The 72,089-nt window shown below is 34.7% G+C and overlaps 4 protein-coding genes across 4 annotated transcripts; 3 read left to right on the top strand and 1 right to left on the bottom strand.

Annotated features, from left to right (window-relative positions):
* Positions 1–14,334: 14,334 nt before the first annotated feature.
* LOC132560204 (uncharacterized) lies at positions 14,335–23,951 on the top strand. The gene is made up of 4 exons (XM_060224856.1): positions 14,335–14,435; positions 15,623–15,733; positions 19,427–19,583; positions 23,904–23,951. Exons 1-4 carry the CDS (start codon positions 14,335–14,337, stop codon positions 23,949–23,951), a joined length of 417 nt encoding a protein of 138 aa, XP_060080839.1.
* A 16,002-nt stretch (positions 23,952–39,953) lies between these two features.
* Positions 39,954–46,451, bottom strand: LOC132560218 (ubiquitin-conjugating enzyme E2 T-like). Its single transcript, XM_060224878.1, has 6 exons — positions 46,337–46,451; positions 45,590–45,659; positions 45,064–45,169; positions 43,331–43,429; positions 40,396–40,491; positions 39,954–40,155 (listed from the first exon to the last, which is right to left on the bottom strand). Exons 1-6 carry the CDS (start codon positions 46,443–46,445, stop codon positions 40,018–40,020), a joined length of 618 nt encoding a protein of 205 aa, XP_060080861.1. The 5' UTR covers positions 46,446–46,451; the 3' UTR covers positions 39,954–40,017.
* A 1,948-nt stretch (positions 46,452–48,399) lies between these two features.
* On the top strand, positions 48,400–51,701 carry LOC132560213 (von Hippel-Lindau disease tumor suppressor-like). The gene is made up of 2 exons (XM_060224873.1): positions 48,400–48,939; positions 50,831–51,701. Exons 1-2 carry the CDS (start codon positions 48,609–48,611, stop codon positions 51,124–51,126), a joined length of 627 nt encoding a protein of 208 aa, XP_060080856.1. The 5' UTR covers positions 48,400–48,608; the 3' UTR covers positions 51,127–51,701.
* A 2,259-nt stretch (positions 51,702–53,960) lies between these two features.
* Positions 53,961–71,030, top strand: LOC132560221 (putative ammonium transporter 1). Its single transcript, XM_060224880.1, has 12 exons — positions 53,961–54,087; positions 63,503–63,592; positions 63,796–64,023; positions 64,268–64,377; positions 64,892–65,029; positions 65,727–65,960; positions 66,211–66,352; positions 67,662–67,756; positions 68,245–68,371; positions 68,835–68,966; positions 69,512–69,523; positions 70,924–71,030. Exons 1-12 carry the CDS (start codon positions 53,961–53,963, stop codon positions 71,028–71,030), a joined length of 1,542 nt encoding a protein of 513 aa, XP_060080863.1.
* Positions 71,031–72,089: the final 1,059 nt, after the last annotated feature.

Genomic DNA, 72,089 nt, shown 5'->3' with positions numbered 1-72,089 from the left:
TAACATTTTGTGGACATAAATTCGTAGCTTAAATGTACCCACGAATAAACGTAAATAAATTGCTCACGAATATTAATGTTTGTATAGTAAATAGTTTTTACAAAACATAGCCGGCACATTTAATATCATAATGACGTATGGTGTAATATTTAATCACAATAACGGCGATAATATTAGTCACCATTCGGATATGATGATATTCATTATATCATGTTATCGCCATAACGACATGATGACTACAATATGACATGTTATCGCCATAACGACATAATGACTACAGTATGACATGTTGACACTATAAGGATATAATGATGTACAGTATGACATGTTGACACTACAAGGATGTAATGACGTACAGTATGACATGTTGACACTATAAGGATATAATAACGTACAGTATGACATGTTGACACTATAAAGATGTAATAACGTACAGTATGACATGTTGACACTACAAGATGTAATGACATACAGTATGACATGTTGACACTATAAGGATATAATGATGTACAGTATGACATGTTGACACTAGAAGGATATAATAACGTACAGCATGACATGTTGACACTATAAGGATAAAATGACGTGCCGTATGACATGTTGACACTATAAAGATGTAATGACGTACAGTATGACATGTTGACACTATAAGGATAAAATGACGTACAGTATGACATGTTGACACTATAAAGATGTAATGACGTACAGTATGACATGTTGACACTATAAGGATAAAATGACGTACAGTATGACATGTTGACACTACAAGATGTAATGACATACAGTATGACATGTTGACACTATAAGGATATAATGATGTACAGTATGACATGTTGACACTAGAAGGATATAATAACGTACAGCATGACATGTTGACACTATAAGGATAAAATGACGTGCCGTATGGCATGTTGACACTATAAAGATGTAATGACGTACAGTATGACATGTTGACACTATAAGGATAAAATGACGTACAGTATGACATGTTGACACTATAAAGATGTAATGACGTACAGTATGACATGTTGACACTATAAGGATAAAATGACGTACAGTATGACATGTTGACACTATAAAGATAAAATTACATACAGTATGACATGTTGACACTATAAAGATATAATGACATACAGTATGACATGTTGACACTATAAGGATATAATGATGTACAGTATGACATGTTGACACTACAAGGATGTAATGACGTACAGTATGACATATTGACACTATAAGGATATAATGACGTACAGAACAACATGTTGACACTACAAAGATGTAATGACGTACAATATGACATGTTGACACGAAAAGGATATAATAACGTTCATGATACCATGTTATTGCCATAACGACGTTATGACGTTCAGTTTAAATGCTATCGCCATACCAACATAATGACGTATAAATTAACATGTTGACAATATAAGGACATACAACATTAACAAACACAATGGCGTATCATTACTCGATGTACGCGATTACATATATTGCACAAAATAATTCTGGCAATTCTTAGAAAATTCAGTAAACTTGCCAAATATACCACATAGTGATTTCAAGTTATTGCTGTGGAGTTTTTTTTATACAAAACTTCATATATTCTAACAAATATGTGATTTGTATGAAAAGTTATACAGTATAGGCACATCTTTTCGAAGCGATCAAATTTCGTGGTTTTCCAAAAATATTAATTTTCTTTGGCACTTAATTTCAATCATAAATCGTGCTCGCGAAATCATGTGATACTCTAATACATGTTAACCTTTACCTGTTAATAGTATGGGGACATATCATATTGTGAATTTAGAGAACCCACGAAGTCAACGAAAATAACTCTCCCGCGAAAATTAATGACTTTGCAGTGGTACTCCAACTAAATACAACATGTCACATTTAAGTCTATAAATAATAGACAGCGAAGTTACAAGTGATTCTTGACTCTTGACGATATTAACCATTTGTCGGTCTAGTCATGTGACTGAAGTCTGTAAAGGCTGACCTAGTTTCCGAACTAATAATACACAAGGGTCAGTTTGCACTTGTGACACAGCTTTCTCCGGATTATTCTTAGTTGACCTATAAAGTCTGAAAAGGGTGCTACATCTGAAAAAGGGCGACATCAAGTACCAATAACGATACTGAGTAGTCATCGGGGTCGCTTAAAAGCGCTGACTAAATCTGGATCAGTTCTGTCACATCACCACAAAAAGCATTCTGTGAACTCGTTTACAAAGTTCAGAATTACCTGTAATGATTTTTTTAATATCTTTGAAAGGATGTTTTTCATACCTAGAAATGGTTGTCTCAACGTTTATAAAAGTTGAACGTAATGATTAAGAGACTTTTCCAGAATGGTTCTCTCCATTGTGAATCAGCGGTGTTCGTACCTTTCAAAGTCAGGCTGTGCTAAAATGACTAGCTTTGGTATTATATCATCGTTCGTGACGGTAATTCAATTTCTTTTCATGACGGTTCATGGTCGATCAAGTCTATTTTCAGCATTTCTTCTTTTAAGCTTCCTATATTCAACAATTGAAATGCATATGTTGTACTTTAAATTAATATTAATCTGACATGGAAAAATAGCTATAAACATAATGTAAAATATGTTTAAATCAAATTTCGGCGTTTTCCATTTCTTTTAAGATAATATCAATATCTATTTGTACACGTGCAATGCATACCGCTGAGATGAGTCTATATATTGATGGGCTGGCACAGTTATATACAACTTGTTATCACAACTGCTGGCATAAGTCGTTGATCACAATATTCTGCTTCTAACTGCAATAGATTGGTGTATCATATCTGTGAGATAATCTCTAGTTGTACATATTGTTGTATATTTATTAGATAATTTTCATATCTCCGTCTGTATTGTGTCAATTCAATAATGTCAGCAAGGTATCCTCGCGAACAAAAAGCTGTAGAATAAAAAAAAATCGCTGTTCTAACGCAGAAATATAAGTTTCATTTTATCTCACTCTTTTTCTTTCTTTCAAGAAAAAATTATTAAAAAATACTACTTCCGTGTAAAATATACATATATGGATTGGTTGTCAAATGTTTTACATTCATTAGTGTGAAACTTGCATTGTCTTACCTATATAAGAACACGCACCATTAGATATATAGGAAGACCAATGTATTTTACTCACCGATGAATGTACAGCATTTTACATCTAATCCATAGATACAGCGACTGTTGACAAATCAATCATCTGACTGATATACTAAATTCCACGTGGTTTTGATTTTGTAGTGATCGATGCAAACGGAAAACAAATTAGAGGTCGTCAGCCATTTTCATTTTCTATATTTTACTACGCATTAGATTGATAAACACTATTCACAATATATTCATCAAGAAGTTAAACACCAGACCGTTGACCTACCAAACAACACCAAACCCTCTTTGCTATGAGCGGTCTTTGACGTCATGGTCATATTTTTCAATAATTCTCAATAACCTGCTGCCTTTTGAGGTGAAGCCATCTAGGAAATAGTACATAAGTTTCAAGTTACCTTCCTAACTAACTAATTATTTAAATGATATTTATAAAAATAAATAAAAAAAAATTACTATCAAGGATATGGGGTCTTATGTAGATTCCCTGTTTCACGATTTGAAAAGTGTTACAGGTGTATCGTGTCACAGCCGAGTTTTTTTTTTTATCAATTTTTATATGTATTTAAACGATGCAATAATCTATTTTAAAAAAACATTTATCAGATATAGTTTCCGAACTATCAATGTCAGATAGTGCATTAAGCAGTAAAACAGCGTATAAATATAGCACAAATCCGGGGCTAGATCCACAGAGTACACGGCACCAGTTGTCATATCTCTATCTAACAGTACACGTTAAAGTCCCAAAGACCAAACGAAAACCAGAATAGCTTTAGAAAGCGGAAACACGTAATCGAGGTCCTTCCCCTAATTTCTAAATCAAAGCAAAAAACGTATTCTCTTAATGTGTTAAAAACAACGTTAGCACGTACTTAAGGGTTGAAATAATGCATACATGAGAGATTAAGATTTAGCTTAAATGAACAATTACCCACATCGGACCTTCTTAATTCTCCTTATTGTTCACTAGAGACACAAGTATGCGTTGTGTCGTTCTTTCATCCTTCTTTACAATGAGAGAACTGAGGGTATTTAAAAGCACACCTTCCTAATTGTTGTTTTCGTTTATATCCTTGTTATTTACGTAAATATGTCATCAAGTGCAATCATTGTTTGTTGAAACAAATGTGCCTTAGAATATCTATAAAGAAAAGTATTTCCTTAGCCAAATATGTATACTTTGACAATAACTACAGTTGGAAAACCTAACTATTTTCAAAGGGATAACTTCTTCAGCAGTGCACTATTTTGTTTAACTATCGATTTGCCTAACTGTGTACCGGAACTGGAAGGTGACCTATCCCGCGCTTAATGATCGCCATGTAATAGGTTGGTTAATACCCACTACTTGAGAAAATCGTTCGTACAAATCAATGCATATGACGAGTGTGGCATCCAGTTCTCATTAAGCGTTAAATGATTTGTATAAACATCATCTCTTGACTTTAAATGCAGCTAATATGTGTCTTTAATTGATCGTGGATAACTGTTGAAATTGATTTCTCCTTGGCAGAAATGCAGGCGTTATGGAACGTCCGTCAACATTTCTGTTGGGGGACACTGTCACAGTAGACACATTTCCTATCACACAAACACAATTCGTGTCGTTATTTATTTTTAGAACTAATGGTGGTCTTACAAAACATTGCATTAATTCAAATGTGAGTGGGTGTTAGTTTCATAGATATAATTAGCTTCCTAGGGTCATGGTGAACATACCACTATTGTTATTAATCAATATTAGCCTGAATGTTCTCTGTTTGCTGACATTTTGTAAAACATAATTCCTTATTTTTTTGTGAGGTCTTTAAAAAATTAAGTACATATTCCAGCAATGGCATACATAGATAACCTGTTCCATTTAATTAGAATTCTTATGACAACAGCACAAAAAACTTCGAATCCGATGAAGAAGGCAGAATGGCGACATCAATGGCTCCTATCACTCTCGTTTTCAAAACAGGAGCATCGATTTCCGATTAATCTCTCTCAGGAACGGGTGACAGATAAAAGTCTTGTTAATGAAAGTATCACTTTTGTATGCTGCCAGATTTGTTTCTATGTGTAATAACAGGGTCAGTATCACCCGTGTGTGATAACAGAGTCAGTATCACCCGTGTGTGATAACAGGGTCAGTATCACCCGTGTGTGATAACAGGGTCAATATCACTCGTGTGTGATAACAGAGTCAGTATCACCCGTGTGTGATAACAGGGTCAGTATCACCTGTGTATGATAACATGGTCAGTATCACCCGTGTGTGATAACAGGGTCAGTATCACCTGTGTATGATAACAGGGTCAGTATCACCCGTGTGTGATAACAGGGTCAGTGTCACCTGTGTATGATAACAGAGTCAGTATCACCTGTGTATGATAACAGGGTCAGTATCACCTGTGTGTGATAACATGGTCAGTATCACCCGTGCGTGACAACAGAGACAGTATCACCCGTGTTAGATAACAGAGTCAGTATCACCCGTGTGCGATAACAGGATCAGTATCACCCGTGTGTGATAACAGGGTCAGTATCACCCGTGTGTGATAACAGAGTCAGTATCACCCGTGTGTGATAACAGGGTCAGTATCACCCGTGTGTGATAACAGAGTCAGTATCACCCGTGTGTGATAACATGGTCAGTATCACCCGTGTGTGATAACATGGTCAGTATCACCCGTGTGTGATAACAGAGTCAGTATCACCCGTGTGTGATAACAGGGTCAGTATCACCCGTGTGTGATAACAGAGTCAGTATCACCCGTGTGTGATAACAGTGTGATAACAGTATCACCCGTGTGTGATAACAGAGTCAGTATCACCCGTGTGTGATAACAGAGTCAGTGTGTGATAACAGAGTCACACCGTGTGTGATAACAGAGTCAGTATAACACACCCGTGTGTGATAACAAGGTCGTGTGTGATAACAGGGTGTGTGTGATAACAGAGTCAGTATCACCCGTGTGTGATAACAGAGTCAGTATCACCCGTGTGTGATAACAGAGTCAGTATCACCCGTGTGTGATAACAGAGTCAGTATCACCCGTGTGTGATAACAGAGTCAGTATCACCCGTGTGTGATAACAGAGTCAGTATCACCCGTGTGTGATAACATCACCCGTGTGTGATAACAGTATCACCCGTGTGTGATAACAGGGTCAGTATCACCCGTGTGTGATAACAGAGACAGTATCACCCGTGCGTGATAACAGAATCAGTATCACCCGTGTGTGATAACAGAGTCAGTATCACCCGTGTGTGATAACAGGGTCAGTATCAACCGTGTGTGATAACAGAGTCAGTATCACCCGTGTGTGATAACAGAATCAGTATCACCCGTGTGTGATAACAGAGTCAGTATCACCCGTGTGTGATAACAGGGTCAGTATCACCCGTGTGTGATAACAGAGTCAGTATCACCCGTGTGTGATAACAGAATCAGTATCACCCGTGTGTGATAACAGAGTCAGTATCACCCGTGTGTGATAACAGAGTCAGTATCACCCGTGTGTGATAACAGAGTCAGTATCACCCGTGTGTGATAACCGAGTCAGTATCACCCGTGTGTGATAACAAGGTCAGTATCACCCGTGTGTGATAACAGGGTCAGTATCACCCGTGTGTGATAACAGAGACAGTATCACCCGTGCGTGATAACAGAATCAGTATCACCCGTGTGTGATAACAGAGTCAGTATCACCCGTGTGTGATAACATGGTCAGTATCACCCGTGTGTGATAACAGAGTCAGTATCACCCGTGTGTGATAACAGAGTCAGTATCACCCGTGTGTGATAACAGAGTCAGTATCACCCGTGTGTGATAACAGAGTCAGTATCACCCGTGTGTGATAACCGAGTCAGTATCACCCGTGTGTGATAACAGGGTCAGTATCACCCGTGTGTGATAACAGAGACAGTATCACCCGTGCGTGATAACAGAATCAGTATCACCCGTGTGTGATAACAGAGTCAGTATCACCCGTGTGTGATAACAGGGTCAGTATCAACCGTGTGTGATAACAGAGTCAGTATCACCCGTGTGTGATAACAGAATCAGTATCACCCGTGTGTGATAACAGAGTCAGTATCACCCGTGTGTGATAACAGGGTCAGTATCAACCGTGTGTGATAACAGGGTCAATATCACTCGTGTGTGATAACAGAGTCAGTATCACCCGTGTGTGATAACAGAGTCAGTATCACCCGTGTGTGATAACAGGGTCAGTATCAACCGTGTGTGATAACAGGGTCAATATCACTCGTGTGTGATAACAGAGTCAGTATCACCCGTGCGTGATAACAGAATCAGTATCACCCGTGTGTGATAACAGAGTCAGTATCACCCGTGTGTGATAACAGGGACAGTATCACCCGTGTGTGATAACAGGGTCAGTATCAACCGTGTGTGATAACAGGGTCAATATCACTCGTGTGTGATAACAGAGTCAGTATCACCCGTGCGTGATAACAGGGTCAGTATCACCCGTGTGTGATAACAGGGTCAGTATCACCCGTGTGTGATAACAGAGTCAGTATCACCCGTGTGTGATAACAGGGTCAGTATCAACCGTGTGTGATAACAGGGTCAATATCACTCGTGTGTGATAACAGAGTCAGTATCACCCGTGCGTGATAACAGAATCAGTATCACCCGTGTGTGATAACAGAGTCAGTATCACCCGTGTGTGATAACAGGGTCAGTATCACCCGTGTGTGATAACAGAGTCAGTATCACCCGTGTGTGATAACAGAGTCAGTATCACCCGTGTGTGATAACAGGGTCAATATCACTCGTGTGTGATAACAGAGTCAGTATCACCCGTGTGTGATAACAGGGTCAGTATCAACCGTGTGTGATAACAGGGTCAATATCACTCGTGTGTGATAACAGAGTCAGTATCACCCGTGCGTGATAACAGGGTCAGTATCACCCGTGTGTGATAACAGGGTCAGTATCACCCGTGTGTGATAACAGGGTCAGTGTCACCTGTGTATGATAACAGAGTCAGTATCACCTGTGTGTGATAACAGGGTCAGTATCACCCGTGTGTGATAACAGGGACAGTATCACTCGTGCGTGATAATAGAGTCAGTTTCATCTGTGTGTGATAACAGGGTCAGTATCACTCTTGTGTGATAACATGGTCAATATCACCCTGTGTTTGATAAGTAAGTAGCACAGGAATATTAAGCGTGGGTTACACATGCATGACCTTTAGTCCAGTAACAGATTAATGGAAAATGCAGTATTTCAGCTCTGCATGAACACGTGGATCAGCTCACGATAAATCTAGTAACAATATCAGCAGAAATTTAGTTTAAAAGAAGATTTTTGTATTGAGGATGGTCAATATCTCGTTGACATATAAATGACCAACCTATTTCCTTTGATGTATCTACCATCCGATATCGGATCCATGTATCTCTTCCATCGTAGTGGTTAGTGAGCATGCCCAAACCAATATCATCCGATTACCATACTGTAGTAGTTTCGATGTCAGCGGGATCCTAGCACGTGATGAAAATAGCTAACCTTACCGATTCACCTTTGTTACCTCCTTATCTGTTCTTTATTTGGTTGTTAAGATGATAGAAGTCCCCGTGCCAAAGATTACCTGTGTTTCAAGTTCCAAATCGTTCAAGAGTTGTTCTCATAAGGTTTCTTTTATTTAATCAAATACACGAGCAATCAAATAAGACGAAACAGACCAATAGAGGTTCAAAAATAAATCGCAAATGTTTCAAAGAAGGATTGGCTTCGGCAAAGAACAATGAAATCCCTTGATTCAAAGATGGAAAAAAACGATGAAATATCTGATTGCTACACAAAATGCAGGCCATCTTTTCAATTTTTTACCTTAAACAACAACAACAATTTATTCTGTTAGACACTTTGATGTCACCTTTCGCATTTAAATACAGGCGAAAGACTTTTCTTCCAACACGGTATTGACGCTTGTCTAATTGAATAATTATCGCGCTGACAACTTGTGAATTACACACCGATTGTTCGATCCGCGTGTGGGACCTATAAACCTGAATGATAGTGACTATTGATATATCGTCATAATCGATTTTTACTAAAAGTACTGTATAATTGTGAATGCATGTAACAAATGAAACAAGCGCGAACGATCACACAAAGCGACAAAAATTAAAGCGTTGTAATAGAAACATGGCGGTGCTAAGTAAACAACTAGAACGAATTTAAAGGCTAATAACTATCATTATGCCTGCACTTTCCGTCCATAAATACTTTAAGGAATATCTGTCAGGTTGAAATGCATAACATGATACATTACAGGAAAGTCATTAACCTGCATTAACATGCTTTTTTCGTATATCCTCATCTTGCGACCCCGAGATACCTTCTGGTGTACACCGTGGTAATGAATTGCTACTGTTAATAAATCCGAAGAAGAAATATTTTCGGTATTTTCATTGAATTTCACAAATAAAACCTGTTTCGTAACGGGTTTTCAAGCGATAACACCACTTTCCTGCGAGTACTGATTAATTGAACGCATGTGACGTTTTTCCGTATTTATGTAAGTGAAAATTTGTTCTGCAACACTAATGGAGTCCTAAATTTAATTGAAAATATCTCTTCATGACGTAAAGGTTTTATACCGTGATATCCGAACTGATTTACCCCAACCTGAAAGTATGAGGCTTTCTTGGAAAGAAATTTTGAAATCCTAGCACCTCACGCTAAAGTTCAGCAAGGTACCTAGGAGCACTACGGGGAAAAAGAAATATATTATTAGATACATTAGAAATGAAATCAAACATGGAAATAAAACGATATTTTCTGAAACTAAAACACCATGTCACTATATTAAAAACCTCGAATTTGAAAGATACTGGTTGAAATCCGAAGTAAAAAAAATTCAGAAAACAGACAAATCAAACGCAATTACTGCTCCAAAATTTATTACTCTTGAAACCATTCAGAAAAAAAGATGAGGAACGATTGCTTATCGTAGTGAGAAAACTTAACAAGTTTTATAGAAATCGTTTTAAAACTGAGTGAAACGGCATCAAGACAGCATCATAATACGATAGATAGGAAAGGAGGGGGAGCTGCTATTTCATGTTATGATTTTGAAGCCTATCATTGTTCAAAGAAATTGTTTAAAAGCTGAAAGACAATATCTCCGGACTATATTAAAACGCTGAAAATAAGAAAGGGCCATAACTCCAATAATAGTCGAATAAAAATGTATATCAGGAAAACAGACATTTCAGGCATGTAATTAAACATGCCAAGTATGATAGACATCAATTGAAAACCGCGACACGAAACAGAAACATGATGTTGTTTAAGAAAACACAATTGTGGGAAGCGATTTACGGCCTAATCAAACTTCGGACGGACGTACGGACGTACAACGTCATAAGGTAATATATCCAGTCAAAGTTATTGTCGACGGACGTAACACAATATTTCTCTCTAGTGCCACTATGATGTTATAAAGACAGAATTGTTAGGTATGGAAGATTTGTCATGAAATATCTGATTTGTCGATTTTAAGTCAAGTTATTTGTCAGGTTGAAATTACAGCTGGTAATGAAATATATCCGTTTAGGGAGTTTTGAAACAATCGATGCTGAACATTACGAATTTCAAAATGCTACCAGGTCCTTTTCCCATACTTATTTTCTTATTTTACATCTAGAATATGTTATATAAGGTTAAAAAAAGTCAATGGCTTGTTTTGAGATGAAAAGATCTTTATAACCATGAAGGTTTCATGGCTTGGGGTAAGCAAGAAATTGCCTATGTTGGCATAAAGCATTGCAATATTTTTTTTCCGGCGCAAACAATTCAAACTCGTAAAACGTTTATGATATGATAAACAACAAGTGTAGACTCATTTACAACCGACTTGCCCTTAACCAAAAAAAAAAAAAAAAAAAACTAAGAGTATGTTTGGTTCTGTCGTATATTGCGAAATTTTAAGTGTTCCCTGTTGGTTGATACCAGAAAATAGAATAGAGAACGAAACATTTTTATGGAAGCTGTGAAATATTCCCAACCATATATATTTCAGATTTCGAGAAATCCGTATTTCTCCTATGGTTTGGACTATAAATAAATAAAACAAACATAACATCGGTTTAAGTTCCTATAACAATGAACTGCTTTGTGACCATTTTCATTGAGCTCTTGCGGAAGTTATTGGAATGTTAATTGTGCCTAAATCACATTTCTTTATTGATGAAAAGTCTGTTCCATAAGCATTACTGGCAAGTTATACGCCAAAACTGTCTGAAACGAATTAGATCTACTGTAGAAAATAAGCGAAATTGTCTTTGTAAAGAATGTTTCTTTCCCTTTAATTTCGTAAGTACTCCAAGATACGTACATTTGAACTGCAATCAGATTACAATAATTCAATACTTTACAATACTAAGTCCCCTTGGTATACCATCGTATGGTGTAATCTCGGCTAAATCAACACTAACGAACATAATTGCAATTTCAAGCAAGTAATGAAAAGTCGTTTACTTTCGGGGAGAAGTTGAATGCGGGAACCATAATGAATTACGCCGTAACTAGGTGGCATGGAAATGAAGGTTGGGTATATGAACGACATTAGAGAAACGTGTGCGCGCGCGCGTGTGTGTGGCGTGGGTTTTTTGTTCCTTTACTCTATAATAATCTAACATTATATATTTCCTGAGTAGATATACTCTGACAAAATAATTATAAACCAACACTTACGAATTATGAACAAACACAAAAATTCAATTATCTGTCTTGCGACTATGAGAAATTGGCCCCATGATATCATAAGCCGTATCGTTATTAATACTGTTGTGTTTGACAGAGGGGTTAAAGTTCTTTTATGGAGGTGAAATCTTACAGAAAAATCATTTAAATGAGTTCTTTGAAGTCCTTAAAATCTTTATACGACCTACGGGAGCTACAGAACTGTGTAATACACCTTGTTTCTAAGGTGAAGACGATTGTAGTCATTTTAGGTAATGAATACAGTCATGTGATCTCCATGGAGAAATATATCGATAAAAGAATGATAAGACACACGTGATTTTAGCCAATTAGACAAAAGTAGAGACACCTAGTTAAATTAGAAATTTAGTTCCGAGGGAGTGTTCGTCTCCAGTTCTTCTAGAGATAGATGGACTTAAGTCGAGACTATTTAAATACTTTGAAGTTAAAACTTACATAGAAATCAATATTTCGTTTCAAGTGAAAACCACACCGAGTTTGTTTTAACGCTTTCGGTAAAACCCGAAAATTTTGAAAGGTCAAAACTAACTTTGCAGTACCAGTATTTGTAGGTATAAACGGAAAAATTGTCTGATGACAGATTGTAGTGTAATTAATCAGATAAACCATTATTGGCAAATGGTATCTTAGAAAATTAGTCATATTTTATATATGTACTAGTTAAAATCATTGATCTTTAGTTGTAGATTTTAGGAAAGTATTCGTGATATACAGATGGTCCGCCTATACAATTGACGAAATAAGTAAAAACATCAGATCACTATGACAGAAGTGGCTGTAGAAATTAGAGTGATCGACTTGTTAAGGAGATTTTGTGGAATATCCACTTGAAGTGTGTGAAATTTTGTGGGCTTATTACTTAGAATAACATTTTATTGTTTATAGACAACATCAATGGACAATAACTATAATGCAGGTTTGATTGTAGCCATAGATTTCTGAAATCCTTAGACAGGCTGTCATTGAGTTACATATGTTTGTTGTAATTGAGATGTGTTCGTAATGCGCAAGGACATAATTTTTGCCAGCTAACATTAAGCTTTTGGTATGACATATGTTATACTAATGAGAATAGAGATTTTTCGCGATCTAGTGAAAGGACTTCTCGTATTGTCATGTTACTTATCATCATTATATTTCTGGGGTAAATTTTGTGACATCTTCATGTTTTGATCGGTATCATAAATGCTCATATTCAGTCAAGTGTAACGTATATCATGATTGGAAGGTCTTATTGCAATGATCTCAAGTGAATTAATGATACAACATGGCCCCCAAGACCATATTTCAAATTCCATTGATAATACAGCATTCATGCATTAATATCTGAAGAAAATATTCAGGGCTTATTTTTCTCATTAGTGTTAAATGTTACATAACATCATCACTGTAGGGTCAAAGTTCACATTGTTTTCCCATTTTTTGATATTGTGATAACGAATCTTTCTGTATTCGATGAAGAATGTCGTCCTGAAGAATTTGGTGCCATTATTTTCCCTGTAATATTCACGTTTAACATTATTCGCAGTGGTTCAGTGGATCCTGTATACAATGCGTCCACATCTGTTTTTCTCCTATGCATATAACGAGTTTTGTATTTGATTGTAATATCAGTTTTTTTTTTTTTTTTTTTTTTTGGTTTTTTTTAATTTTTAAAAAAAAACAAACAAAAAAAAAAAAAAAAAAAAAAAAACCCAAAAAAAAACAAAAAACTCGGGAAACATTTCTGTGCAACACAATAGACAAAGTTCAGTTTTCGGTATAGGTCAAAATTCAAAAGTGTTATTTTGGAAAACATCATGGCATATTTTTTTCTTAAGATTAGCAAGGTTTATATCTTTGATATTTGATATGCAGATGTTCAGGTCAAAAGCTATTTAACTTTTAGAATTCATGACATTGACCCACATCCACGGTCACAGGAGTCTAATGTGTTTAAAATCTTTGAATAGCCCAGTCTTATCAATAACCAAGAGGCAACCAAACTTATCTCAATGAATGTACCATGACCGACTTTCAAGGTCCCAGCGGAAAATATATATATATTTATTTTCTTGTCATTAGCCAAGTGACCCGGGTTGTGATATTTGGACTGTAGCATGAACTTTTAACGTCAAAGAGGTCAAAAATGCAATTTTTTTTCAGATATATTGTAAGCATTTTTTGCCATAGGTTTGATATAGGTAAAAAGATGTTAAATTGTAATCATACCATTAAAATTAATATGGCTTATCCATACTTTGTATCACTCTTGATTTTAGTCTATTTAAAATTTTCATTAATTTACAATCATTCATAGAAACTCGAAATAAAATGGAGAACTCTTTTGTTGTCGTTTCTACTCCCTAACATATTATTGGGACATCTATGTAATTAAGGTGCTAATTTTATCTTTGTTATTCTTATATCATTGATTAAATAATCATTGTCTTTCTCGTTTAGAGTATGCCAACAATAACGCCGGATATCCTGGTTTTGACGCTGATGATAATATTTGTTGCTGGTATGGTCAATGCTAGGCCTAAAATTGGAAGAAGATTTTGTGCGTGAGTATTGACAAGTTCATCAATTCGTAGTTGATGGTAACATTTCTATACCAGATATCGACTTAATACGACAGTTTAAATCATCATGATAGTATGTGACAATATATATAGACAATATTGTAATATTGGGGAGATCACTCCTTTGGATTCACTGCTTGCAAGAATATTTCACAGTTAAAAATGATTGGAAGTGTCTTACAATGGGTATCTAATAAAATAAATATTCTTCTGAAATGAATGAACGTCTGCGTGCTTGTATTAAGTTTCAAAGATTTAAACTTCTACAGTGTGAGATAAGTCCTTCGCCACTCTGATACCTTTCAAAAGTAAAACACAATATAAAACATCTGTGATAATAAACAACATTATCACTCTCTGCATTTCTGACTGCCATAGTTACTGAATGAATGTTTTTTTTTTTTTTAAAAAAAACTGTCTTTGAAAATGCTTCCTTTTACACAGAAATAATCTATTGCAAAACGTCTATTCAACGCGTTCTTTACACCTTGTGACGAAAAGATGAAATATACTAAGACGAGATTCCATACGTTAAATTACTTAGGACAATGAAAATCTTTAATGCCATTCCTGATGTAATATAAAGTAAGAAGTTATTTTTGTAACTATTGGTGAATAACGACAGTGTTATCAAAAGGATAATTATTTCATGTAAACTGTATTTATCTATAATTGTATGGAATTATGTTAAATTGATGTAATGCGTTTAGTACTGTCGTTTTGATGGAATTTGTTGTCATTCAATTGGTTTGAAAGCAGTTAAAAGACTGAACAAAATACACAAGTGAACAGTATATTTCAATGCTAAGAAGAATTTGATAAAAAAAATAGCCAAATAGTGAATTAAACTATTTCGTCATTCGTTCGTTGATACTGAGGACCACGTGTATGGAAACCTACTAGAAGGAGGTGTTTGAGGAAAGGCAAAATGTAGCTGTCAAAATGTAGACTCGGGGTTGCAAATTGTACTTGACCTCTTTACATTAGGGCCTTAGTATAGCTCGCTTGATTCTATTATCCAAATATATTGAACAATCAAAGCAGAGGACGCTTGCTCTTTCGGAATAACAGGTCTTATTTTCTTTTTACTTTTTTAGAATCGCCTTGTTAATCCTTCTTTTGTTCATATTTGCCCTAGTTTTATTGAATAATTTTTTTTTGTATTTCAGACATTATCCCTTTGCTCCCCGATGTTTGGGCGTTGCAGCGAAAAGGGATGGGGAAGGAACAAATAAAATGACCAACAGTGGTATACCAGACTATGGAGACCTTTCCTCAATGTAAGTACATTACATCACAGAATTCTCCTCTGAGGAATGTCTTACAAGATCCTCGCAATGTAAAATATCATGTTGCAAAATGCAGCCGTAAATCCAAGAAGCTTACTTTTAACTCACATATTATTGACCAATTCATCGCCTACAACACATTTGACACACCAGTGAAGACAAATTGTTTAACTATATAGAACTATTCTGCATTAAGTATCAGATTCATGAGTGATATATCATACTTGTTTATTTCGAGTTTATATTAATAGTAATAATAGTTTCTGCTCCTCGTCATCATCATCATCATCATCATCATCATCATCATCATCATCATCATCATCATCAGCTACAGTACTTATGACACAACGATGAAGACAAATTGCACAACTATATAACTATGGATACCTTATTCCGATGTCTGCATTTCATATAAGATTCAGGAGTTAAATATCTGATTTGTTTATATCGAATTTATATCAAGGGCGATATCAATAATGATTTATTAGTGAGTTCAACACTACTCACGTTTCGTGTCTTTTTCTGTAGCACACTATAGTGTACTTTAAATGTAGGTAGTTACGTTGTTAAAAATCATTCCCGGATTCCGGTATAATTAATCATGTGAATACAGAATTTTACTTATAAAACTGACACATTTTGATATTTCCCGATAACATAATAAAATTGGAGTTATTTATTACCCTTATCCCAACAATTCCAGTTATCAAACTAATTTCAAATAGTATATTAGCGGAAATTGTATTGGACCAGATTTCCAACAAACAGATGTCTTCCAGACATATCGTCTTCGACCGCTCTGTCCGGAAACAGGATGGGAAGTTCAATGTCTTGTTGCATACACCTACAATGATTAAAAATGATTTTCCATTGTTAAGACAAAAACTGTTGAGGAATATACGGAGTGGAGTATCCCCTAAGGCAGGCATAAAGACGTTGTTCTATTTATGTCTTCATCCAAGGATAATGACCACGTTTGAATGGTGCCCTGTTGGATAATTTCATTGTAAACATGCAGTATAACATGAGAACATTTCAAATCATTTCCACAGCGATACATTAATTCCTTAAAATCAATTTATAAGGTGACAATGATTCTATGCCGGTTTTTCGATTTTTGCTTCCGTATCGCCCCATAAGAGTGATGATGCTTTAATTTTTTATTTTTGCTCAGAGAGGAGTTTCGATGTCTAGATAACATAATTTGATAGAGCAATCAATTAAATGCCACTCTCAAAAGACACTCCGCACAGGCATCCAGTCATATTTTAATACGTTTCACCATTCTAGAATTTCGTTAATAGTTTATATTGTAGTATATTTTAAATGTGTATGTTGGCGTAGTATGTTCTATTAATTCAATTTATCGTGGTATATTTCTAATAGTTGCGGTGGTAAAATGTGTATCAGTACTAGTAAGTATTACATAGACTGTCGAAATCCATATTGAATAACTCTCATGATGCAACCTTCAATGTTACAATGCTCAAAATACACTTTGCAGCGAAACGGATACAGTAGTTTATAGAATTTCATACTCGAATTTTGAATCTATTACATGCAAAAAGATAAATTAGAAAATGTTGTTTATCTTTCAAATTTTACTGTGGTAGATTTGCTGCATCTGCAATAGCCGAAATGAAAGATAGAGACTCGATTGATCAGCACAGGATGACCATTGCAACCCTAATAGGTCATGGTACTATCACTCATAAGTTCTTGTTAATCTCCATTCATGCAGAATACTGTGTTCTTAAATACACTGACCTCAACTTGTATCACACTACCTTTGAACTTTGACTTTGAAATTCAAATCTTTCATCAGATAGTAAAAACACATTTTCATTTCAAATAATTGTTCATTGTGATATTTGAACCACTGTATTTTTGTTGATTCTTGATAGCTTTTCAACATGTTAGTATGAAACAGTAACGCATTACCATATGATCTCGACAAATATGATAAAGCATATGATTCAACTAATTGCCATTAATTTAAAACAAGTAGATAACAATATTCAGTACACATTCGAGGATAACAAAGTCTAAGTTGATTTCGAGTTAACTGATTTATTCTATCTTTAGTCAAACCAGACTGATTAATTGTCAATAGTTTATTTCCGGCTAGACTTAGAAGAGGTCTCGAAATTACGATTGTGAGTTTAACTTTACATTTGTTCACAGCTCGTGCGTCATATTCCAAGGATAATTTAAATATTTTGTAAAAATTGAAAACAAAATACAAAAATAAAAAGCATCTATAAACACACCCAGGACAAATAATGAATAAGGTAATGTAAATTTTTAAAATTTCAATTAACAATTTATTATCTAGCTTAATGAAAAGCGAAACAAGAACGTAAATGCTTATTTCATGGACGTCAGAAATATAAAAATCATTGCTATAACAAGATTAAGAAGAAACAATCGATGATTAACCGACAAATTACAGTATATTGTGGATGTTCATTGTCTATTTCCAGTTGCAATTTTTATTACAGTTTCGCAAGCGAAATATAAAAATTCAGCAATTTGATAAAGACTGCTTTCAATTGATGTGATTTTCTGTAAGGGCGCTAATGAAGCGTAGGTTGAATAAGTTGGTTTTCAATCAAATAATTTACGTGTACAGTTTTGGTTTTTCTCTAATTTGAAATATATATCAGAGATTCAGATATCAACATTATATGGTATAATACAACGTTAAACAGCCTATTTCAAATGGTGTTCAAGCGTAACGTCAAACTATCTGACGTCAACGTGCAACAACCGCAAACATTTCCCGACAATTTTATAACACCGCTTTATCTTATGTTTGGGTTTGCTTTTTTCAATTGTTTTCCTTTAATAATGCAAAAACAAAATGAATAAATAGATAAATGAAAAAGAAAATGTAATGGTTTACCGTTAAAGGTCATAAATATTTCTCACATATTACAGAATACAAGTGCTATTAAACGGGCACCTGTAAAAGATCTATATATTATCTAAAGCATAAAATAAAAAAATGAAAAATAACAATGAAATAGCATAAGATAATGTTTGTGCTATGATATAAATTTGAAAAAAACACGTACTCCTTCGTGTCGTTAAAGCAGTCAATCGTCTCTAAAATGTCAAAGTGTTGTGTCGGTGTACCCGCAGTGATTGCAACCCCATTTCTGGAAAATTTGTGAGATTCATTTGATATATTCATGGTGTTGTCAATTGTTTTTGCACTAAAATCGTTTTTGTTTCTTACTGATGACTACGTTATCACAACCGTAGACATTTTACAAGGAAGCTATCTCTGGTGTACCATCAGTACTAATACACAAGAAATATGAAGCATATAGATCTGTAAAGAATTTGCAGAAATAAAATCATCATATCCCACACAGATTAAATGCTATATTGCATGCTAACATGCAAAAACAATTATTTAAGTGTAAACCTCTGTAAGTACACATGCCTGCATTGATCACAATATCGTCAAACAATATTCCCAGATGATTGTGAAGTCTGGAATTGAAACCGTTTTCTATCTAATTCCTACAAGACATAGAATTAGCTTTACTGTTAATAAAAGATCCTAATTTTAACTTGCTGTCATTAATTTTATTATCTTTCTTTGTAATGTCTATTGACAGTCATTATGTATATCATCATTCTATACACATTAAATCTATAATGCTTCCATTACAGTGTTTTACGATCCAAAAGCGATATCGATGATAATCCAGTTGACGTTTGGGACAGTCATGAAGGAGGCGATGACGTCAACAAGGCAGTTATTGTACCAATAGGTGTCCTGAGTAAAATACTTGGTTCAAAACCAGCAGCAGAGCTGAATAGAGCACAGGTAAGCTTTTCGAACAATACATCTTGTTTTAATGTCACGAACTGGCTAAGAAAAAAATGTACAGAAATTGTTTCCGTTTCAGATGTTCAATGTAATAGTTAATTAAAGCGAGAAATACCACTTCTTCCATTTGATTATAACAGCCACAAGATAAATACACCTCTTAGTCGCTAAAAAAATAATAATATCCGTTTACCTACGTCAGACTGAAACAATGTAAGCGTTCTTGATATATACTTAACCATGCGTTTATTGAGACGAAGTTTTTTTCAGATTCAGTTAATTTCTGCCGAAACATGATGGTTCAGTTCCATGGATATGAATTATACTTTTGGAACAATGGAACAGATGTTCTTTGTCTGGTTTATTGTGCCGCATGTGTGACTACAGGAGTTACATTACTAGAAGTAATACATAAGAGATAGACAAATGCTCATATTCCGTATATTTTACTTAGTGGTCTTCCGCCTACACTTTCTGATGTTACGTTTTCGTTTTTAACAGATAGATCTGATTACTATAATGTATTATTCGTGACGGTAATGAATCAAAATTTATTACATTCTTCATACTTAGCGCTGATAATCTAATGGTTTTATAATCTAGTTTTATCGAATGCACCAACATCTTGAATATATACTTAAATGACGTTGGACCTGCCCAAGAGTATGATAACAACAACAAAATAATGCCAAATTAACAAATTCCTTGTTCAAACTCAATATCGTTAAAAAAATGGCCAAATGTAACCAAAAGAAACGTTTATTAGAGATTCTTGAAATGTATAAATAGAATGAGGAATAAACCCGTAGTCATAAAATCATTCTCACACCTAGGGCCGAAATATGTGCTCAATTCAACTTCTCTTAGAATCTTTCTAAACTTTTCTCACATCATTTAATATTATTAATCCATATTTCACATTATCACCAAATGCATTTGAGCCTAAGCATAAAATATGTACTTGAGCGTGAGTGCAGCAGTTTCACGAATACGGGCCCAGACGTTCCGGAAGGATGGGCGTTGTATGCTTTTCCAATGACACACAAAGGTAAATTTTGGTCAATTAAAGTGAGTTATGTGACGTCCCCAAAACACGGATATCAAAAACGAAACTACCAGGTGTACTAACGAGCGTCAAGTCCTTCTTCATTTCTCTGAAGTCAATAAAACAATTCCCCCCAAAAGACCATTGAGACAACAGAATCCCAAGTATTGCAAGTTAATCTGTCAGCTATAGGAATAAGCTTAATGATATCCTATCAACGTTTTGTTGTAAAAATCATAGGATAGCAGGAATGTTGTTATCAAGAAATGTAAAATTCTTAATACAAAACTATAGATTATTCGAAATCGTCACAAATGTACCATGGTTGTCTAGACTGCCACCGCTTGTACGATATCTGTAAATTAGCTTCGTTAATCATAATAATTCTTCAGTACAAACAATATAATTGTACCGCTTATCTGTGATAAGTGAAAGAGCCACAGTATGTTTCATTTCTGATTGTATCTGTATATTGATTTATAGAAACTGTCGCATTTATTATACCTGTGATTTATTGACACGAGATTTAGAACTTTTTTGTAGGAAACAAGAAAAAAAAAGGTCGTTTTTTTAAATAAAAAAAAACATACACACATAAATGTAAAACTCGTCAAAACCGATAAGAAATAGGAACTCCCCGAAAAAATTCTGGACAAGTATATATGCTGAAAAATCCTATTTTAGAGAAGGCATGAATAATAAGTCTTGATACCGCTTAGGTAATACTGCAACAGGGAAATAGCATGCATGGCAACAAACAGTTTTAATCTCAAGAATCAATCGTACGTACAGACATAATGCAGGGATCATATATGACTGATTTACTGACCAGACATCTAAAACACAATAGAAACTTACTAGATAGCCAGTAACGAATGACAATCAGATAACACGCCAACTTTGGCCGCGCTAGTCTCTGAAACCGGTAATGGTTGGCCACCGCGGGGTGGAGTGGAGAGAACGAGCCAGGCAGGATAATGATAAAGGCAATAAGAGGTATCAGAAATCAACATTAAGTACCAATTGATGCTCTGAATGTGATTTTAATCGTAACTTACAGAACATAATATTGATATATAGCGTTATTATTCTTCTCACCTAACCCGTTGATCGAAGAGATGATGTATTATTCGAATGTGTCGTGACCGAACTGAGAGAAGGCTATTTGGCGCAAGTATATCAATGTTGAATTACCAGGGATTACCTTTTAAACAATCAATTTAAGGCTAAATATAAACTGCTTATGAGAGTTCCGTAATGTAAAAGCAATGAAATTTGTGTTTCGATATATATCTAGATGTTTTCTTCGTACGTGTTAGATATGAAGGTAAATATTAAGTAATTAATATGTTAAAGAACAAGTGTTCTTTGCAAAAAGCTTACGATTTGCATGGCAAGGAATGTAATTACTTTTTTACCAGGACATAGTTCGATAATTTACGAAGTCAAAATAAATAACTGGGACTATACCTCTTTAAGAACTATAATTTTTTTGACATATAGAGATAAGTAAAATGTTTCAAGTAAAATATTCATTTCCCAGCTAATAAGGGTCTACCAAAATATATGGAAGATGACCAACCTCGTTAAATCGCCTGATCAATGGCTTCCTTCCACAATAAAGTAAGGGTGAAAAGAATTATGCTGACGTGAATCACAATCAAAATGAAAACAACATCTTAATTTGTAAACACAGAATATCATGTTATGATAAAGTAAGGACTTAATGTGTTTATACGATGATATCAATAGTTGATATTTAGATGAGTTCAAATATATGGGTTAAATCACTATTAAGGAGAAGTGTGTACTTATGAATTTACATGTGAATATCTTTCAATATATTTTAATAATTTCTTTATCAAATCAAATGATTCCACAAGGAATTTCCAATATACAAATAAGCCGATAGTTCGAGTTATACTTTAAAAACGGAAAGTAGCTCATAGACAAAGCCAAAGCAATCATACACCTTCTGATTGTTCCATCTTTGATCGAAACAACAACAACATTGTATAGATTTAGATACATCCCAGTAAGTAAAGAAGTCATGTTCTCAAATGAGGACAAGGTCTATAATAACGAACTCAACAGGGAAACTAACGAGCATCAAGCATGGTGGCCTGAAAATAAGGTAGCGATTACCTTTATGTTTATTCCTTTGGAGGTGAGAATTTGTTTCTAGTTTTAGCATTTTAGATTATAATTCACGTTTAGAGCAATCATTCACAAGGGAGTCTTGATAATCGTATGAGTAGGGTAGCTAATTGATAAAGACTGAAAAAATGGGTGACTAGGACAAGCTGCGTAAGAAAGTGATGCAGACAGACATATGTGTATCAAAAGCCAGGGCCCAAGTTAGTGTTTGTGTATATGTTCAGTGCACAGGGATTCTATCGTACGGAACCTGTTTGTACATTTACCTTAGTTCAGGAGGTCAGTTTGGCAGCTATATCTAGGATAGATAGAGATATCCTATATTTAGAGGAATGGAATGACAGCCAGATATATTAGATGCCTCCTCGTCATTTCCGCGAATAACAGGCAAACTAACAATCATCAAACACGTCCAGCTTCATAGGGCAGTAAGAAATATATTTCAATGAGATCACTGTGCACCATGCAGCTGTTTCGTCCATTTAGTACTCATCAGTGATGTTAAATTCCTTTATGTCAACAAACTGACTACGCAATTTCTATGTATGATGTAAATGAGTTGTTTTGCTGTATCATATTAAGCATTAAACAATGCTTTATTTGGGGCATTGATGACCAACATATTATGCGCTGAACTGAAACTGTATTAACTCTAGTCAAGTGGAACAGTGATCCATAACCGTTCAATTGATAATGGTGTTGTTGGATGTCAATTACATACAATTTCACCAGTTAATTACATTTATTAAATTTCTTTCTTGTGTACAAAAAGGATTTTATGAGAAAACATTTACTGCCAAATTTCATATATGAGTTTCGTTTTTGTTACAGTAGAGCAAAACAATGAGTTTAATTGTAGCATACAGCTGCCTCGTCCTTCTAGAATTCGTCAGTGATGCTCAGGGCTTAAAATTGTAGCGACTAAGGAAAATCCAAAATGATCGAAAGAAAAGTCTTAACATAGAGGTGCATATGATTAGATACATTTCCTAATTTCCGTATATTGAATTGAGATCAATTATATAATTCCGACAACACAGTCCTTCTGATAGAATAACCTCCTTGACAGTTATCGATTCCCTTATAATTTGAAATTATTTTAATATTCTTTTCAGAAGAGACGGCGTGACATGTGGATGGACTATGACACTGGCCGGGAGTAAAAGCTTAAAAAGAAGAACAATTTGATTGCCTTGCTCGGCTCTTATGTGCTTTTCAAAGTCTGATTCTTTTCAAAACTATTTTCCTACCTGTAATTTCTTTATTCAGAGACGTATGAGAGGGAATTCCCTTTTATAGAATATTTTCTTACATAATTCTATACGTCAGAAGACGAAATATCATTCATTTGATATTCTATTTCCTAAATCTAGTATCTTAAATTATGGAAAAATGTTATCACACTGTACAAAGTTTACGTATATTTGATCATTATTGTAATAGATTATTTTTTAACATTTAAATGTATATATAAAATTGCCAAGAAAAACAGATAAAACCTACGGACGACTTCTTAAGTGACAACGTATCAAAGTTGTTCCGCGTTTTGTTTATTCATGACATGTGAAACGGACCATTTAATTTGGAAAAACAGAGAGATTGTTTTAAGTCAAACCATGATTTTTCCATTAATGTGTCAGTTTGTAGAAAATTGAATAAAGAAATCAGGATTCGTTCTCCAATAAAGAAACATCATTAGTTTTTTGTTTTAATTCTTCATTTCTTGGCTTATAAATCAAAAAGTGATATTCCGTTTTGAGGAGTGATAGATGGCGAGCACATTTTCAAATGTGTAATATTTCCTTTCAATGAAACATGTTTTGTACTTGGTTCCAAGTTGCAGCCTATATTCTATGAAAAAAAGGGCTGAAATTCAATAAGGAAAATATTCTGATAGACAAAATGGCCATGCCCTAACAAACTATAAACTATTGCAACGATGGTACTTACAACAGGTTACGGATATCTGTATATGACGCTTCAAATCATATAAACATGTGTGATAATTATATAAATAAAACATACGGTGGAATAGATCTTCCATATGTGTTGTCAATATCAATTTAACAGTTATATCATGTAAACGCTGCATTTAACATTCGACATGCATTGAAGCATGCATATCTAGAATGACATAAAAACATCTTAATACAAGTAGACATTTTGTCCGTATATATTTACATTCATCTAAAATTGTTAAAAAATCAAGGCATACAATAGAATAATTATATATTTTTGAAAGAAATACTGTTAGGATAATCAGTCACGCGATCATAGAAAAAAGAGGACACCAACACAACAAAACCGAAATTCTTACAACTGGGACAAAAACAACCAAGAAGATATAAGCATGTAAACGGAATCATAATGCAAACACATCGATGAAACTAGGGCAAAAAACTAACAAAAGAAATATTTACACGATGACGTCAGAAAAAGTACAAGAATGCAAAAAAAAAAAAAAAAAAATGAAAATGAAAGGTGTGCCGGAAGGGTTAGCATCTTCTGCTTCATCGACTGCACTCGCGATGTAAATCATGGTCAATCCATATAGGTATAGTTACATTTTTGAATGAGAACAATATAAAACAATAACAAATCCACGATACAGACTTCAAACATGTTTCATATCGGACAAAGAAAATGAATATTGCACGATGAGATCTTTATGACGACTAGAAAACTTCTTAGAAAACCCAGTGTTGAGAATTTGCATGTTTGTTGCCGTAAATTGTAATACTGGAAATACTCCAAAGAATGTAGACACCATATTTGGAGATGGAACACTCACAATAGGGAAGTCATCACGCTTATCAAACATGATGGTTCTCTGTTTGTTTCACTCAAAAGATTGAGGTAAGCAGCTGATGTAGAGTATATTTCCCTTCATTTCTAATTCTGGTTGGTAAATACGATGATCATGATCAACAATTTTGTAATTCAAATACAAAACGTCTTTAATATATCTAAAAGTGAAATTGAAAGACAAATTCTTACTTCTTGCTTATACGGGTATCCTTGAATCGGCCAAAGGAGAATATGATCAAGTGATTTGAGAGGCGTCTTCTAGAACGCCCAACATCTAAATCAATCAATCCTAGCAATGCCGTGTTCTCAAGATGGGAACCGGTTTAATATTTATTTCATAAAGACACCAAAATTATGACCATAAAACTTTCTCGTGCACTTCATCAACATGAATCACTTGAAGGCCCCGTGTTTTTACATAAATATATGGAATAACACAAGAACAAATCAGCTACGATATGTAAGGGTTTTTGCTGCTGCAATTTGTCTAAAAATTGGAATATTTCCGTGTATCATACAGCAAAGTAGAACGGAATCCCAGTTGCTGGAATTTTTTAAATATCGAGGTTATCAAATAAGGCAAAGAAATTGTCTTGAATTAAAGTTCTGGAGTGTATATCTGATGGCCTCGATATATTACTGTTCATTCTCCACATGAGCATCAAATACAAAGTGCATTTTTATTTCTTCATAGCGGCAACAGTGTTTTACGAACGATTTAAAATATAAAAGATAAGACAGTACACATACGCGATGTTCACATAAGGAATGACTTGACGAGAATAAGTACAGAAAATGATGTACCTATGTAACTCCAAAGCGGTATTACTTCTAATTTTTTATTTTGTGGATGGAGTCGTTTTAAGACAAACTAACAGTTAGTGCTTTAACACCTGATTATGCCAGGATATATATATATATCAAGATATTTTCAATTCATTTCGGATGAAACTCTGTTAACTGTATGTCGCAACATCCCAAATACTGAATATATATGTTTTAACGGTTATATTTCTTTTTTATGAAGTAAAGCGTTTTATATCACCAGTTTTACAAGATATTTTTAGGAATCGATACGTATCAATCGATGCAAAAATCCTTAGCACAGAGTAAATATAAGAATATAAAAATCAGTTAAATGTTTGTGACCTGAAAAGTTTATCATTGAACCCGTGTATAACGATATGCTATCTGTTATGTTGTTACCTTTTGATCATTTTTTTTCTTTATCTTTTTTTAATATCGTCTTAGCCCTAGTTATTCACATCTCGGGATAGCAATATCTAAATTACACGAAAGATTAATACATTCTTTCGTGGGAACGGACTGGCGCCGCGAATCACTAATTTAATCAGTAGCCTTTCAGATGTTCAGTTGTAAAGATCCCTTGAGAAAAACAAAAAATCTCTATTCGTTTTATTATGTTAAATGGATACACTGGAGAGTATCAGGAATCTGTGAAATCCATATCGATTGATTTATTCGTTTCACACGTTTATTTTTTTTCCATCTTATTCAATGGTTTTTGATATATGTTTTCTTTCGAATCCCATGACGTGAAACTCGGAAATAACATGTATTACATCACCAATTAATACCTGTTGATCAGTCCCTGTTGAGGCATCTGTGATATCTACAATGTGAGATCGGCTCTCAATGCATGTCGTTTGTTCTGAGATTGATTCAGGTGCTCATCTGAATAAAAAGTATAAGCACAAAGAGAAACATTATATTCACATGATGCATTTTGGACAAAAAGTTCCTGATATGTTTCATTTAATTATTATAAATAAACATACATAGATATACGAAATAGTAAAGTTTTCTTATAACAAATTTTGTCATAAAACGTGAAGAGTTTTATAGATGTCGTATTCTCAAGAGGGTTATACTTTTTCAGACTATATGTACCTTGGATATCATTAGACATGCTTTTTCAAGCAGGGACATTTTGATTATTATTATTGATATCGACGAACTTAAAAATACGCCAAGCACTTGCAAATAACGTAAATCTGTCAAATTTTGACATACGACAAAATATAAAGGCTAGCCTTCACACACAGAGAACACGATATTTGGATATATATTTCTATAATTCTAAATATACTCTCCTTCCAATTTCACACAGTTGATCCATATAGTTTGCAAGTAATTGATGTCCGATCGGTAGAACTTAACATCCATCTTGGTTTCCCACCCAGCCTACCGCATCAACACTAAGCTCATTATCCTCAAATCCCCGGCGCCAAAAGTATTTAGTCGCTGGAAGCTAGGTTCGGAGAACATGATGAGTAAGGGAGGATATCATAGCCACACTCGCACACAGCTTCCATCGCAACACGTCTTGTGTGAAAAGATGCATTGCCCTGATGAAGCAGGATGGAGTTTTCCTTGGCGATTTGCATTGTTTTATTGACGCACCTGCTTCAGCATATGAATGTCATAATCTCCTGTTAATATTGGTTCCTTGGGGCATGTATTTCATGTGCATAATTTCTTTACTGCCCAAAACTGGTTACAATAATCTTCTTGTTGGACTATGTAGCTTTGCATTTCATTGTTTCTGGATATGTGGCGTGTTTCCATTCCATCGATTTCTGTTTACAACCCTACCAATTTGGTAAAGCCTTCACTGATGAAGATCCTCGATTGCTTCATCTGAAAGCTACAATATCCATACCTTGGACAAGTGTATTCTGCCATGATCTATGCCTTGAATTTGAAAGGCCTGCTACTTCTTCTCGTCTCAGTCGCATCAGGTGGCTGAAAAAAAAAAATTGATAGTTTACAGACATTGGCAAACTCACAGACTATAACTACCAAAACTTTAACTTTCATAACTAAGTGGTACCACTGCAAGTATCTTTGGTATTTTATCAACAGGTGAAATCTCGGTTTCATTTCTATAGTAAAGGAATCTGTGATTATCATTATTCCTCTATTCCATGTTAGTCGTGGGGACCGATAATTCAGACTGGCTTACGGCCCAAAGCTGTCCGTTCTTGCTTGCGTGAGATAGGCTACAAACTTGAAAACGTGTACCATATAACAGGTTCATTTCTTATGTATGAGTCTGTATATAATAAAGACATCCCAATCTTTGGATTTAGATTGTCAGTCACCCGTAACCTGAAGTGGTCATCCAAACATATTGGTCGACACAAGCAGAAGCATATTTGATTACATTACTGGAGAGCATTAAAGAGATATTGAGCACAAGTTAAGATTTCAAAAGAAGCTTTTATTTTAAAAAATCATAAAAGAATCCGTTTGTGTTCTTATCGAAACTGTCTGACTCATTTCTCAATGTAAACAGACAAATTATATATAGATGTAGGTAGACCGATTTACAAACGTCAGTTAAGCCATGATTGGTTTTTTGCTTTTTATTAACCGAGCAGAGTGGAATATTTGGGTATATTGTAAGATGGACAGAAAATACGTCAAACCAAGTAATGGAATTCCAAAAGAAACAATAAATGAACAGTGTACAGACCATTTACCCGATGCTTCGCATGGAATCGATGATCCAGTCCGTGGAGTTCCGGATTTCCTAATGTGCTGTATTTAGATTGTCTAATTTTATATTGGCAGGGGTTATTTCCAACTATTTTGCGTATCCAAAACTGGCTTTAGGAAAGATACATTGATAATGATGATACTTTTAATAGTCATGAGAAAGAGATCTAAAATTGGTACAAAACAGCCAGAACTTTGCCAATCCGTGCTGAATTTCTCTTTGATAATGATCAAGGATAACTATAAATAATGATAAGCCCAAGTCATTCACACATAGGTCATTACGCATGGTTAAGACATTATAAGGAAATCCCCGTTAGAATCTGGCTACTGAACTGTTAAAGGAACAATCAGAAATTGAATGGAAATATGTCGGAACATAAGGGGAATTGGGAGCAAAGAGAGATGGAAAAACATGTTGATCATCACGTGTAAGCTATGAAACATTCGGGTGACCTATTTGTTTTATTTGGTTAAACCTGGTTACTCCGTCCATCTAATGAAATCTCGCTCATTACTACTAAATTCCTTATATCAGTGTTAACACTGCGCCCTCTGCATTGTATGATCACGGGACTCGATATAGGTAACATGTAACGGGCTGCAAGACGTAGGAGATCAAATTTAATCTGATATAGATGTTCACAGCTATTCTTGACCCAAAGATCATTTGACACCAATTAACGTTGCACTAGCTGCCCTATGAGCTTATAATTTATATTACAAACATATCATTTTCCTCCCGAAACAACCAACAAATAGTTTTAGGAACAGGACACAGGAGAATTCATCATATCTAAACTAAAAAAAATAAAATGCGCCATCAGCCCTATATTTCGTTTTATGATGTCATCAGAGACTCGGTTAGTGTTATTTCCATTGCTCTCAGAAGTACTATTACTATCTTGAAATCTCATTTCCAGTTATCTTAATCATGGTTCTAACCACACCGTTGACTGTTGACTAAAATTCTCTAAATGTTCCTTTCACAACACCAACATTTATGTGCCCAGTGCCACTATGTGCGCTACCCGTACTATCCGTTGGCAGTTGTAGAGTCTTGCCAGATGTCCAGGAAAGGCAAGTATTAGAGTAAACCTACCACATATTGAGATTCTCACACATCTCATTGGTATCCCTTTCTGATGATAAGGTTTGGAAATGTATTGAATTGGTGCATAGCAAGCATTTAAATAATACGGCATATTTAACACTGTAACATCTTAAAAATGTAAACCAATGAGAAAATGTTTGAGGCAGATTTGTAAAAACCAAAAGTGGGATTTATTTGTTGTCCCTTTTGCAGATAATCTACCAACAGAATCCCATTAGCTCCCTAGAATATCTTTCTATGTGATGGAGCAATCTTTTCCTTCTTTGGCGGGGGTGAACCAGGGTGTTTCCATTGTTTAGGATATTGTTTGGCCTCTTGTTTTTAATGATGGACCAATGTTTCATTGATAGTCACAAACTTCTGCAGAAAGGTAGCATTTAAACGGTTCAGATTATCACACGACATTGTCCATTTTACAAAAGTTCACTTGCCTTGTTTACTTTAGAGTGCGATCTTTTCGACATAAACTGATCTCATGACACCTGTCTTCGGGCACATAGCCTTAAACAGTCAGAGAATAGTAGAATTGAGAAAGGACATTCCTGCTTAACTTCTGCTATACGAGGCTCACGCCTTATCGATCAGCCCTCGTAAATCAGCTCAGGTATAGCGTTTAAAGAAGCTGCAACTACTTTATCCAATTAATTTACGACATTGCTCTCTGAACATTTCTCGCTGTTTAAAGCGACCATGGTAACTCGCCACTACACATCGTGACTTTGTGCGTTGGAAATCAGTTAATCACGCTGTACGTGTGACATGGCAGAAGATAAAAAAAAAACATGTACACAGGAAACCCTTACACTCGCAACAGGTTCAACACATCCCTAAAGCTCCGGTCAACAATTACACGGTCACCATCTACTCAAACGTTGCAAGTATTTTGTCAAGATCTTTGCATCATTATCACTCCTATAAAATGACCCAACTGTACCTAGAATGTACCGGTCTTGAAATCCAATGTTCATTGACCTGACATAGTTTCGTTCCTTTTGTCCACAATATGATAAACTATAAAGAGAGTGATCAGCAGCTTTTGGACATAATTGTGGGTATCATCAAGAAGAACAAATACTTTGTTCCCATAGAAACTCCTTGTAAACACGGTCTTGTGACATTTAGCATCCTCACGAAGAATGTGTCTTGGACTCAGGAATTCAGGTACAACGGTCTGGGCCAAGGCTTGTAATATGCTATAAAATGTGCAAGACAACTATTATAAGACCACACAAGATAACCTGGCAGAAAAAAAACATGTTGCTAATGCAGAAAAAAACATGTTCTATAGACAGTACGTAGATATGGAGAGTTTTAAAAGTAATTAAAACAATAGAAATTACAGCTACACATAATGAAGTTGAAATAACAGATAATGTTTTTGAATTTGTAAAAAAAAAATGTGATTTTTTTTCTGATTAAAGGTATTGCAACGCTTACGTCAGGTATGTTAATATGATATATTAATATCAAAATAACATTTATTTTATACACTGTGCAATTTCATAAATAATCTGTAAAATTGCTTTCCCCGTGACATTTTATTATGATATCCCGTCATGTAACCTGATGCCTTGAGGTCTACTACTACTATCAGTTGTAATAATGACTATTTATTTATGCATTTATGGTTTACTTGTATGTGTATCTTTATCGTGCGAATTAATGAAAAGGAAAACGAAGTGGGTGCCAAAAGTTGAACTCCACCTTTCACGAAAATACTGAGACACTTGGTCCCTTACACTGCAGCTCAAAACCTTAAATTCTTCGCGAACTCCTGTATTTTTTTGGAAAGGATAACTTATCAGCAAATATTTCGAACTTAACATGGACAAGGGAGAAACAGTCCACTTCAAAAATATGCAGTTGAAACATGCATGGGTTCCAACACGTTTTCAACAATTGTGAGTGAAGAAGCTACAACGCGCTAGACGGATTTCCAATACATCAGCTATGTGTCAAAGTAAACGGATTCTGATTTTCAAAACGTGCTGTCACAAACATGAGCCAAAGCTTAATGTCTAGGAATATCGCTAAGACGAGTCTATGTCTCTAAAGTTCCTGAGTTGATACTTCTCGTGAAACTTTACCCATTCCAAGCTCGTCGGTCAAGTGAACGTCATCCATGTTCTTGAGGAGATTTTATGCTTTGCTGTTCCTGCTCATTTCTCTCATTTTGTTATGTTTCAAATGGGTATTGCCTCCTACATGTACAACTCTCTTACAGAAACATGTCAGTTTTATTACCTGCACTATGTAACACCCCTGTCCCGATTTTTTTTTCTTTTCTTTTCTTTTTTTTTACACTTCAATAAGTCATTTCTAGGTGTCATTATATCTATTGAAACTTGCAAACACATAGCAAATCAGTTCAATTACTAGCTATAGACTGCTCACAGCCAAAGTAAATAAAGACGAAAATTACATGATGAACGTTCTCTTCCTGCAAATAGATTATGCGTTGATTAAGGCTAAATGATTCCTGGTGGTAATATTTCATCTGATTATACGTAAGTTGATTGAGTAGTGCATTTTTAACGTATGGGGTGTCATTCAATTTGGTCACATGCCTCGTTATAACATATCCCTTGTCCGTTATTTTCATTAAAAAAATTGTTAAATTAAAATCGTGCACGTTCAACCCCTTTTATCCATGTCATAAAGGCAATCAGTATATATACATTCTCTTGATATATAGATGTATAGAAGATATTCGTATGTATTTATACTGTCAAGATTAGTTTGGTAGATTTGTATTTTCGTCTGGTCAGCTCTACAGAATGGTCAATATTTAATAAAGGTAATTGCTTGGACTTTATTCTCCAAAATATGTCCCTAACTTCTCCCTCGTCATTTCATCCTTCATGCCGTTCCAGGCAAACTGACGACGACTTAACATCGCCATTCTAAAGAAGTGAGATTAGCTCTTCTATCTTTGGTGTGGATGTTAACCACTGGATACGTTGTCTGCAGTTTACTTTTACTTTCCTCAATGACCATAAAAAAATTGTTGACAGGTTTCGATGTCTCGTGACAAAAATCCGTATGGGTACTTATATTTATTAGCAAAGTAAAAAAAAAAAAGTAAGAAACACAATCTGGCCCATGATGCCTTTAAAATAACGACATCTCAACAACAATGTAACCAACATGGACAGCATTCCTCTTAAGCTGTATGACAAGCGTGATGATATCGATTTAATCATTTAGAATTTACCATTGAAATACAGTAACACACTTGTTTCTCAACCTATGGTCATGTTTACAAGACGTAGATAATTCGATATTTAAAGGCTTGGTTCAGTTCGGACAAATAAATGTATTATATGAGTTTTGAGAATGCAGTCCGCATGATCTGATTGGTGACATGAATGTTCGATGCCAGTTTTTATCATTATATCATGAGAGGCATAGGTGCCATAAGCTCCCACTGAACTTATATGCTTACCCACGCACAGAGGGTTTTGACGTCCTTAAATTCCTTATTCTTCCTACCTGTCATTCCCAGCAAACCGATGTGAACTTAGATTGATTGCCTTTTAGCGCATATACACAAATGACATTCTCTGGCATTTCTGCAAGTTCATTATCTTCTTTATTGGAACCGGTCTGATATCAATCCGCAATTCTCATCAATACATCGATGTCGGCTTCGCAGAATTACTCGTTAGTCTATGTCTTTGATCGTTCGTCAAGTGAAAGGTGACAAAGGCTTCAGCTTCAATAAATAGCTCCGAATCTAAATGTTGGGCCAACTAAGCACTGTAACAACATGCTGGAAACTTATTGATGTGGAGTGCAGTGATTCAGTTTTCGCGCGGTTTCTTCTCAGCTGCAACTTGGGTTTACATCACAGTCTTGGCTTCTTTGCATATTTTTCTTCATCAAGCAGCTCTTCATGCGCTCTGAAAGTAAACGTCATCAATATCTGGGTCTTTATCGGAAGTAATTCGGTCAGTCCTTAAACATTTGCAGTTCTCTGTATAATAGCCATTTAGAAAAGCAATCATCATCAATAGCTTGGCCTTTGAGGAAGTCATTCAGTCTTTTGCAGTTCTTCTTACATAGCTATTCTTTCATGCATACGATCACAAGTCTTTTTCAATGCTAATCAGATTTTACTGACCTAGTCCTTTCTGCATGAAATTATAGGGACTACTGTATTTGTCTTCTGGTTTTCCCTGTAACATTTAGTGATCTTTTTTTTCTTTTGGATTTAAGAGCAAGTCAAATCTTAAATTTCCAAATGCACATTAAAATGCATTAAACTGATATTCTTCCTTAAACCGTTCTTAGGATTGCTGTTTCCCATTTTGACTAATGTTCGTTTGTGCTTTAGTGAAAATAGCATTTGCTCAGCTTTTAACAACTTAAATAGTCCTGATTTATAGAAACCATCTGCTACACGTACCAGACACTGTAATTTTTACCGATTTCACAGGGCTGCAATAAGTTTGGTTCTTAACAGTATAATAACCGTCTTGTGACAATGCTATTTCTACTGAATGTTGTAACTATGATCCATTAATAACTAATTTCTCTAGAGAACAAACGTGCAGACAACTCATGTTAGCACGTGTACTTAGTGGTACAAATAACGATACACTGTCTACTTCACAGCAACCGACAGATACTAAAACACAGTTCAACAACAGGCCCACAGGGGCTACATCGCTCAATTGATCTTACTCAACTATTTCTTCGGGAATTTACCAAAATATTAATGTAAAATTTTTTTTATTTTAAAAGATTATGATGTATTTTTTGCACCGAAACAAATCCCGCCGAGAGAAAAATCAGTAAAGAAAGAACAGCTTTAAATGGGAATAAGCTCGAAGTCACATGTATTGGTGATTGTTAAAAATAACACACATCAATAAGAAATAAAGTCCGTTTGAGAAAATTTAATCATGCACCTTTTTGCGTCGTTTCTATTGAGAATGTTTGCTTTCTCACTGGTAAGAATTAAAGCTAAACAAATACACAATAATAGCGTTGAAAATGAACCCTGATCATCAATATCGTTTTCGCTGTTCATTGTTACAGTTGCCGGTGTAGTGGTGCGGCTCCGCCAGACGGCTGAAACCGGTTCGGATGTATGTCGACCTGAAGTGAAAGTTACATCCATGCAACACGTTAATTGCCAGAAGTCCAGCGTTAGTGTAAATTGCCAAACAAGTTCTGGATTTATTTCATTCCCATCGCATCCATCGCAGACCAATATACACAGGAATCCAGAAAGATACGTATTCGACAGAAGTGACGATATTTCGTTGTTTGTGCATAAAAATATACAAAAGCTGTTTCTCTAGCTTTATAATTTTTCTATTTGTTGTATTTCTAAATCCACTCACCAACCCACCCATCCCGTTTTTTACGTTATTTCTCGGCTATGCGAAAGACAAGTGACAGTTGGGGGATTCCCCTAAAAAGTAGTCCGAATCACTACGCAAACAAAAAATAAACAAATAAGGCAATCGAAATTTTAGCTATCATAGCCATATGAAAGTTCTTTTTTCTGGTATGCTTCATATAGTGGATGACAAAGCAAATGCAAATATAACTGATAGTCCTTCAACACAGCATGCTTCATGTCGAATTAGGACAAAATCATGTAATCTATAAATAGGAATAAGAATCTAAAAGTATTTGTTCGTTTTCCAGTTGGTCCCGGTCTAATACTTTCCTTCGACCGATAGCACTGGACCAAAACATATGGTCAAAAATGTCTTTTTTCAAGAGAGAAGAATGAAGATTTTAAAGAATTTTACCTCTAGTATTCATTTATGGACACACGTGCCATGCTATATGAACGCTTCATTACAGAGAAAGACCAATGTTTCATCATGAACCAAATTTGGTTAAAATCCACCCTGGCATAACGGATGAATAGTCTTTTAAATAAGAATTTTTCGGACTCAACCTTCCTGTCCCCAGTTGTCGAATCAATCCCATCTATATGAGAAACTATTGCCCTCACCCATTTAAGTTTCAGACCGATTTTAGTTCAATTTAAGAAAAGCAAACTGAATTGATTCCCCCGCTGGAGCCCCGCCGTCGTCCCCAGAAACTGACTCAACCTCAATAATTAAACAAGGATATTTTTTTTACTAAAGCCTGGCAACATTCTGACATCCTTTGAGCAGAGCCAGCATATCATAGAACGTCAAGGAAATACCAACATATTAACATGATCATAATCCAAATTGTAATTTCATAAAACTGAGACAAAATCTAAACAAAGGAAAGATTTACACGGAAACTCATGGAAAAGTACAAGGAGGATAAGTCCAGGTGTTCCGGAAGAGTAAGCGTCCCCTGCTTCATTGCCGACAAGCGCCATGTTAACCTTGGTAAATCCGGTCACCGACATCACATGTGTTGATTTTACAAATAAGACCGTTTTCAGAAGAGATTTGCAGTATATTTCAATCATTTCGGACACAAAATCGGTTCGGTATTCGGAATGGAGAGGGATCGGTATTGGGAAGGTTTTTCTTATTTAAATAAAGAGGACGTCACTCTGTATGTGGCTATTTCATTCGGTTTCAAAAATCTGATCGGTTTTGAGAAGGATCGTTTTGGGGAGGGAAGTTGCACTGTAAGTAAAATGATGGTTTGTAGTGTTGACAAAGGTTCGGTTGAACAGCAGGGTTTTATTTTCTCATTGGGCTCTGCTTTCTGCCCACAAGAAGCTCACGTTCACTATTTTCAACAAAACTGAGACCTCATCACCAAAGATTAAATCTGTACATCTTGATATTTAGGAGTTTGAGTTGGCTCTTCTTTTTCCTCTTTTGGTCCCAACCTTCTGTTCTCTAAAATCAGATACAATGTTTACACAAACATTTGTTCCTATCACCCAAGGATGCTTCAGACCAAATTTGTCATTTCTACAGAGGAAAAAGGATTTTAAAGCAATTACTCTACTTCCACTATTAGACTACGCCCTTGAGGGGTCAGACCCAACATTTATATAAATCTACCTTTTGCGCCTTCAGGCCCCCGTGAGCTGAAACACGCGGTGTATAGAAATAGATTATCCTTCCGAGTTTGATCCTTTTGGCCAAATTTGATCAAATGTTGTTATGGCAATTAGCGATTTGAATAAAAATTAACGCTGTTGGATGAAATTACCAAATGAAGATCATTATAAAGAAGCAAGGATGAGTAAACTGATAGCGTGACTGCCGCTGATTAAAACATCCTTTGCACTGTATTTAATTTCCTAAGCTTAAAACGCCACTCCCTCTGTAATTGCGTAGATTCTTTCACTATATTCAACTCGCTTAACAGCAACTATTGTTACAACAACCTAACTTAACAAAATCATGCACGTGCCATTTTCTTTCGTGTGATTAAACATGTCTGGAGTCTTAAACTAAATACGACTGAGTGGTAAAATCATAGTAGTTAATTTTTTTTTTACAAACTTGATTAGATTTAGAAATAAGACACGTACTTTCCTGCTCTGCTAATGAACTCTGTTGTGTTTGAAGTGACAAAAAATATGACGACCGTCACAATACGATGATAGCTGATTATACCGTGCATTTAAGTGAAATACTCATATTTACCATGATAGCAGAAAGCAAAAAATAAAATATTAATTTTAACAAGACCTGGCAAGGCTCTGACTGTAAAGCAGATAAGTGTTTGATATAGTTTTTGTGTTGCATATAACTTATTTTGTTCTTTTCTCCTCAGAATAAATGGTTTATTAGTCTGACGCCCAATCAATCGCGCTAAAGTCCCCACTAGCCGAGCGGTATACCGCGGCTCGTATTTTACCAGGATTACAGTTTCTAAACAATTGACGTCCCTAATTTAAACCCATGTTTCAGGGAATATGGTTAGAAAACACTACCTAACTCGGGAGTTCCGGACCAGTGGTTATTTATTTGAATGTATGCCCTGCAATAATACAAACAAAAAGTTTACAAGCCACACACATTTTACGTTACCAATACAAACAGAACAGATCAGGTTGTTTACTTACAATCAACACTTTAAAATACGTACCTTTAACCGGGACTAATATAATCACCATAACTATATTGAAAATTAACTATAACTGAGTTATCATGCATCATGAGAGGACAAGTCGGTCGTTTTGTAAAATGATGACCTAAATTAAATAAGTGTCGGAGCACTGTTCCTGTCCGATCACTAGTTTAATAAACAAATGCAAAAACTCGGTTTTGTCTATAGATCTTTATCTGAATTTTAACATCAAGTATTTACAGAAAAGTTTAATCAGAATAGTGATATGAATTTGATATAAGTTGACAACTTCACAAATATAAAGGTTTTTTACGTCAATCACAACAAAACTGAACTAACGTCTTAGTTACATTTGCTGGCTGATTACCACCATGATTGACACTTCCTATCTCCCAGAGTTACTTCCCTTTATATATTAAAATCGTACCGATTTCCTTTTTTGCACTTTATGCGATAAGCTTGGGCCAATAATGATACTATAGATAAACTGTATGTCTAGCGACAAAGCGAACATGCCTCGGGGTAACTATAAGTGAATTACAAGTTGCTGGGTTCCACCTAGAATTGAGTTCAATAATGAAGATTGCCGATTGTCCGAAGTTTGATCAAAATCCCTCAAAGAATTATGCCATTAAAAATCAATGATGACCTTGATACTCCAACCCTACAGATCAAACTTGTTTGATACTATGGTCCTTAATTGTATCAATGAATTTAGATTGAAAGCCACAAGTACCTTGACCCAAAAATTCATCTAAGAAATGAAACAGCTAGTACAGAGTTTCTTAAAAAGTTACAATGAACTTGACCCTATGACCTTGTAATTCTAGTCCTTTATAAATGTGTTACGTATGACCGAAATGAAGATGCTAGCGAGCTGACAAGGATTTTCTATAAATAACAACTCTGACCTTCACCTTGTCCTTTGAACTCTGAAATTCAAATCTGTTAAAGATATATATAATGTTCCATCATTAGTGTGTGTATTCTTATCAAAATCCTTCATGGAATCGGCTTATAGAGCACTGACAACGATTTTCTATAGATAGTTACAGTATCCATAATCTTGACCCTGGAACATTGAAATTCAAACTCATCTATGGTAGAACACACCTTTCTAGGTTTGTGAAGTTTGATCAAATATTTTTTAGAAATGAAGCCACTTACTACATAAAGAGTGCTGACAAGGACAAGGAATACCCCTATATGCCCTAACGCATTTGTCACATGGGGATAATCATACAAGGTCAACGAAAGTAAGGAAAGACAAAATAAACTTAGTGTATAACAATATCAATATTACTTCTTCAATGTTTGATAGTCTTAATACATGCATTCCTATGTAAACAAGTACATAGCACACACATTATATCATATAACAATCATTCAATACTTTTAAATGAAAATCCTTCCATCTTGGTTGAATTTTACTAAGGTGCATTTTATCATTACAGGCATCACTTTTATCATTACAGGCATCACTTTTTCAGATACAAATCCTTCCTTCTAGGTTGAATAAGGTACCTTTTATCACAAGAAATATTACATTTTCAATTTCAAAATAAAACGTAAATTCAATCAATCAGATTTTGTTCATTAAGAAGTTGAAATCAATCCATTAAGATGACATCTCCCTCCATTCTCCTTGGCTTTGACCTTTATCGCCTCCATTAATGCGACCAGCTAATCAGGTGGTTTGCCTTTCTAACTGGCAACATATTTAGGAATGCTTCCTATCATAAGCTTCTCTCATTCTTAGTGACATCCAGTTGAGATTTTCAGTATCAACTTCTGGGTTTTTTGTTTGTAATGTCTGCTATGGCTTGTTGCCTCTTGATACCCGAATTTGGCGGTTCAGATTTTGTTTTCAATGTTTGAAGAGAATTCTCCTGTCCCATCTTCGCGTCACTGAGGTTTGTTGGCTGATTGAAAACAAAAGTACATGTCAAACAGAATCAAACTTAAAGACATAAAGATTAATTTACAAATGATATCAGTATAAAGAAATTCATTGTGAAGTGTAAAGTCAAAATACTGTTACATAACAAAGCTGAACTTGATTCCAAGGAGTGTCAGTTCTAGAGATCATTGGTCTATGTTTGTACAAAGTTCTAAATATCATAGTTAGTAATTAGCATGATCGAAACCTGCCATAAACTGACCTGTTGAGGTTTAGTGATTTCTGGCATAGCATGTTGTTTTGTCCAGTCCTTGGCATGTTGTAGGTACAAAACCTTGTTGTATTTATATTCATTTGACTAAAACAAAACAAAACACATTTTATAAGACATGTTTATCTTAAAAATGCAATATTTATGTTGACAATGCAACAACTATTTATCTGAAAGGAGACTTAACACCACAGGCAAATATTTATTGATTATATCTGGTATATAAAATTGATCTTATCTCTTCTATCATTTTTTTAGACATATCAATATAGTTTAAAAACCATATAGCGACATTTTTAAAATTCATATGTAAATTATGTTTGGTTGACCTTCTGATATCCTGTGCATCACAAGTTGGTTTCAGTGTATAAATGTGACTGAAATGACCCTGACCAAGGACAATGAAGTTCTCAAATATAATTGGGACCAACTAAAGCATTTGTTTTTTGTCTTGAAGACTTAGAATCCTTTTCTAATATATATCACTATGGTATGTATGTATCCTGTCCCTCAAGTTTCATGATAACTTCTTGTGAAATAAATATCATAAACATGAAATATCTAACTTTAAAATTCAGACGCCATCTTGAAAATTGGATCAGATTATATGACATACTGTAGACTGCTAGAATTCATACTGGTATTCCAAAAAGAACCTAAGCTAACAGCTAGTCCTTAAACAAATCTATAAAGAAACCGTTTGTGAGGTCAAAGTAAGCTTGATCTTTTCAGGTATTCCATCAATAAACAATGTCAAGTGATGAATGTGAAAGTGAAATATACACAAGAAAAGCCTAAGAATACGCAGAGCTAGGAAACTGAAAAAGTTGACTAGAGATTTCACAACTGCCATGTTGTTCCTTTTTGAATTAGAAAGAGATCAAAATATTCTAAAGCTCTCAATCAAACTAAGGTTTAACTATTATGCACGTATGTATACCTATTTCTACAAAAGAAGGATTATAAAACATTTGCTTAACTTCCTGTTTTTGGGCCCTGAACCTGCCTCCACTCCACCCCCCACCCTCCTCCCCCAAGGTCAAGACTCAACATTTATGAAATTTATTTCCCTTTCACAGAAGAATATTTCTGACCAAATAGGAGTTAACTCTAAGCATTTTTACAGAAGAGGGATTTTGGAAAAGTTTCTTTACTTTCCATATTGAGCCCTGCCCCTCCTACTCCTAGGGGCCAGGTCCCACCGTTTATGCGGAGTTGTGTCCCCTTAATCCAAGGACGCTTCAAGAAAGAACAATAACAAACTTCCATATCCAAAATCTGAAATGGCCGCCTATCAGCCAGTTTGACCAAGGAAAACCTGTCAAAAACCAAGATGGCCATCTGTCAGCCATTCTGTTTTTCTAATCGGTCAAAATGGGGACAATGCATAACTAGGGCTTAAGAAGCGACAATGCATAAGTAGGGCTTAGGGAGCTTCATATAAAATGACAAGAATTGTTTAAGAGCAGGCAGATGGACCATGGATGAAAGGTGATAGTAACAGCCCACCTTCTTCTGATTGTGTGCTACAAAGTGAATTAAACACAACCCTCAAAAACTACCTTCAACAATAACATTATAGTGGATAGAAAAAAAGACATTTCATGGTCTCACTTCAGGTTTTTTGTTACAACAGTTGGCAAGTAAAGCTTAGAGGTTACAAATATGGCTAGTCAACAGTACGATCAAAATATCTAAAAGATTCATTTATTTACAAAATGCCACTTTGAGACCAGTGGTAAACAGAATATATTAAATGCCCCAGGGTGAAAAGCTATTTTTAAGCTAAATTGGCTTGGGTCTTAGCTATAACTTTTACTTTTTATTTGCTAAAACAACAATAAAACAGAGTGACAGCTTCAATGTATCTGGAAAGCTAGTACAGAGATATCCCAAAGGGATATTAATGGATAAGATATCACTGAAGTGCCAAGCCTGTCAGACAAAAGAATTGCATTTAGAATAGTTATAGGCATATTAAGACCGATAAAATAGGCACAATACAAAAACAACAAAATTCCTTGAATATGTTGATACTAAAACTGATTTCCGTGTAAGTAAAGAGGATTTAGCAACACGGGACGAACAATATTAAATATTCAAGTATTTATTTTCACATGGCTGACAGCATGAACAGGATACTATCATAATAGTGAATAACAGGGCCTGTATTGCTCACCTGGATTTTAAAGCCAAGCAATGTTATACTTGCCTGTAGGTTGGGTATTTCAAATATTTACAAATTTAAGCTCAGACACTTAACCTCTTTGATGAGGTAAGACCAATGGGTCGACTCTAATATCATTACTGTCTTTCTCTTAAGTTTCCCAGTAAGAATGTATATGGTTTTTGGGTTGGTATCTAAACTATATCAATAATATGACCCAGAAATAATGTCCCTTGAGGTGCCACACCCAAGGGTCAATTCTTCCATAACAAATGTGGTTATCTCTTGATACCAAGCAATCCTAACATATATTGCTATATCCAGTTATGGGGTGGAGATCTCAACAGCTTTAAAGCTATAACAATGAAGCTAATCCCTGGGGGTGGGGCCAGACTCATTAGGGCCAATTCTAACATCATGATTACGTTGATGGCCATTGTTGCTATATATGGTTGATTTCCCTAATTCAGAATGATCAGCTGCATAAAGTCTGTGTTGCAATTCACTATCATAATGAGGTTATGGTGATGCAATACTGCATAAAAATCTTTTCTCATTAGTGTGAAGTATCGTGTATAGTATTTGTTATTTTCACAGTAAGATTGCATAATAAACGCAAGACTAGCAAATACATCTATTTTATTTTTAGCCACTTCTGTTTAATGGTAAATATATGACTTGGCTGATCATAACAGTAAACATTGTATCATTACTCTTGGATTTTATGTCATTATTAAGAATATTCTTATATATACTCACAATTTCTGTCATGAGGGGATCTTCTGGGTTGGGTTCAGCCATTAGAAGCTGTATAGTCGTAAGGACAGTACTGACGTTCAAACATGGCTTCCATGCTCCCTAAAATAGATTCAAAATCTGGCTAAATTACAATACCAGATTCAACCCAATAAGTGTAGTTAATAAATATTATTAATAAATAAGATACTTAGTAAAATTGCTTAAAGTAGAGAGTTTACCATTTAGTCATATTTCTTTGATGCTGCCAGGATGGGTATAAATGAAGCAAACAATTAAAAGTCTTCCTGTTCAATATCAATACATTTGGTTCAGTACTTCCTGTTCAATATCAATACATTTGATTCAGTACTTCCTGTTCAATATCAATACATTTGGTTCAGTACTTCCTGTTCAATATCAATACATTTGGTTCAGTACTTCCTGTTCAATATCAATACATTTGGTTCAGTACTTCCTGTTCAATATCAATACATTTGGTTCAGTACTTCCTGTTCAATATCAATACATTAGGTTCAGTACTTACTGCTCAATATCAATACATTTGGTTCAGTACTCTTGTACAATATCAATACATTTGCTTCAGTACTTTCTGTTCAATATCAATACATTTGGTTCACTACTTCCTGAATCAATCTCACAGCAGTTCCAAGTGCAAATTTCTCAGAAATAAGATGAATTCTGTTCAAGGATATCTTGCTGTAAAATCTGCTGGGTAGTACCAGTTACATCAAGGGGAGATGATTAATGACTGAACTGACACTCAGGTTTAGTACACATGTACATTTGTAGTTAAATTTCACCACTGAACAAGTGATAAGCTATACCACTGAATTATTCATATCAAAATATAACTGAGTCACATATTCAAAATTCAGTCAAGAAACTGTACAGTTAAGGATTCTAATTTGCTCGATTCTGAATATTTGTTTATCCTAAAATGAAATTATAATTTAACTTCAGTGATTAAAAAGCCTGCATAGGGAAAATTGCATTTCTAAAGTAAGAACTGAAAGTTGCTAAAAGCAATCTTTATTATTATTTGCTAAAAAAGCAAAATTTTGCTAAATTTAGCCAATTTTGCTATTTAAAAGGATTTCTGGATTAGAGTAACAACTGAGTTGATAGGTTTTTTTAACAGTCATTTATTTGCAATGCTGAAAAAGCATTACTCATGTGACATACATTATAAATATTTCAATTTTTACTCAAGTTGGACTCCATGAAACTAATGAATTTAGCCTGTTTTATTTGTCCATGAATTTGACCAGTTTAACATTGATCTAAACGTATATATCTTTTGCAGATTCTGTTAGGGGAGAGAACCATTACAAATATTTGATGCTGAACTTTAGATAAAGATTTGGAGATTATAAAATGATGAAGGAATATAATTTGATAAAGATACATAGTGTGTGATAATTGTTAAGTAGATCAAAATATGATATTTTGGAAATTTTAAGCAAAACAGATTTGTTTTCCATGTTTTGATATCTACTTTCGTTGTCACCTGCTACAAAATTTTTTAAACCCTCCAGTGCCTGAACATGGTTATCTTTAACGAGACTTAAGAAAATCCACTGAACGATTTTGATACAGAACTGCTTCTTGATGTCAGAGGCAATTTGGCTCCTGAGAAAGGTCACAAAAAACACTCCATGAAAATTTTTAAAAATGGCTTATGCTTAAATACATAACTGTGTGACAGACAGACTGGCTGTTTCAGTCATTCTTACCTTAGGAGGCATTTTAAGGGTATCCAAACAGATGCGTCCACCATTATCAATGTTGGGGTGGTATATGGGAGTAATAAACCGCACCTTTGGTGGCTCAAAAGGATACCTAGCAACGAAGTATATATGTATAAGACTAATATTACATACCATGTTGATATTTTTCAATGCTACAATGTGGGAGATAGCAAACACTGGAAGACATTTTGTATTTTACCTACATGTTGCTGCAGATGGAGTCAGGTGTATTGAATTCCTAGTGTGCAATATTGATGATTGTACAGCTGTGTGATGAAGCCTTTAAACTAACGATAATGATACAGTACTGTACATGTGTTTCAACACAGTAGCCTGGATATAACAGCAGAGATATTCTCTTCCAATTCTTCAATATACAGGGCTAAATTTGTAATGCCTTTAATAAATTAAACAAGTCTTTGCACCCTAGATTTTAAAATTAACATGTGATCATGATTTACAAATAGTACTGTATCATGACAGATAAACAATTTCATGATGAAAACATTACCTCTCTGGAATTTGAATTTCAATCTTAAATATTCCATTTTCATATGGAGTGCCCTCTCCACCAAGAATTTCTGAAATATATGAAGTGTATTTAAACTTTACATATTTATATATAATCTAGAGTATAAGCTGCAAAAAGAAGTATGTCTGGACTCAGGAGAAATAGATATATACCTTTTGTCCTTATGTTAAATAAGAATAAAAATAAAAGATAGTTTGTCGACTAAAATGGTAGTTAAACTGTGTTGCTTCCAATCCACATTCAGTTTTAATCCTGCAGTCCCTGTCCTTTCTAGATATCTGTTAATATTATCTTTTTTTTGTACCCAAAGAAACAAAACACTCAGAAACAATAAAAGGTTCATTTTCATCAAATTCATAATTCAATTTTTAAACAAAAGCAATGTGATAAAGAAAAAAGCAACCACAACAATATTGAAAAATAAATGTTTATTATTTACTAAATTAAAGACATCATTACTGAAATGTGAACAAGTCAGTTCGTGTAAAAGTGTATTTGTTAATTCGTTGTTTTCTATACCATATCACGTGAATCACGTAAAACGAAATATTGACAGTTTATGGCAATGTTGAAAAATGCATGTTGTATCGAGTATGGTTATGTAAAACAGTAATATCATCGGTACATGTGTTGGGTAAATTTAACGTTGAAAGTATTGTATTGGGTAGTATTTTGTTGTATTGGGTAAATCGTCCGTCGATACTGTTTTCAACTTTCAGAACTCACGTGCTTCAAGCTGGTCTATTTTATCGTCCTTTGGCCAACAAGATATCCCGTGAGGTGGGGATTCCGATAGCATCTTGATTTCCTTCTTCATTCGGCTTACACGCTGCATTATTATAAATATCGTTTGTATGTTGTTTTTTATTCGGACTTCCCGCTTTATGTCGCTTACACCATTAAAATAAATACAATAAATTTTGTATCCGTAATGAAAGAAATCACATATCCCATTTATTATTTGAAATGGAAATTTACTCAAACATGTGATCGCCTACGGAACCACCTGGGAAGGAAAATAATTTTCTTGTCGCTTATATCACAACAAAAGCTCTATTTTCGTTTTCATAATTTTGGGGGGGTTACATATTTAAACACCAGAACCGATAAGAACACTAATTGACGACAAGAGCCAACAAGATGTCCAAAATTTCAAACAGGACATCTCAGCAACCGACAAGAGGAAGAAATAAATAGTAAGAAACATTAACTAACAAATCAAATCGAGAGAAATCGCCAAATACAGTATCTTTTCAATTTTTATAAATCCATCAAGCTGTAGTAGAAGATGAAAAACCACAGTCTTAGAAGTCGGTGAAGGTGAATAGAAAGGGTAATGGAAAAACACCCTGAGGAATTCGATCCTTTCCACTGGCATTTACTGAACTAATTTATTGTTTCTTTAATTCTGATAAAAGTAAGTCGATTTTTTTTTTAAATTTTAGTTATACAACAAGCATCCTCGATACTCCAGTGGTACCAATTACTTTCGCTCTCTGCACCTCTGGAACATGTCATGTCAAATTTGAAGGCAAAAGCGAAGTAATTGGATTTGTTCCACAGAAGACAAAAAAGACCCAACCACAGACTGGTACGCTACTTTTGAAGATTACAAGGCAGCGAAACTCAACTTTAAAGTCATTTACAATATACCGTAATGTGACCTATAGATTTGTTTGGTGCACAGTAAAGGATAAAACTAATCTTTTCGTCTTGTCGTGACGCCTGGAATACAGAGGATGTACAAATAGAAGTGTATTAGTATAATATGTAGTGTGGGTAGTTCTTATTTATTCCAACATGCGTTCTGAACAATAGACCGTGAAACATGCTTTATTGCCTGGGCGACACTCGTGTCGACACGCATAACTTGTGGGGACTTGTGGGAACCGACACGAATAATTAACGACCAAAACGGAGAAAACATCAAATTACAAAATCAACTAAAAAGAATAATACCATACAGTGTGTTCCCACCTTTAAAAATCCAAATGTTGGGTGTTGCTCCTTTCCTATCTTCAATGAAGCGTATCGGTCTTTGATTGGTCAGTTTTTTTTACATGAAACATACTGTATTCCTATCCAATTATTTCGTTTGTGCCATCAGTTTCGCCCAAAATATTCCAGTGAGCAGAGAGTGAAAGTGATCATAACCCCTCGGGAATCGAGAAGGGTAAGACAGTTGAATTTGCGCTATACTTTTGCAGAGAAGAAAAATATAATATGGCCGTCTTTTTTTTTGGGGGGGGGGGGGGGTGTCGAGAACTTACTGGTTAAGTTATTAAATACATCCCTAAAACTTGGGACATTTGAATCAATCTTGATAAATGACACGCGCTTGATGTAAAAGAAAGTGTGTAGATTACTATATCACGACGACATGGACTGAAGTTCCACGTCACAACAAACTATTAACATTAAAATTTCCAAACATCAGTAAATCTAATGTGACCATGACAGGTAAAAGCTGACTGTTGACATCAGCAGAAACATACTAAATTACTTATTTACAAAAATCTGTTCAATAGACAAATGGAAAGAAATAAATCAACAGAACAAAACAGGAAAAAAATAATTTGAAATGATTATGTTTGGTAATTTGGTGTGGATGTGAGGTGGTGGTGTGTTGATGTGCGTACGTGCCTGCAGAAAGCTAGCAAATTGAGCTTAGGGTTTTGCAAAAATTTTAATGGTGTTCACGATAATAAATGTCTTGTCGGTTTCTTGTCGTCTCTTTTCGGTATTGTCCGCTCTTGTCGATAAATAGTGCAACCTACATTAACTGGAACTAAGTGAGATTGTCTTTCGCTCACTGGAAGTAAATATGAACATACTGCAACGGTTCATTAGCGGACGGTATGTTCATATATTCACTATCAATGCATACATTTAAGAGTTTAATAAGCCTTTTTACTTCTATGGGGTTGTCAACAGATTTCAACGGTTTTCTCTGCTCCTAGTATAGTGTTGCGCAATCGTTGCCAACTTCTGGGTGAAAATGGCGGAGTCTTTAGAACAGCCAGAGGAAAACAATCCATTAATCAGATCGATTAATAATGATGTCAGCGTGAATGTTAGGTTTTCAAACAGAAGTGGAAGGACAGCTTCTCTACTTTGGTATAACTTCAAAGGAAAGTTTGTGAAGTATGGCATTTTACATCACGGCGATATCATGGACATGTTTACATACGTGACCCACCCCTGGGGTGCACGCGATGCTGTAAGTGGGGATGTGTTAAATATTGGAGGACATTCTGTGTATTATCCTCAAGTTCCAGCAAATGGAGTCCAGCCTGACGAGTTCCCAGTTTGCAATATTGATTTACCACGTACGTAAAATTTTTAGACAAACTGTATTTGCACGTATATTTTCATATCAAGGTTTTCATAGCCAAATTTGTGCTTTCAATTTTTTTTATAAAATGTCAGAATAATTCGGACTAAGAACTTTAGTGCAGATTGTTTGAGTAATATCTGTGACAGAGGTCATTTTTCATCTCAATGCCTCCTCTAGGAATCGAACCCAGGACCCCTGGCTTCCTAGTCAGATGCTCAACCAATCGAGCTAAAGAGAAGTTCTCTCTAGCCGAGTGGTATATTGCGGCTAGTATTTTACCAGGGTTACATACTCCCCCCTCCAGGAAATAACTCATCCTGGAGTTTCCAGGGGTTACAGCTGCGCCGGTGGGGCATGGCTAAGTACAATTCCTGGGTCCCTACATGGGCACCAATGTGACAGAGGTCATTTTTCATCTCATTGCCTCCGCTAGGAATCAAACCAGGGACCCCTTGCTTACTAGTCTGATGCTCAACCAATCGAGCTAAAGAGAAGTTCTCTCTAGCCGAGTGGTATATTGCGGCTAGTATTTTACCAGGGTTACATATCTAATTTCAAAACAGAAATCTTCATAACACCAAACAGTTATGTCCCTTGGATCACTCAGTGACCCAAGAATTTGTTACATTTGTAATAGGAAGAAGAAATATTCTACCTCTCGATTAAATGGAAATTTCCACTTGCCATGTTTGGTTAAAAATAGATTATTGGTTGGTTTTCGACTAACAAGGGATATATAACACCCTCATTTCTGCTTGGGTGTAATAAGTCCTGTGTGTTAAGTATCATGGAATAACCAACTTACAGCATGCTCCTCACCTTGAATAAACCGTAATAGGGAGTGAAAAAAACTCACCTTATCAGCCCTATAACCTAGTCCGAATTATTCTGATGTTCTATCGGGTTTTTTTTTTACTTGGTCTGGAGTCAATAACGATGTTCATTAACTGAAGACCATATTTGTAAAAAATTGATAAAACTTCAGAATGATTCCGCCTACATACCCGATTACCTATCTCTAACTCTTCATTGTTTTGTTTTTTTGTATTATTTTCCAGTACAGTACTTTTATTTTATGGGTACCAGAGATCTCTTGGATCATTATTGATAAACAAGTTATTATCATCCATTATGACAGGCACAAGGATTATTTTCCTATGAAAGTGATCATGGATATTTCAGCATAGAATATTCGTAGATATTGAGGAAAATTTGAACGTGTATATATGAAGCCTGAATTCCAAATTGGATAATCCAAAGCTCCAGTGTCATAGAAGGAATAAGATTCAATATATTGGATACCAGGGGAAAAAATTACTGAGAAAAGTTGTAGAAGCATGGTATTTTGTTGACAGGTTCCAAGGGTAAAGCCCAACAAAGTTTGTGGAAAGGGGTCAAATTTGTTATATCCTTTAAACAATTTCTTCTGACTTACTAAAAGATTTTATTCAGATTTATTTCTCAATTGAAGTTCATGTAACTTCATACAAAGATTTACTGTAACAATATCCCTGACAACCTTATGTTTTTAAGCTTGCTCTCTTCTTTTCAGATTTCCCGATATGTCAAGCTAATATGTATCTTCAAATAATATATATGCTAAAAAAACTCTTGAAAAGCTAGCTCTGGAATATTCATTTTGCTGGGAAAATGACAACCCAATGTCACATGGTAAAAGAAATGAGGAATGAGTTTGTATATATGGTTTAAACATTATGTCATTCAGTAACATGTAGAGCTGCATTGGATGGAACAGAAATCCAAGGAAAAATATTTTTGAAAATATATATACATTTATATATGCAATATTGTGATATGTGTACTTACTCGGAAAGAAAAACATTTAAAATGTAACTTGATTAGATTTATTTTCTATTTTACAGTTTATTCATTGAAGGAAATATGTCTCCAGCAAGTACAGAAGCTATATCCAAGAAAAAAAATTAAAAACATTGAAGATGTGTTGCCACATACTCTTGTAACTGAACTCAAAGAAGGTGGGAAACATGAGGTTCACTATCTTTACAAGAATGTGAAGGTCAGCAAGGGTTCACACGTGAAGCACACATGTAACAAGGACGGCCTTGTGGAATTAGTGAAACTTGATGGACAGATCATTCCAATTGGTGACCATCAACTTGACACTGATAGTGATAAGGAAGAAGATGACACTTCTTAATCTAACTCCAGAAAAACTAAATCTAGTGATTCTTGCTCTTGTTCTTAGGTGGTTGGTGGCTTGGTCACTTATTTGATATTTGAAGGATGTATTGATTCGGGCTGCATGAATCAATTCCTTCCTGTGTGCATAACTGAAAATTTCAAGGGCATTATCTAAAATAGAGCTCCACATGAACATGCACTTTATGTATTGTAGGGTCACAAGTAAACCACAGTGTCACAAGTAAACCACAGTGTCACAAGTAAACCACAGTGTCACAAGTAAAACACAGCTCTACAAAAACTTTATCTATTGCAGGGTCACAACTAAAACATCTTTTCTCTTTTACATATGCCAGATGACAGACTTTCTGACAGACAGATGTCTTATGTTGACTAGACACGTGTCTGTCAAAATATCGAATGGTCTGAAAGTCAGAGAAAATTTGTTCTACATGGAGATAATGTAATGAATTGTGATGTATTTGTACTGTGTGATATTTATCTGTTTCTGATATACTCTATTAAACTGTGATATGTTTTAAATTCATGTGCAACATATTGTTACTTCATTAGATTTAATAAAGGCATATATCTATCGTTATATAAGTATTTATGATAATTTGCAATAATAACAATGATTAAAATGCTAGACAATAGCCATTTTATTCACTTGTATTTAAGGCCACAGACAATTTCACAAAACAAGGGGATTTATAATATAGACATATTGCTATGCTTGAGGTGAGGAAAGGCTAGAGAAAGATCACAGGGACTTGACACTATTTCCCCCAACACTATACATAAAATGTATATATGTTACAAATATATAGTCAGGGGAATCCAGAATTTATGCCAGGTCCCTGTGACAGGAAGAGATTGAGACCAAAAGTCAAACCAAAGATTCTAAAATCTACGGTCCAGATATTGTAAATACATGTAATTAAAAATACAATACCTGGTATTGATGATGTGTACCAAGTCCCCTTGACTTTGATAACAGATTTTGCCAAATAAATGTGAAATCTTATCAAACTGTATTAATACCATTTTTATTCTATTCATACTGGGGCAAATGGTCGTTTATTTATTTTATTTAATCTTTAATTTGTCAACAAGTCAAACAAGTTCTTTTATCTTTTATTTATTGCATGTAGCCGACTATAATACCTGTAGCCAGCACAAGAACAATACCATGATACTATTTAAATATAAAGCTGTGATTATTTCACAAAATATACAGCATTAATTTTTTAGTGGAAACTGTGAGATTTATCTCCCTTCGAATAGAATTACCTACAAAAGTTAAAGGACAAGTACAATTATTTTGCCTCCTTGTGAAAACACCTGTTCTCGGCCAGCAGTTCCCTATTTCTTGTAAGATCACCACAGAGGGATGGAAATATTATTGCATAATTCATATCCATGCCTTGTTGAGTTTAGAGGGCAACCTCTGTGTGGCTTTAGATGCTGATGGAAAACACATCCAAATCTAGTAAAGAATGTACAAATGATGTTTTTCTAAAATTTATATGTCATCAATACATGAAATAGATTTATATACGGCACTCTCTAGAAAGTAATAATGAGTTTAATATCAATGTCATTTGAGAAGTATGAATTCCAATCAACATGGTGTGCTCAATACTGGTTCACGATTGTACTGAACTCGGAATCAGCTGGTTAGGGTTTCTTGGACACACCATAAGATGCTGAAAACATTGCGTATTAGTTTTAAAAAATGACAAGATGACATGGGACATAATTCAGAACCTTCTTAACAATGTTTAAATTCACATAAACAAATTGAAATCCTGCCATCCCGCTATGAAAATTGAGATTTTAGGAACGCTATATAAATATCAAAGAAAATAACTTTCTGCAATCAAACACGAACTTAAGCACACCAAAATGTGTTTTTGAAGCTGATGAATTGATCAAGAGATCGGATTTTATTATCTTACTGAATGTATTAAAGCTGCCCTGTACAACTAAATCTGAATATACAATCAACCTTGGCGATTACATTGAACAACAGTATCACTATTAAACAGATTATACAAGTCCATTGTATTTTGTAAACTGTATTTCCCAAAATTATGTGAAAATGAGATATGATCAATTAAAATCAAAAACAAAAATAAAAAAACTTCCAGGGGAGAGTTTTTAGCACCTATACGTAGCAAATATATGCGTGCGTTCAATCGGCTCCACCAGGGATAAGTGCCAGTATCCATGACGGGGTTACATATATACCCCTCTTCATCAAAACCCTGTCTTAGCATTTTCAGTTCGAAACAGTGATAATTACGGTTGAGCTTGCATTTTGAATTGTCCTTACGGGTATGGACCGATTTGATTTCCTGTGGCCCTGCATGGATGACAATGTTGTTACTTTTTGCAATGCGTCCTCTTGGGAAATGATCCCGCCAAACGCTGTGCTCTTTTAAATCGAAAAGGCTAGTACTGCTGTGTGTATGGAGTCTACATACTAAATCGATACAAATTATATACTTCGTGTATAGATATCAATCGCTATGTCTATAGAAGCAATCACAAAGTATTTTGCAATTACCATGAACACATGATAACTGAAATGAAATCCCAATACACGTCAGTGATGGAAATGTACTACACACTACATACAGGTAGGGTAAACTTCCCTTCTATCGCCTGCATTTGACGATATTTCGTCGCCGATACAAAATCACTTGGCCATGACGTTTGTCGTAAAGAGTACAAAGTGTATCGGTGATTTCAGTCCGCTGGGGTTTCGCTTGCGAGCTGTTCTGTTGTTGAAACGGAGTCGGTGCACCTATAAGGGATAATTTTAATTTCTTTACAAAATTCACAATGGCACCCGTTAATGAGACAATTTTAGCACTGCGAACTGAAGTAGAATTGCTGAAAGCATGGCAGAGTTACACGAATGATAATATGGACCAGTTCTTCTTGATCACTATGGGAATAATCATATACTGTAAGTATTTTTTTTTTCATTTCATTTCATACTCCAGAATTTTCTTGTCTCCTTTTTCCCATAATTATGATAATCTTATTGTTTTAACCAAAACTGTTGATTATGGCTCGTGAAATTCTCTCTGTGTGTCCAATCTGTTAAATCAGTGCCATCAATGAATTAATTGAAATAAAGTTGTAAAAGAATTCGATTTTTATAAACGCCTTAGGTCGGGATCGAACCCCTGACCTTATGATCTTTTGACACAAGGCTCTTCTCTCAAGTCTAGTGGGTAGGTCACAGGGTCACGTCATGAAATTATGCATATTCATAGATAAAACATGGAAAATCTAATCCCCTTACTCGCTTTTCGGTTGAAATAGGAAAATGAAAGGTTTGCTGAGTGATCGAATTTTCGTATTATTTCTACCCATGTTTGATATTCCCCCATCTTGTGAGGAAGGAGGTGAACCTGCTTTATTGCCCCTATTCTCAGTGTCTTGTTACATATATAATCACACCATTGTTATGTAATCCATCCGTCTCATACCGAGGATGAGATAAGGAAACCGCTGAAAGTGTGGTAACGCCTGTCAGAGTTGCAAACACCGGGCAAGCCTCGTTTTTGCCAGCTTAATCATCTTTCCTCTCAGGTAAAGATCTCCAATCTCACCTCTAAGGGAGTGAAGGATTATTTCATATACTTAAGATATACCGGGTATTCCTCAAACAACCCCCTAAACACACCATCTAGTATTAAAAGTCCAGTAACATCTAATTTAACAAACAACTTAGAAGTTATGACTTTGAATTATAGCTGTAGGGATCTGTCGAAAGGTCAGAAAAATACAATTGAATGTTACATTTCACTACAAGACATTAAACTTGCAACTACGTCCTGAAAGCTTTAACAAGTGACTGTGCTTAGATATTGTTTCTGATAAAACTTTTAAAAATTAAATTGGCGATGCAATTTTAAAAAAATATAATCGTAATATTTTAAAGTAAGAAAATATGTTGTCAACACATCACTCGGACAACTCTGCATTCCTGTCACAAAACGAAATAGCAGTACAAAGATTCTAGTAAGTTTTGTAAGAGTTTCTGTCAGTATGCGTTATTAGTTTTCTTTTCTAACACTCATTTACGAACTATAAATACATTTGACCCGTTTAATCCAGGTCAGCCGTACACGCGCTATACTCATGCTTTCTGACAGACATCTATTTATACAGTTCGTGATTTTTGAATTACATCCGTGTATGTCCGGGTAACATTGAAGAAATGGCCTTGGTTGTCTCGTGAAATTATACAATAATGGAACAATTCAAAAGCTGTACCTTTAAATCAAGCTAGCTATATTTAAACGTAGACAAAAAAACCCCTCTATTTCTTCAGTTTTATTTTTAGTAACGTCAAGGTTTACACTGATATGGTTTAAGATTAAGTATTTACGTGTAATGGCAGAATGACCTCAGTAGATTTTGCGAATAATTACCTCAAGTTTTGGGGATCAGGTCATGGTTTTGTGGACAAATTGACCTCTATTTCGATGTCATACCGATAAAGAAATTATTGCCGAATATTAATGGCTACCACGACAATGCTCAAAGCTATTGGTTACATGACTTTGTGTAGAAAACGTCACGATAGTGAAGCCAGCTGATCACTTTGGGAATGCAATTTTTTACTCATAGGATTCAACAGAGATGCCACGGAATTGCGTGTGGAATTATGTCTTACTAGTATCAATCAATATTTTTCTTTTTACTTTTTGCCGCCTACTTCCTAAACTAGCTAAATGGTATAAAAAAACGAGGTGAATGAAATTTATAATATGTGTATCAAAGTGAATGATCATCATTTTTACCTATATACAGTCTGATCTGCTATGAACTTGCCAATAAATCACAGTTTTACTGACTGAAGTACATAACATATTCATCTTTAAGACAAGTTCATAATGTATGTGTTATAAGATGAAGTATGCTAAAATAGTATTCCTGGTTTGCAGTGCAAGGTCGTTGTGAAATTTGTAATCCTCCCTAAATGTGTTTATTAAAATCCATCAGAGATGCAGATTAAAAACATACATGTTTAACATATAATGATGTTAGTCGTGGCAATATATTTTTTCCCATCTTTATACAAAAAACTTTGCCCATGAAATATGAACCTTACGGTGAAATGTGATATAGTTTACAATACCTTTCTCACACCTTTATGGGACATATACCACGTTTTATGAAATTGAAATTGCATACCTGTATGCCATGTCTTGCATAGAATGATAATTTTATTGGAATCGGGTTTCAGTTGGGACGCATAACTTAATATTAGGGTACCTTGTCATCTTGGAATACCTCGTGTATTATTTTGTTTAAAATGATCCTGACATGAATACTGAAGTATAACGCTGAGCAATGTTTCTGTTATGTTTTTAACCGTTCAATATCCAGGATGATAGCATGCATTCAATAACAAAGGTGTGTTTGTTAGAATTCGATTCAAATTTTAAATCATGTTACGCCTTAACATTTTACTTGTGTTCAGGTAAACTTAAGCGAAAAGAATTATCGTTAGCAGAAAGTCTTGTCAGCTTTATGATAATAGCTTAAGTTGTTAAATATCATTGAAAAAAATGAACGACATCTGTCTCAACATTTGAAGCCCTTTGTTTATCATATTAGTAAGCACAAGTATAATGATTCAGAATAATATGTTATTTTGATATATGTATCAGTCATTGATATTTCAAGTCATTCGTGTGTTCTAAAATCATTTCCATCAATTAAAGTTTTAAAAACAACGTTGTGTTAGATTATATAAAGCAGACTCATTTTGATATTAACATATTGATGACGTGTTAAATTTTACTACATACCCTTAAACAATTATCAAATCATGCAACTGAAACATGTAGGTTTTTAAGCCATTGACCCCATTGCACTCCCCCACTAAAAAAAATCTTTAGTAATTTACTGCGCTGTGCCCTCATGCATGAAACACCTTGACTCACCCAGCGATCACGCTTTAGTTTTAATACTGCCTGTTCAGACCATTCCCTGTACACGTGTTAGACATACCCGAGAACGATACAGTATTTTTTTATGAGAGAGATAGAAACCTATTTCTGGATACTAACGATCAATGATCCAATTCATACCCTACACAATGCATGTGTGTAGATAGTTTCATTTCTGCAAAACTATATTAACAAAGATAAAGAGACAATTTGATGGAATAACAGGCATTCCTATACAATTTCTTGATATGAATGACTGAGTATTAGAACAATATACTAGTAGTAGAATAATGAACTTTAATGTTTTTTTTCTTTTTTTGTTAAGTAAATACTCAATGTAACAAATCAACGAAGGCGACTTGAAGTTAATCTGTTACGCAGTGTCTTCATAAGACACAATGATACCATGACATGACAACGAACCCCACAAACCCGATCTCATTTAAGAATAATAATTATAGGGTTTTTATGTGTTCTGTTACCGTGGCTAAATACCTCAATTGTTTGAGTCAGACCTATCATAACTACCTTCCAATCAATGACAAGAAATTGTGAATCTCAACGGGAAGCTCGAAATAATATGTATTATCATGGTAAATTTACATGACATTTTACATAATAATGCTCTATATTTGTCAGAGACGCAGAATCAGGAGATTGTCGTTCTGATATTACAGAAAAGAAAATAAGACAAGAGTGTACTTGTTACTCAGCTTCCTCTCTTACGTAGTTTTCCTATACTATTGTGTTTGTTTGCATGAATAGATTGCTTGATTGTGTTTTTCTGATGAAATATTTTTTTATTTAGCGCGACGACACGACAAAACGATCTACAGACTAATCCAGGATGTATGAATACCTTCTTAAATAGTGTGATGACTTGAACATAATAGAGAATCAAAGTAACTTGATTTGTTCGTGATGTCTTTATTGGTGTAAATACATTGTAGTTTTTGACATACAATTTAAGTATCATAATAGAAAGATAATCAAACGGTAACCAAAATAACACGAACTATGTGACTGCCTCTTCAACCATCTAGTATTTTATTGGCTCTTTCAAACGATGTTTTTCCATTTCATAGAAAAACAGATAAAAATAGTAATCGTTGTAGCTAAATGAAGAAGCATTGTTTGCGTGCTGTTGACAGGTGTATTGCTTGAAGCGACAATTACTCGTATTGTTGAAATGTGTGAGAGGACATCAAGGAAAGTGTGTCTATGATGAAGGAACATAATTAGTATTTGAATATAGCCGTGGGTGGACTGCAATCGTTATGTGTTTTTTGTGTTGCTGTTATCTTACAGTGGCTAAAGGCTGGCGTGAATATTTAAAATAATTATTCTTTGTTTGGAGAGACTTTGCCAGGTCCTTCAAATTTACTTTTAGATTAAGTTGGTTATGTTTTGTCTTTAGATAACCAAAGATTCCCTTCCCATGTCTATCGTATATACCCACCAGACTGGAAATCAAAGGCCCTACCCACTCTTCTACATCAGTTCTGACCTTTTTTTTTACAACGAAACCAGCAGAGAAAGCTTTGTACTAAGATGTATGATAAGCGTGATGATTTCTTTTTCCCTCTTGTAATTTTTCAATATCTGAACAGTAACAATCCTGCTTCCACAACTACGGTATTAATATGTGGTAGTTGATTCATCATCAATGACCTTGTTCCCAATATCACGATTTCCATTCAAAATGGAGACAACTGATGGATAAACTGACAACAAATAATCTTGGGAGATAAAGATTTATGATCTTTAGTATGTCTGTCGTACCGTTGTTGTTGACCTTGTTCTCATTTGGGAACATGACATTATTTTATATGAATTAACATGTAATTGTTTTTCTTGAACTCTTTTATGTGTCTCACTGTAAATCTTTCTGTGCGAGGAAATAAAATGTCTTTAGTCCTTATCATTTTTAGACAGTATAAAGGGACTACCAAATATCAGTCGGTAAAGCTTAGGACTAAACGATATTCGAATAAGACGACCCTTTTCAGGTCGGTAAGCACTTACGGTGCTGTAGTAGTTGTGCGAAATATCTGAGTGACATGCGACGCGTGTCCCATGTGTGTTTTGTGATCGAAGTTGTCCACAGCTACTACATTGAATTTGGTATTTATCATAAATGAAATATATATATATTGTGATTTTCCAATTGAACGTTAGGATTATCATTTGCTTTTTCACAATACAGAACAAATATACAACCAACATCAGTCTCGCTTGCCAACTCATCATTTGTACGATCAAGGGAAACCTCCTGAGATTGCGCCAATCGTTCACAACATCTTACATGAAGCCACGTGGATCGATAAAAATGTTATCTATGAAGTTGTATACTTTTTGTTTATAATTTTTAAATTCAATGCCAGAAATTTTATTTTATGAAGAATAAAAAATCTTTAGAACATAGCGTGATAGTAGTATAAAGAAGGATCAGATCACAATAGTAGATGTCCCAGAATCATTTAAACGTCCGACATATAAACTTCTATTATATATATGCCGGAATATTGGCTTACATATGACCCACTATTGGCCATTCAATGTTCATGAAATGTGGGTAAAAATCAGACACCGTAAAGTGCAGTGGAAACAATTAGTGCTGAAATATATACGACATCCAAAGGACTTTTAGCATCAGGTTTACACATTTCTCGTACACTTCTACAGTTGGGTAGCATACGGTTCGATAAGATAAGACCAGACAGAACCGAGAATGCAAAGTCCAGAAGAATAACAATATTATGTCAGCGTTTACATTGGCTATGTTATTGAAGCATTAATCCGACAGGTAATGTGATGCTTGTTAGTCTATCTGTGTATTTGAGAATATGAAATCACTTCTTTTGATGGATCACTATTTACATGGATTTACGGGTGTCGTCGATAAAAGCCAAAGATGCTAACTCTTCCGGAACACCTTGTCTTATCCTTGTACATTTTTAAGAGTTTCTTTGTAAATGGTTTTAGTTCATATTTTGCGACATTTTTATTGAATTTGAGTTTGGATAATGATCATGTTCACATGTTGGTATTTTCTTGTTTTTATAATTAATACCTCACTCAGCTATACCCAAGCGTAAACGCACGTGATCACTGGTGTAAAGGTCAAGATCAGTTCACAAGACACTGCCGTGTTATACTCAATCCTTTGCATTACGAACCTCTTTGCTGATCAATGTGTCCCAATACCTTAGTTAAAATCGACATGAATGTCATAACTCGCATGTAATGTTGCTGATTTTGTATAATAGATATATTTATATTCAATATATGTTACAGTATATTTAACTTTACGGTATCACTACAGCAAAACTACTGGCATGTCAACAGAATCTTAATGCAAATTCAAATCCGATGAGACCTGCGAAGATATTAACGAAAGAAAGATTCACACGAAGACTCCTGAAGGATAAGCGTCTAAAGCTTCGTCGACGACACACGCTATATCAATCTAGGTCAATCCAGGAAAGGTCCAGTACTTAAAACGAAATAACCAGATATACTAATGAGTATGAAGCAGGCCCAATTCCAATTCGCAAAGGACAATATAATATTCCCCAACGGGATCATTGTGACGACCCTAAAACTTCCCTATGATCTTCATCAGCCTACATCTCTTAAAACCCTGTTGTGAGTTTATCGTAATGGAGAAAAGCACGAGTATACCCAAATCAGCAGTGGCATTTGACCATGGGTTGCGGATGTAGGGAGTGTATAATATAAACCACATTTGTATCTAAATATATATTTGCATTGAGTTGTACTTTTCTCTTATGTGTCTTTTGAACAATCCTTAGTGATAATGGGCTTACAAAAAGCAAAGACGTTTTGGGTTGAGATAAAGTATATACTAACAGTTCAAAATCTGTAAGAGAAAAAAAATGAAAATAAAAACGAGTACTTCCAAACCAAGAAATATAACACAAACCCTCAAGGCTGGTAACGGGTTTTTCAATTTTTGTATTAAGGGTTTCAGACATTTCTTTTTCTTATCCCTATTTTCTAGCTTCTATTTTCCTTTCGATCTAAATCCATCTACGTATTCTATTGTGTTTTAGTAAGACGGTGTTAGATAGTTTGTCATTAAATTGTTTCTTGTTTGTGTTCGTGGCATATCTAAAGCTACAGCATTTAATGTCTCTAAATGGATAAGACTTGGGGTAGAATTCACAGAAGTGTAAATACATTACACATTTTCAATGTAACTACCAGCACAGACTTTGTAGTAAACAAGTAAACATAAAATGTCCACCCAGTCGTCAGAATCTCCAATTCAATCATCACGGTCACTGATGGCCAAAAATAGCCTAAGGTTAAACAATGACCGCAGATGTTCAGATATACCGTAGATGTCCATTCCGAGGCCTTCAAGTTTTTACGAGGAAATTCAGAAAATGATTGTTTGACAATGAAAGATCTGGAGAAAGTTATTTTTCATTTCATGCCTTATATAGAAAGGCGCACCAGTTTCTTGTGTGATAAATCCGCGAAAATATTAACATCGTAAAATGCAACTTATACAATACACGACAAAATGATGGACGATGTCTAGATATCAACTTCCCAATCTTCAAAATAATTCAAATGTTATTCAAATGAAATTTGGTACTTATGGGACCTAGAAAACTATACACAAGGACAATTGTCTCACAGACAATCAATGTTACAAAATGTTTTGTTCGACGTCTAGATATAACCATGGGAACTAGTTTTAGGCCTACTTGTTTGACGTCATTAGGATATCCAATTACATTGAAATTCGAATTTCTTTTCACTAACGTCTGACTTATTTCTCTACCTAGACATTCATAATAAATTTTGATAGTCTGCATTTATAATTTAAAAAATACCTGCCTTACGTTTTAGTGTGCAGTGATGCATTTTTTATGCTATAAATAAGATATTTAATATGTTCCAACCGAGGAAACACTCGACTTCGGAACTTCTATTACTCTGTATTTAGATTTAGGTTAACGGCAGATTTATCTAAAACTTCATATCGTGTTTTATATTTGTCAAAGCGAATAAGCTTAATACGGAAATGAAAAGATAATTGTAGGGTTCTGTGTCGAGGTATTCAAAGAATTTGGTTTACTGTTTTGAATATAATTCAGAAAGTAAACAAATAAATCTGTTTAGCTGACACCATAGGCAGTTTGTGATGTAGCAACCGTTTGACGTAACAAATGGCGTGTCAACGATATATATATATATATTTTATTTTGCAAATTACATTAATAAGACAGATTTTTAGAAGAGTAAGCGTTTTCTGCTTCATCAAGGATACCCGCTATGTTAATCATTTCGAGTAAGTACTGTCATGTTCTCATATTAGAAAAACAACTAAACACCAAAAGAACCATCGGGTATACTAACAGACATCAAACACGTCCACTTTCATATTGCACGAAAACAGAATATTTCTCGATGAGACAAGTATGATAATCGCAATACTTTGTGACTTATTTTGATCAACTCTTCGATAAATTCACCATCGGATGAAAACAAAGTCAGCCAACAGAGAGACATATTTTGGTAAAACAGGGATGCCAATATTCTGTTGGAAGATTTTACCACTTAACCAGGATTTCGATAATTTTTTTTCGCCTATCATATTTTCGAAAAACAAAAAACAGTTCATGGAAGTCATGAATTTGTGCGAAATACTCCACAGTTTTGTTTAAAACCTTATATATGTACTGCCGTTCACCTTTCTTGGAAACGAAATGTCTCATAACCAGAGAATGAATGAGTTCTTTTACTTATTACAGTTGAATGGTAATGTACAGCGTGGAAAAATCAAATTTTGTAAGAAAATAAATGTTTTTAAATAAGACAGTAACTGAGATTCGATAGCACTAAGGATGTTAGTAAACAATATAGGCTTTACATTGGAAATTATTCTTTTTTTAATGATGTATTGTTAACATTTCAATTGGAATGCTGATTTTTCATGGAGAGGAACAAGACACGACTTTTAGACGCCATTATATAAACATACACCAAACATCAAACTGACACGACGTTGGCATGGTCCAGAGTAAAGATATTGTTGATCATGACCACCTGTTCATTCAGATCAACAACCTTTCTGTTTTGCCTCTGATATTTACTGTCTTGGGGTTACCGTCGAATGTTTATTTTGCTGCTGTACTAGAGCTGTTACGGAAAGATCTTTAAGCTTAAGACTTGCATACTGCTGACCCTAAAGGTAGCCTAACTTGACCTGCGCTGACCCTGGAAGTTAATCATATATATTACGCGTCTTTGACATCAAACTGAAATTTCGTTTTACCGCAATGCAAATGCATGTGAAAACCACTGCCCATGTATGATGTTTATATTAGCAACCATGTGTCTTTAAAGTGAAATGGACTTTCACCTATTTTATAGTGATGCAGTGTGGATTTGCCTTGCTAGAGGCCGGATCTGTCCGAAGTAAGAATACTACCAATATTCTTATCAAAAATCTTCTCGACTCATGTAAGTATCTTCTTTACTAGTTTTCAATTCATTAATTCATTGATATTTTATATGTATTTCCATGCATAACGATGTTTCTCAAGCGAATGAAGTCACATCAAAATATATTGTTAGATAACATCGCAATAGATTTATGTTTGTCTTTAAGGAAGATATTGTTAAATTGTTTAAAATTGTGATATATTTTAACTTTTTAATTATAGTTATTTCTGGAATTTGCTATTGGCTGTTCGGATATGCATTTGCATTTGGAGGAGGAAATGCGTTTATTGGAACTGAGAACTTCGCGCACAGCAATCTTGAAGAAACAAATTATGCCTACTGGTTTTTCCATTTCGTGTTTGCTGCCACAGCCGCCACCATTGTTTCCGGAGCTGTTGCTGAGAGGTGTGACTTCGTTGCCTACCTTGTGTACAGTTCCGTCATAACAGGTACGCTGACCGACTGTGTAACACTCGTGATATATTATATTGTCTGATTATAATTACCAAATATTTATTGATATTGATCGACTATATACAACGTACCCCGCTTTATGCGGTTTTTACAGACTTTATATAATCTGTGTTATGTGATATAAACCGAGTTTATGTACCACGTGGTATGCGATTCATGTAGGTGATATATACCGCGTGTTATGTGACATTGACAGGCTACATGATATTATATTTTAAGGTTTCATATACCCCGTGTTATCCCACTGGGCGTGGTCGAGTGAAGGTTGGTTGTTGAAGGGCTTCACTTATACCGTTGACAACGAAACAACAATCGAGGTCTCTTACAACGTAAGTAGACACGCCCATCACCTCTGACATCTCTATGGGAATCGGAAGTATTTCTGCACATCTTATGTTTATTTCAAAGGTATGCTTTCGCACTCATCTAGTGCAAAGCATTTCCATCCTGTATTTGATCACCGCCAAATTTAAAATGGCAATGGTAAACTAAAAATCAATGAAAATATACATAATTCAAACATATTTATGTCTTTAATCACACATATCCAGCTCTTCATCATCCCCTATTTGATATATCCCATAACTGCACAATTTATGATACTTCTTTTTCCCTGTTGTGTACCTGGAAGTCTGATACATAATTGGAAGAATACGGGGAATGGCACTGGTTATGAAAGTCGATGGATTTAGTTTTGATTTTGATATAAAAAATTGATCATGCCAGTATTTAAATCATGAATAAAGTATAAAACGTCACAGCGGCATGATGATGACCTCTTATTGTAGAGTTTTATGACACACATCTATTTGTCTGGTAATTGTTTTATGTCCCTGTTGACAGGATTTTGCCGGAAGTGGGGTAGTGCACATGCTCGGTGGGATCGCAGCCTTCACTGGTGCTTGGATGATGGGCCCTAGGATAGGACGGTTCGATAAAGAAACCGGTATGCCACAGGACATTAAAGGTCATTCTGTTCCGGTACGTCAATCACAGTGGTCACTACAAATTGTTGATTTAGTAAAGACTGACAACCACAATATCTTTGACCCCAAAATACAAAGATCACTATTAAGATATTAGTTAATTGACTTCTACCACTATCGTATTTTTGTGTATAAATCAGTTTGATATTTTTACTATCGTCATTTCACACCACATAGGTAAAATGGCTACTGGCGTGTCCTGTGTTGTTGATATAATGATATTTGTAATCAACCATTGACAGTTTACTTGTTTTACAGATGAATAAAGTCTGGTTAATATGTTGACGTCACTAAAGATGTAAACACGAGTAATCATGAAATATTTTAATATTTGCTTTCCGATATTTGGAAATTGGAACAACCGGAAAACTTGTTCTTTTTTGTTTCTTTTCAACGTGCGTGGTTTTAGAGAATTCCTATGCATTAAGTGTTTGACATCGGGATAAGTTCTCGTTTGAAACTATAGATACATTTTCGTTTTAACCATATGAATCTGCTTTATAGAGAGTTTTCAATTTCCTGTGCTCCACGTGTCTTTTAGATCTTTATTGCACTTGCAGCGTTCTATATTTGTTTATTTTGATATTCTTTCCTGATTCTTTCAGGGCAATAACATCAACTTAAAGCTATCTATGTGTGGTTTATTTCATCGATATATTTGGATTCATTCAAAGTTTCACATTTACTTACAGCTGTCTGCGTTGGGTGGCTTTATCCTACTTTTCGGATTCTTCGCTTTTAATGGGTCTTCGCAAGGCGCCATCTCAAGTGAGGGCGATGGCGCGGCTGTCGCTATTGCTGTTAAGAATACCGTAATGGCCGGATCCTCGGGGGCAATTGTGACGCTTGTGATGAACAAACTGCCATATTTTGGGGACAGAAAGTGGAGCTTTCTCACAACCCTCAATGGAGCCCTGACTGGCATGGTATCTTAACAAGGGTCCATTTCTTCTCTGTACTTCATCAGTCACAACTGTTATTGTACAGTATTGTTATTAATTCAAATTTCTGCAATTGGAAAATAATGAATTCATTTATAAAATAATTAAATCATAATTTGGTTTAGAAACAAGTACAAATCATTCATTTTCTAAATTTCTATCTATTTTCATGAAAACTAAGATTGCAGTATATTAGATATCATGTTATATATTATGCCATTCTCTTATCCGACAGGTGGCCGTCTGTGGACCAGCAAACCAAATAGAAACATATGGAGCTTTGTGTGTGGGTGCTATAGGTGGCTTAGCGTACATGATTACCACGTGGTTGGTTCTCTTTAAGTTTAAAGTCGATGATCCGCTGGATGCAACTGCTGGTAAGTCCTGAAAATTAATACTTTATTATCGTAGTCCGGTTTAGCTGAAGTGGGTCAAATTTGAAGTGGTGTCACCATTCGTCAATATTAGCCACTATTCAGTTAAGGTTAAAACAAGAGCAAAAAACAAAGAAAATACCCCATGATAACAGATTCCTAGCTCAAACACAGAAAGATTTACACAGAGACCCTGGAAAGTACAATAAGAATAAATCCAGATGTTCAAGAAGGGTAAACGTCGTCTGCTTCATTGGCAACACCTATCATGTTAATCTTGAGCCGTCCAAGTAAGTAGTGTCATATCCCAAAATGAGAACAAGGTATACAACAACGAAACCGCGGAGTACACTACATGTTACGAGGATCAAACACGTCCAGCTTAACATCGCACAAAGAAATAGAATATTTCCCAATGAGATCAAAAAAGCTGATTTGCAGATGAACTAAAGAGTACAAGTTGCTGATCAACATGCTTTTGCATGTATTCGATAAAAAGTTAACTTTACTATTAAGACCACTTTGGGGACTGGACAAAAGCTTTCTTGATAGCGGGGTGTTCTAATAAACATTTATCTTTGTATATGGATATACAAAGATAAATGTTAATGGCTTCAATTGCTAAGAGATGATACTAAGCTAAACCCGAACTTGTTTTCTCTTATTATGTTTTCGAATTTGTGAAAATATCTTTTACGTTAAGATATTGATAATGGTGTCAAGTCCTCTTCTGTGAAATATATATATTTATTGGTTTTGTACGTGTTATCACCCAGACCAATGTTCTGTTGTGTTATATCCGTTCCTGGAAAGAAATTTTATCTTATGGTGTTGTTCGAAGAGGGACACAGATACCTGTAATATTGTATATTATAAAGAGTGTCCTGTTTTACTGTTCAAATGTTCACAACTTAACCCAAATCAAAAGAGTGTATCTTTGATAGTTGTCTTGACTGTTAATTTCTTTATAATTTGTATTCTTTTTCGCTCTTCTTTACTACGTTTTATTCTATCCTTGTAACTATTGAATAATACAATCACTTGATCTTACCATTTACATGTCTGAAACACCATTTTATGCTTAAATATCCAATGAGTTAACAGTAACACGTCGTATGATGAACGAATATACACGCGATAGCATCTGGGACAGCAATGTGTTTTTTTCCCCGCACAACCGTTGTTACAAGATAGTTTGAAATCAGTGAAATCAATTAAATTCAACCCAACGACACGTTATTTTATTATTATTATATTTTTTTCTTTTTTTAAAAAAAATGTATTCGTTGTATATTGTTATACGTTATTTCAGTTCATTTTGGTGGCGGCACTTGGGGAGTGATCTCTGTAGCATTCTTCTCCACCGATTTCGGTATCTTCTACAAAGGGGACACGAGCTCAGGACTAGTAAGTCACATTCACAGACGCCATAATGGCGATAATGTTTGGTTATGCTGTATCTATTCTAGTTTTGCACACTGACTTATTTCTGTATTAAAAGTTTAAAAACTGTAAAAATTGTGCTATTTATTGAAGGCAGTAATTTTAATTATACAGCGTCTCAGTTAATATGCGTGCTCTTATGTGACCGCATCAACCTTTTTTTAAGGTTATTGCACTGTTGGGTGGTAACCATGAAGAGATACTGATAAAAGGTATTTCCAATACACATTGAGAATAATGTTATACGTTTTTTTTTTTTTTTTACCTGTCGTTGATGTGAGTAATATAGGCTTACTATACGTGTTTTTTGTATTGGTAAGGACAATATTATTTATACTTTATCAATGCACTACAAGCAGATTAATGGACGGGCAAAAAGAACATACCAAACCGTAACATTGAAATTTGGTTTTGTCAATCTTTGCTTAATCTGATAATGCCTCTTTTTCCAGCATCTTGCCTGGCAGTTGGTAGGAATTCTTGCCATTATCGTGTGGGGTGGTGTCTTATCTTCAATAATGTTTTTCGTCCTGAAGAAATTAAAACTCTTGAGAGTATCATTTGAATACGAACTGAAAGGTAATGTTTTCACTGTCGATACTACTACTTGCGTTTCTGAATGATACCTCAAATATTCAAATCATGAAACCAAATTATTTGATACTACAACGCTCTGATATTTGCTAACCTAATCTTATGTCGTTAAATCATTTGGTACTGAAACAGAGAAGCCTTGTCAGGTCGCTATGATCGTTGAAATTTAATATATCTAACCGACAATCAATGTTTTCATGGAATGCATTAATAAAAATAGATATACAAAGAAAAGGATACATTAAAGTAGTTCAGAATGGCTTCATCGATTACTTCTGTAATGAATATCAATAATTGATACTGAAATCATCAAGCATTCCAACAAGATTTGTCTTCCTTTACACGTCAAAGTTTATGTGATTCGGTTATATAGAACAATATTATTTCATTAATTCGTTGTTATAGGAAACACTATAATGTATTCTTTTTCTCGACTTTCTAATGTCAGGTTTGGACATACCAAAACACGGCGAGCCTGCCTACCCTGTCGAATCCTACGGACACGGCTGGGGGGAGAAAGGAGATACGATAAAATCTATGATCAAGGATTCCACAGCTGTTTTCTCCAAAACTATCGAAGGTAAACAATACAATCCATCCTTTTACAAAAAAAAAGTTGTCCAAATTACAACTGCTTACCTTGACAAAAGGAAAGGGGCACATTAATGTGCAGTAGTAGAGTAGTACCAAGTAAATATCATATATATAGTTTTAAATAGTTCTTTTCGTTGACGTTTCAATTATCTTGACGTTATGGTCAATGATGAAGTCATTTTAACTTACACTATTATGATGTGTTATTTCCAAGGTTTTGAAAAAAATTAACGAATACTGTAGATAAAAAATAATTATTCTACTGCCTGCAGTAGAGGTTCTATCATATTGGGAAGTCATTACTAGTGAAATAAATGTATATGACAGGTTATAAAATGCATTATTGTGTTCAGGTGGTTCAACTAGAGATATCGTAGCATATGAAGTTCCATCTATTCCTGGGTCTTCTCAGCAGCGATTACTAATGAAATAAATGTATGCGCCAGGGTCTAAAATATACAATTGTGTTTACCTAGTTGCCCATCGTTACCTAATTTTTAAATTTTTTGCATTGTTTCATGTGTAAAACAGGCGAAAACGGAGGTAAGTTATGCAAAATATATAGCATTGTTTATTCAAAATTCTAACATGGTCAGTAGTCGTGTAAATATATGGATTGCCCTCTGCAATTTATAACAAAATTCACAGTTAGTTCATTTAGAGTTGCTTAAGAATGTATGAAACTCAGACGCCAATAATATCTTAAATTTGTCTTTTGTTCTGGTGATGATTAATCTGAAAGCCTAAATAGCAGACAGTAAAACAAGTGCTATGCAAATAATATTTCGCCGCAATTCTTTTACCGCTACATCATTCAGAATATGTGCTGTGAGCAATATTCATTTTCGATTATATGTCTTCATTTCTTCGTAAATAACAAGAATTCTTGGTGAGCTTCCAGCAAATTTCCTTTTCATTATTATGCAAAAACTTCTTATTTTGATTTTGAATGGACAACTGCAATCTTCAAAACAACAGAAAAATATGCATTTTGAAAAATTGGTTGCATTCTTTATTTAACAATGATCTGAAATTGTTTTTTTTTCAAGGCATTTGCTTTGATCGAAAAAAATGGAATTGTTATCATAATGGAAAAAGGGGGTCGCTGAACTTAATTTCTTTTGTAAATTTCACCAAAATGTCATTGTTTTCAAAATAAAAAAAAGAATGCAATATTTATATTTTATAACTTCAAATTTTTTATTGAATTCTGTCCAAATTGTACTCAAGAGAAGTGAAGTACCTTTCGCTCAAACATTATTTTTTTCATACATTCATAAGATACAATTAATACCTGTTTATTAGATATATATTATGCATACAGATATTCAGTCAATAATATAGGTGCCGGCACTATGAAATACTCGTTTAAAATGAGTATAGCTAGTTTTTAGCACCTTTCTTTTCAATCATATTTAAATAGTTTCATGGCAAAGTCAAAATGTAAATACTAATTATCTATTTACTAATTTTTATTTATATTATGTATTGATAACTCCAAATTGTGTCATAATGCAATACCAAACAGATGTTTTCTTCTTGACACGATTGTTGAACATGTCCTTTGCACATACGACATATGAATGATAAAGAAATATTCGAAAATTTATTTCACTTCTTATTCATTTGGTGACAAAACTGTTGATAATAATAAATACACAATTCATCCTAGTTTACAACGATTATCTTAGTCTCTTACATTTTTATTGATATGTTTTATATTACATACCCCTACAATAATTATTTGATTTTTATGCAAAATTCGAAGAATTTATTTTTTAAGATATATTTTCAGTATCACACAAGTTGAAAATTTTACAATTTTCTTAATTATCTCTTTATAGAATCGTCAGTTTTTTTCCTCGAATCGAATTTGAATATGTCTTTGTTTCATTCTCTCTAATTTTTGATTATGTAATTTGTATTCTATTTGTCTTTCACAGGTCTTCCCATGATGATGGATACTCAAACCAAACGTTCAGGTGACATAATGAGCATGGAATCAAGCAACTCACTGTCTTCAGTCCAGACAAACTCAACCCAATTATGATTTCTTAAGTGATTCTCATTTCCCTACGCCTTGCGATTTGTAGACTTAAAGTCCTTAAAGTAAGCAGCTTAAAAATAAATGCCTTTGGATAACCCAATTTTAGTATTGCTCCTTTGAACAGCCATTAACGTGCACCGCTTATCAATGAATGCCTTCAGAATAACCCAATTTAGTATTGTTCCTTTGAACAGTCCTTAAAATGAGCAGCGTATCAATGAATGCCTTGCCTTACGATAACTCAATTTTAGTATTGCTTCTTTGAAAAGATATATCCTTCTTAAGCTGACTAAAAAAAATTTCCATGCTTTCAATGTTGCATTCAAGTTGCAAACAATTTTGTTCGTAAATCCTCATCTTACCATGGACCTTAATTCTAACATTCTCATATATATGCAGTCATAAAGTCTGGAAACTGATTTTGATTTTGAAAGTAATCATTACTGTAGATATTTCACATTTAGGCATGTTTCCTTGATAGTTATTGTTTTCCATGTAAACGTTTATTAGGAAAATGCATAAATAAGGTGCAATGACTTGTGCTTCATCCCTTGTCTTAATGTTGACAATAAGTCTGTTTATATCATATCAATCAAATTTATAAGTGATGAACATATCTCATCGTTGTAGGTAATAAATCAATTCACCAAGGCGTTGTGTGGTAAACTCGAAAATTTTATTTACTTGGTTTCTGTCATCATCAATATTGTCACAACAACAAGACCAACTGTAAAAAATGGTCTTGCGAAATCAAAACAAAAAACGAACAAAAACAAAACAAAATACAAAAATAAAATTAAGAGCAAACAAAAAACCCAAACAAACACACAACAGCCAAAAGGACACAAAACAGAATTGGTATTGTATATCTAGCGAAATATGTGTGACAAACAACTATCAGGTTTGATATCAGTTAAGAAAGTATGGCGTTAGTTAAGAATGTTTGATGTCAGTTAAGATATATACGATATTATGATGAGGAGGTATCATAATTTGAATTGCTTCCCCTTAACGGAATAATGATCATGTGCCATCTCATAGTGAAGGATATTATCATTTCTA

The sequence above is a fragment of the Ylistrum balloti genome, unplaced genomic scaffold (genome assembly GCF_031769215.1).
Source record: "Ylistrum balloti isolate Yb309-2 unplaced genomic scaffold, AGI_CSIRO_Ybal_v1 Utg371032, whole genome shotgun sequence".
Classification (NCBI taxonomy): domain Eukaryota; kingdom Metazoa; phylum Mollusca; class Bivalvia; order Pectinida; family Pectinidae; genus Ylistrum; species Ylistrum balloti.
The sequence above is the reverse complement of the archived record's forward strand: the minus strand, read 5'-3'. Positions and strand labels throughout refer to the sequence as shown.

Bases quoted from the DNA above. Each gene is read 5' to 3' on its own strand.
- LOC132560204 (XM_060224856.1), top strand. From the start codon at position 14,335: ATGCCAACAATAACGCCGGATATCCTGGTTTTGACGCTGATGATAATA. The intron at 15,734-19,426 runs GTAAGTACATTA...CTTCCATTACAG, and splicing joins TATGGAGACCTTTCCTCAAT to TGTTTTACGATCCAAAAGCG. The intron at 19,584-23,903 runs GTAAGCTTTTCG...TATTCTTTTCAG, and splicing joins CAGAGCTGAATAGAGCACAG to AAGAGACGGCGTGACATGTG.
- LOC132560218 (XM_060224878.1), bottom strand. From the start codon at position 46,445: ATGCAGCGTGTAAGCCGAATGAAGAAGGAAATCAAGATGCTATCGGAA. The intron at 45,660-46,336 runs GTGAGTTCTGAA...CATATATTTCAG, and splicing joins AATAGACCAGCTTGAAGCAC to AAATTCTTGGTGGAGAGGGC. The intron at 40,492-43,330 runs GTGAGTATATAT...GTTTTGTTTTAG, and splicing joins ATCCCCTCATGACAGAAATT to TCAAATGAATATAAATACAA.
- LOC132560213 (XM_060224873.1), top strand. From the start codon at position 48,609: ATGGCGGAGTCTTTAGAACAGCCAGAGGAAAACAATCCATTAATCAGA. The intron at 48,940-50,830 runs GTACGTAAAATT...TCTATTTTACAG, and splicing joins TTGCAATATTGATTTACCAC to TTTATTCATTGAAGGAAATA.
- LOC132560221 (XM_060224880.1), top strand. From the start codon at position 53,961: ATGGCACCCGTTAATGAGACAATTTTAGCACTGCGAACTGAAGTAGAA. The intron at 67,757-68,244 runs GTAAGTCACATT...CTCTTTTTCCAG, and splicing joins GGGACACGAGCTCAGGACTA to CATCTTGCCTGGCAGTTGGT. The intron at 68,372-68,834 runs GTAATGTTTTCA...TTCTAATGTCAG, and splicing joins ATTTGAATACGAACTGAAAG to GTTTGGACATACCAAAACAC.